General features: G+C 45.0%; 1 protein-coding gene across 2 annotated transcripts; it reads left to right on the top strand.

Annotated features, from left to right (window-relative positions):
* Positions 1 to 5,505: 5,505 nt before the first annotated feature.
* MAF (MAF bZIP transcription factor) lies at positions 5,506 to 23,814 on the top strand. 2 transcript variants are annotated; one of them, XM_047711004.1, is made up of 3 exons: positions 5,507 to 7,438; positions 20,037 to 20,097; positions 22,352 to 23,814. In XM_047711004.1, the coding sequence occupies exons 1-2, from the start codon at positions 6,318 to 6,320 to the stop codon at positions 20,068 to 20,070; spliced, it is 1,155 nt and encodes a 384-aa protein (XP_047566960.1). In that variant the 5' UTR covers positions 5,507 to 6,317; the 3' UTR covers positions 20,071 to 20,097; positions 22,352 to 23,814. The 2 variants fall into 2 exon arrangements, with proteins under 2 accessions (XP_047566959.1, XP_047566960.1); XM_047711003.1 differs by lacking the exons at positions 20,037 to 20,097; positions 22,352 to 23,814 and adding an exon at positions 11,781 to 11,911 and having other exon boundaries at positions 5,506 to 7,438.
* The last annotated feature ends 48,086 nt before the right edge of the window (positions 23,815 to 71,900 follow it).

Here is a 71,900-nt window from a genome sequence, read left to right on the forward strand (position 1 = left end):
GACACAGGCTTGACTAAACACTGTCCCGATATCAGGTGCCTTTTTTCATTCCTGTTTTTTTTTTTTAATCACTTCTGATTTCAGCACAATAAACATCTCTGAAGGGTTGGATGTTTTCAAGACATATTCCCGCATCGGTATAAGCTGGGAGTAGAATCAAAAGGGATAACAATAGAGGAGTGAACCATAAGCAGTTCCTAATTGGGGGGAGGAATCTAAGGAGATAGTTATGCCCTGAAAAAGTAAGAGGAAAAAAAAAAAGAAGAAGAAGAAGAAGAAGAAGAAACCATGTTAATCTTTTGATTTGGAATGGCAAGGATGGGGAAAGAGGCCTCTTCATTCTATATCTGTGTGTACTGCCTCAAACCAAAAGAAGCCGGTTCATGTAAATGTTCACATGTGCGTGAAACTGTATCAAATGCCTCCTGGGGTGTCTTTTTCAGGTAAAGAAAGGGACCCAGTTTTGGGAGATCTTCCCAGGAATTCTCACTTAGAAAAAAAAAAAAAAACTGCGTTTTTTTCCCATCTCTTGTGCAAAATGAACAAGTGTTTTAGTAAATGATGTGTATTATGTTCTAAGGTAGAGCCCTAGGGAGACCAAAACAAACAAAATAAACATCAACAAAACCTCCGGCTGTCAACGTGCCTTCACTGGCATCCATGGTTCTTCACAAGGTGTGGGTGGTGAGTTGCAGGTTCTTTTAGGATCCCCAGCCAGTGTCCAGATCATGCAGGAAGCAGTGCAATGGGAGAGGAGCCTAGCACCCTCTCCTGCACCTCCCCGACCCCGTGCCCTGCCGCAGGCACGCCCCCCCCCACAAGAACACCCCTGGAAAGAGACCTACAGATCTCACTTGTCTATATGTTGCTTCCTTCTCATGATGACTCCCCTCCCTCGCAGCCCAGCTTCCCTGAAAACCAAATGAGTTGTTCTCTAACTGCACCGGAAAATCAGAATTTATTGTACATATGTTTGTGTTCCACTTAATAAAAAAACCTATATTTTAAGATAAACTTTGTTAGTAATTCATGAGGTAAGTGACTATTTATGCTAATCAGGCAGAAATATATTCTCAAGCATAATGCATTACATAAATTTGAATGCAAAATGTTCAATTATGAAGTAAATACAGGTAATGCAAATAATAAATTACCTCTAATAAAAATTATAAAAGATGTGTCTTCAAAGAGAGAGCGGCTTTAACTTACAACTGTGAATTGCTTAAAGAGAAAAGAATTAATAAATGCTGAATTACTCTGATGATTATTTAGCACATAATTCACCTATTCATAACGACTCCTAGTAATCAGACTGTTGTTTCACATTCTCCAATATGAGACAAGACTGTTTCCTCAGCAATTTTACCCTTATCAGATTATCTCGTCTGATTCTATTAATTTTCTTCCATGAATCTGCTAACAGTGATTTGTGATTTACTTACCCTGCTAACTAAAGACTGTTAAAAGGATTTATCTAACACTAGACCTAAGAACACTCTATGTCTTATCATTCAGTTACTCTGAGCAACTCTTTCCTCAAATCAATCTAGTTGCCTTTGTAGTGAAATTCAGTGGACACTGGTTAGTTCCGCACCATAAAATCAGCTCCTGGATAAACAAAGAGTTCAGATACCATATTTGATGCATCTTATTCTTTTTAGATCATATATGTCTGATTCCAATGTGATATACCTAAGTTGCTGTAACTCACAATCAGGAAAAATATGGTATTTTTAGCTTCTCATCATTATCATTTGGACAGGAACAAGTTTTTTTTCTTTCTTTCTTTTTGCGTGAAGTTCTTCTGTAGGTACTGACATGAAACTACAATTGTGTTTTTGATGTTATGGTTTCGCAATCTTCTATGGGATTCGACCCATACCCTCCCCCTTCCACATTCTTCTATAAATATTCACTGCTTTCAGAAACTTTAATACTACTGGTTTGAATTCGTCAATAATGACAAACGCATGGTTTCTAAATTACTCTATATTGTTCTACAGAGATTACTAGAGTATATATAGCAAGGGGATATTAAGCAGTAAGAAAACACAGTTCACATTGTATTTGGATTAGACTGGCTTGGAAGAAGTGAAACAATGTTCGCAAAGAAGTCTAAAGAAATGTGGCCTTGCTATAATTGTAGAGAATCAAAAATCTGAATAGTACTAATTAAAATGAGAGAGCGCAATTGTTACAAAAGAAATGCCGCTAACAGAGAACTGTAAATGTTTAGACACCCCTGTGAATCACTAAATAATAAAGCAAAAAGGACAAACACGAGAATTAAGTTATAAGAGCACTACTGCTACACATCTAAAAAATAATTCTAATCCTCTTTTTTTTTTTTCCAAGAGAAAATGGGAGACTGTAAAAGACTGCAATAAGAGAAAGAAAAATACCATGGCTTGACAGCAGTGTACAAAAATAAACCATAAAAAATGTGCAGATAATAATACATTTAGCTGCCCAAACATGGGCATTTAATTTCTAGAAATGATATATAATTGCAACAATTAGGTAGATGGCCATGAATCTGTATCCCATGGTCTTCATCATTAGCAAACTTTGTTTATAAATGTTATTTATTTATAAATGTAGCAGTTTCAGTGTTCCTAGCCAAAAATACTCTCAAGAGAGGCAGGGATCCTATCTTACAGCTTTTAACAAAAAATGCGATGCAAAGGATAAAAAAAAAATTATTATAAACGAAAAATGAATTAATTCTTCCTAAATATACATATATTCATATTTTACATGAAAATTATAAACTTCAGATTTTTGTGGCTAATGATTAAAAAGCCCCAGAAAACTATCACTGTGGACAATGCTAAGTGACATAATATGTTTATGTAACTTAAGCAGTAGATTTTCCTCTGAATACATAAACTATAATCTCTTAACTTCATTACTAGGTAAAATACTGTTTGAGGGGAGGAAAGCAAAGGAGTTCTGTTAGATTGCATAAATATTGACACAATCTTCACTCTTTCTTCCCAACTAGTAATAGACATATTTCATTCCAGCCCTACAAAGTGCTCCCATAAAACCAAAACTATCCTTATAAACAGCTTCTCTGCAGCAATAATGAAAAGGAAAAAGTACCTTTCTGGAAAATACCAATGGCACTGGCTTTTTAGGGTTTTGATGTGCCTACAAACTTTTGGGGGAGCCTTTCATTAGGGACTCTGGGTTTGAAGGCTGCCAGCAGCAGAGAAATTAACACAAGTCTAATCTAAGAGAAATTAACACAAGTAAGAAGCCAATGAGTGACACCTAAGGTCTCATTATAAATAGTAAAGTATGCTGTGGGGTGGGTGAGAGCAGTTCTGAAGTGCAATGTTCAAGCAGCTGGCTTAATATATGACTAAGTGTCAGAAGTCAGGTTTTCTGAGAATTACTTTTCAGATAAACAACTTTATAGCACTGCACTTAATCATACTTACTAGAGACATCTCATTTATCATCGAATTACAAGTAACTTTAATTCTATTGATATTGCCATAAAGCCCGTTGAAAATCCATCCCGACACTTTTAAGGGGTTTAGGGCCCTGTTACAGGGGATTCAATTGCAAAAGTCTCTCATCAGAACCAGACTGCGAAGTCTTCTGTGTCTCCTCGCCTTTTTTGTTAACGATCAAGGGGGGCAGTAGGGAAAAAGGATTCCTGCACCTGCCAGCACTGTCCTTAGCACCTTTCCTACAAGGTTGTGTTCTCCCACTGCCTTCAAACTCTCTGTGCCTCGGTACCCCCTCCCACCTGGGGAAACCAGCTTCTTTTCACTTCATCAACAAAACTGGACACGGATCAATTTCAACTGACCTTTGCCGAAAGGTGGCGCTGTTGAGGTAAAAATCCAACAATAGTTCTCACTCGGATTCTTTTGCAGGCTTTTCAGATTTTTTTTTTTTTTTAAGTGCGCCCTCCTAGCGTCTCCCCCTCCCATAAAGTAAAATAAATATGATTAACACCAAATGCATTTCATTAATTGGAGGAATCAACAGTCTCAATATCCAAGTAGGCGGTCTGGTCTTCCAAACGCTGGGTCGGCTTGGCTCACGCTTGCTTTCCCCCAAATAAATCTCGGTTTCTCCGACTTCTGCCTATCGCTTTAAAATCTTAGAAACAGTTGTTGGTTCTTTCTTTTCTCTTTTCTGTTTCTTTCTTTCCTTTTTCCTTTTTGCATAAGCTTTAAAAGAATCCGTCTAGAAAACTGAATAGTTATTAGCATTTGCAACGGGGAGGGGGAGAAACAGCCCCCCACCCCACCCCCACTGTGGGTTTCCGGGCTGGTCCGAGAAACCGCGGTTTAAAACTTAACCCTTCGAGGGGAGCTGGCGAAGGCTGGGGTGTTGTTTCCCCGCAACACATACACCCCTTGCTCCTCTCCACGGCCAAGTCTGAAATACTTAATTGAAATGTGAAAGTGCAAAGCGCGCGCGGGACCGTCCCTGATAAACAGGGGTCAGATTTCATAAGGGGGTGGGTGTGCGTGAGAGAGAGAGGAGAGAGAGAGAAGAGAGAGAGAGAGAGAGAGAGAGAAGAGAGAGAGAGGAATATGAATATGAATCTCAAAGGCCAAACTCGGGCCAGTGTCGAAAGCCAGAGGGCTGAGCTGGGCTGACCCGGCTCCGAGCTTCCCTGGAGTTTACTCCGTAGGCGTTCGCTCTCCCCACGCCGCCCTCCCGAGGGCACGCGACGCCAGCCGGCAGCCAGTCCCCTCGCGTAATGGTCCCTGAACAACTTATTTTCCCTCCTTCAAGGAGGGCAGTAAAACGGGCTTTCTCCCCGCGCGGATCCGGAGCCACTCCGGCTGCCCCCGGCGAGGCGGCGTCCTGGGCACACTCGGCACCCTAAGCCCCCCCACCCCCCCCGCGCCCCTGCGCCCCTGCGCGCGGGCTCCAGGGAGAGGGACAAAGAGTTTGCGCTCTTTGGCTCAAAGGGCCAAGTTTGAGCTCCCCGCGGCTACGCACGGGGAAGGCAGGCCCCCCCCCCCCCCCCCCCCCGGGTAGACGCCTTGGTGCCAAAGCTGGAGCGAGGAGAAGCAGCTCCGGAGCGAATTCACAGTCCCGGGGATGGGGGCTGCCCGGGAAGGGGAGACACGCCAAACCCCGCAGAGCGAGTGGAGGGCAAGCCGGCGCTCTGGAAGGCAGGCCTCTCTCGTGCTCCTAAGTAAAGCAATCGCCCTCCCCGTCCTCCCGGGTTCCCGCAGTCCTTCTGGACTACTCCTTCCCCTCTCGCACCAAACTTTGCGCCGGGCTTTGCTCCCTTCCCGGGAGGCTGCGGCGCGGGAAGGGTTAAGCCCTCTTGTCCCAGCTGACAGTCAGCTGATTGGACCCTGATTGACAGCTCCGAAAAGTTTCCCTGTTTCTATCTATTATGCTAATCGCGGCCGCTCTCGTCGCCTCCCATTGGCTCGGAGTACCAGTCAATTTCCCATTTGGGCCTGACGTCACAAGTGCTATAAAACTCAGCAATTGCTTTAAACTCTTCTTGCTGGATCAGAGGCTTTAAAATCTTTTTTCATCTTCGAGCTGTAGCTCGGGCTGCTCTTCGGCTCGGCCTCCCCCCTTTTGCTCTCTGCCTCGCCTTTCCCCAGGACTTCGCTATTTCGCTTTAAAAAAAAAAAAAAAGGCAAGAAAGAACTAAACTCCCCCCTCCCTTTCCTCCAGCCGGGCTGCACCTCTGTCTTGCACTTTGCACGGAGAGAGCGCGCGAGGGAGAGAGAGAGGAAAGAAAAAAAAATAATAATAATAATAAGAGCAGGCAGAAGAGAAGGCGAGAAGCATGAAGTGTTAACTCCCCCGTGCCAAGGCCCGCGTCGCCGGACAGCCGCCCGCCGCGCCTCCAACCCCGAGCGGCCGCCGCGCGCGCCCCGCCTGCAGCCCGGGCCGGCGAGGCGAGCCCTCCTTATGCAAAGCGCGCTGCGGAGCGGCGAGCGGGGGACGCCGCGCACCCGGCCGGGCTCCTCCGGCTTCGCCGCCGCCGCCGCCACCGCAGCCCGCGGAGGACCTTCCCGAGCCTGAAGCCGCCAGCTCGGCACGCACGGAGGCGAGCAGGCGAGGAGGGGCCGGGGCGAGCGAGCGAGCACATTGGCGTGAGCAGTGGGGAGGGAGGGCGGGCGCGGGGGGCGCGGGCAGGGCGGGGGGTGTGTGCGCGCTCGGAGGTTTCGGGCCAGCCACCGCCGCGCGAGCTAGAAGCGCCCCAGCCCGGCAAGCTGGCTCACCCGCTGGCCACCCAGCACAGCCCGCTGGCCCCTCTCCTGCAGCCCATCTGGCGGAGCGGCGGCGGCGGCGGCGGCGGCGGCGGCAGGAGAATGGCATCAGAACTGGCAATGAGCAACTCCGACCTGCCCACCAGTCCCCTGGCCATGGAATATGTTAATGACTTCGATCTGATGAAGTTTGAAGTGAAAAAGGAGCCGGTGGAGACCGACCGCATCATCAGCCAGTGCGGCCGTCTCATCGCCGGGGGCTCGCTGTCCTCCACCCCCATGAGCACGCCGTGCAGCTCGGTGCCCCCTTCCCCCAGCTTCTCGGCGCCCAGCCCGGGCTCGGGCAGCGAGCAGAAGGCGCACCTGGAAGACTACTACTGGATGACCGGCTACCCGCAGCAGCTGAACCCGGAGGCGCTGGGCTTCAGCCCCGAGGACGCGGTCGAGGCGCTCATCAGCAACAGCCACCAGCTCCAGGGCGGCTTCGATGGCTACGCGCGCGGGGCGCAGCAGCTGGCCTCGGCGGCCGGGGCCGGCGCCGGCGCCTCCCTGGGCGGCAGCGGCGAGGAGATGGGCCCCGCCGCCGCCGTGGTGTCCGCCGTGATCGCCGCGGCCGCCGCGCAGAGCGGCGCGGGCCCGCACTACCACCACCACCACCACCACCACGCCGCCGGCCACCACCACCACCCGACGGCCGGCGCGCCCGGCGCCGCGGGCAGCGCGTCAGCCTCGGCCGGTGGCGCGGGCGGCGCGGGCGGCGGTGGCCCGGCCAGCGCCGGGGGCGGCGGCGGCGGCGGCGGAGGCGGAGGCGGCGGGGGCGCGGCGGGGGCGGGGGGCGCCCTGCACCCGCACCACGCCGCGGGCGGCCTGCACTTCGACGACCGCTTCTCCGACGAGCAGCTGGTGACCATGTCGGTGCGCGAGCTGAACCGGCAGCTGCGCGGGGTCAGCAAGGAGGAGGTGATCCGACTGAAGCAGAAGAGGCGGACCCTGAAAAACCGTGGCTATGCCCAGTCCTGCCGCTTCAAGAGGGTGCAGCAGAGACACGTCCTGGAGTCCGAGAAGAACCAGCTGCTGCAGCAGGTCGACCACCTCAAGCAGGAAATCTCCAGGCTGGTGCGCGAGAGGGACGCGTACAAGGAGAAATACGAGAAGTTGGTGAGCAGCGGCTTCCGAGAAAACGGCTCCAGCAGCGACAACCCGTCCTCTCCCGAGTTTTTCATGTGAGTCTGACACGCGATCCCAGCTAGCCACCTTGATAAGTGCTCCGTGGGGGTCCGACTCGGGTGTGGGCTTGCTAGTTCCAGAGCCTTGCTCGCCGCCACCTCGCCCCCTCCCCTGCTGAGATTGCCCGATGCCCCTGCACACACACACACACACACGCGCGCGCGCGCGCGCACAGACACACACACCACACACACACACACACACACACACCCTCCTCCAAGTTGGCGGTGGTGGTGGCTGTTTTTAAATGGGGAGGGAGTGAATGTCTGGCTCATGGATTGCCAATCTGAAATTCTCCATAACTTGCTAGCTTGTTTTTATTTACACCCCCCTACACACACACACACACACACACACACACACACACACAATGTTCAAAGATCTCAGCAGAGTTCTTCATGCTCGCCTTTGAAGCCTGCATCATTCACGGTGTTTTGTTGTTTTTTTTTTCCTCTTTCTTCTTCAGTTCATGAGCTGGCGTTCATTTTCTGTGTGTGTGTGTTTTATTCTGTTTGGATTTTATTTTTTTTTTTTTAATTTTACTTTTTGGAGCTTGCTGTGTTGCCCTTTTTCCCCAACCTTCACCCTCACGCCCTCTTCACCCATCTCCTCAGAGATAAAAGAAAAAAAAAAAAAGCTGTTTTTTTTTCTCCTCCTGAGTTCTTCATGTGAGATTGAGCTTGCAAAGGAAAAAAAAAAAATGTGAAATGTTATAGACTTGCAGCGCGCTGAGTTCCATCGGGTTTTTAGCATTGTTATGCTAAACTAGAGAAAAAAAAATCCTCATGAACCTGCCACAATCAAGCCTGCATCAACCTTCTGGGTGTGACTTGTGAGTTTTGGCCTTATCATGCCAAATCTGAGAGTTTAGTCTGCCATTAAAAAACTCATTCTCATCTCATGCATTATTATGCTTGCTACTTTGTCTTAGCAACAATGAACTATAACTGTTTCAAAGACTTTATGGAAAAGAGACATTATATTAATAAAAAAAAAGCCTGCATGCTGGACATGTATGGTATAATTATTTTTTTTTCTTTTTTTTTTTTTCTTTTGGCTTGGAAATGGACGTTCGAAGACTTATGGCATGGCATTCATACTTTTGTTTTAATTGCCTCATGACTTTTTTGAGTTCAGAACAAAAAAGTGCCACCCTAGAGCCTTCTTCCCATGAAAGTTTGCATCTGCTCCAAAACTGCTTTGAGTTACTGAGAACTTCAGCCTCCCACTGTAAATGCACTGAAGGCATTCCTTGTCAAAGATGCCAGAATGGGTTAAAAATTTAACATGGCAAACATTAAAAGAACTCTTAATGTTTTCTTTTTAATAAGAATGACACCCCACTTTGGGGACTAAAATTGTGCTGTTGTGGAAAGCAGTCTAAATTTATTTTTTAAGAAAAAAAGAAATCTGCCCCATTATTTTTGGTTTGTTTTATTTTTATTATTATTATTTTTTTTTTTGGCTTTTGGTCATTGTCAAATATGGAATGCTATGGGTTCCTAGTATATAATTTAATTCTAGTTTTTATAATCTGTTAGCCCAGTTAAAATGTATGCTACAGATAAAGGAATGTTATAGATAAATTTGAAAGAGTTAGGTCTGTTTAGCTGTAGATTTTTTAAAAGATTGATGCACTAAATTGTTTACTGTTGTGATGTTAAGGGGGGTAGAGTTTGCAAGGGGACTGTTTAAAAAAAAAGTAGCTTATACAGCATGTGCTTGCAACTTAAATATAAGTTGGGTATGTGTAGTCTTTGCTATACCACTGACTGTATTGAAAAACCAAAGTATTAAAGGGGAAACACCCCTGTTTATATCTGTAGGGGTATTTTACATTCAAAATGTATGTTTTTGTTTTTTTTTTCAAATTTAAAGTATTTGGGACTGAATTGCACTAAGATATAACCTGCAAGCATATAATACAAAAAAATTTGCAAAACTGTTTAGAACGCTAATAAAATTTATGCAGTTATAAAAATGGCATTACTGCACAGTTTTAAGATGATGCAGATTTTTTTACAGTTGTATTGTGGTGCAGAACTGGATTTTCTGTAACTTAAAAAAAAAAATCCACAGTTTTAAAGGCAATAATCAGTTAAATGTTATTTTCAGGGACTGACATCCTGTCTTTAAAAAAAAAAATGAAAAGTAAATCTTACCACAATAAATATAAAAAAATCTTGTCAGTTACTTTTCTTTTACATATTTTGCTGTGCAAAATTGTTTTATATCTTGAGTTACTAACTAACCACGCGTGATGTTCTTATGTGCTTTTCTTTCATTTTCAATTCTGGTTATATCAAGAGAAAGAATAATCTACAATAATAAACTGCATTTTTTTTTTGATTCTGTGCTCAGTTTCTTAGTGTACAATTTAACTGGGCCCAAAACTGCATTAGAAGTGTAAAATGCATCCTTTTCTCCAGAGGTAGGATTAATGGAGGTGTAGGGAGGCAGTAATTCAGGGCAAAACATAGGCTGTTTTGTGAGGTGGGAGGCCATCCCTTTGAATAATTAGAAATATTTAATATAAATGTAAATTATGACCTCTCAAAATGCAGCCCCCCCCCATAAGCCCCCCCTTCCATGCAAAGTTTTCAGTTTTCAAGTGAGTTGAGACATTATTGCCCTCTGGTGAAAACAAACAAACAAAATCCCAACCAGAGTAGGGCCTGCTCGGCATTGCTCTCGGCTCCTGGTCCAGCCCCGCAGCAAGCCCATCTAGAGGGAGATGGGCCCGGCAGAGAAGTCGTGGCAGGAGGTGGCTTGGGCACATCCGCATTTCATGGTAAAGATAAACAATTCTTGCGTTTTGGCTAGAATAGATTATTTTTCCTTCTTCCCTTACACACCATGATTTTCTGGTTAGCAGGGCCCGCCCCGACTTAACATCAACACTTTGGACAAATCTAATTGCTTGTTTTGTTTTTTAACTTTGAAGGTCATTTGTCTTAAATAGGAAAAAGAAAAACCCACCCCTTACTCACATAACCCCAAGTACATCTCTGAATTTAAAACTGTGTCATTAAATCATATTTCACGGTATTTAGCAGAGAGGGGCTTCTCCACTTAGAGAAGCTGGCTATGATCAGATCACCTTAACTCCAGAAACACAAGCAAAAAAGTAATACCTTGATAGAATCTGTGCTCTGATTGATCAGTATTTGCCCCCAAACAGGCAGTGTTTCGAGGCTAACTTCAAAGATGACTTGGAAAGCCTTGAGCTACCTTCTTCACTAACAGTGTTGACCTATTTTAAAATGACATAAATTCGTGCAACTAATGTTACAAATTCATGCAGTCTGCACTCCTAATCGACTTCCCCTAGAATGCTAAGAGAATGTTAGACAAAGCCAACACTGTTTTGAAAATATAGCCAAACACGATGACTTTTGTTTTATTTTGTTTTGGGCTTTTTTGTTTTGTTTTGTTTTGTTTTGTTTTTTGTTTTTTAAGATAATATTGCAACTCTGAACGAAGGCCTTATTTTGAAGAAAACAGGTTGTGCTTGGAGCAGATGAGCTCTGGCCAGTTGATATCCTGTCTTCCTTCCCCTTTTTCACAGAACGCAAAGACAGGGTAAACCCACTGCATTTTGACCTTCCTTCATGTGCCCGTTTGGACAGAACTCCTGACTCCCCACTTCATTTTGCTTAACAAAAGTCTTCATAGTAAACGTAAATCCCTGCACTGGAAGTTAGCTCTTCTCTGCTTCAGAGGTTTTGGGGTTTTTTTCCCTCTGATCCCATGGAGGAGATAGGCAGTTTCCCCCTGAAGGGGTAGAGACGCAGATATATCAGTTATGCTAAAAGCTCAGCCTCAGATGAAAGCTTTGAGGCAAAGGCTTCTGAAAATCAGAGTGTCATTCAGGATGGACTCACTGCAGTCCCATCCTGAGAAAAACACTTGTGTCACAATTAAGCATTTTGACTTAAACTTTAAAAAAGGTCTTAAAAAAAGGACTCGACAAGGCAGTTCACTGAAATAAGTGGGTTTGGGCCCCAAATGTTAGAAAGCAGAGAGGCACTGGCAAAAATGGGGTTTGGGTGGCTGGCTTTAAGAGAAGGTTAACTCCTTAGTGAAAGGTAGTTTTACATAGAAGCATGACTATAAAACTTTGAAATGTAGACTGAGAGGCACACACAAATACATGTGTTTGTTGTTTTATTTTGTTTTTTTTTTTAACAAAGAAATCCTAAATTCTGCCTAAGTGTCCCTAGTAGAAATAAATTTTTACTTAAAAAATAAGTTCTGTAAGGAAATCTGGCTTTCCCTTTCCGCTGCATCTGAGTCTTTGTCTAAATAGTGTTAAAATTCCTTTCATTCCAATTACAGAACTGAGCCCACTCGCAAGTTGGAGCCATCAGTGGGATACACCACATTTTGGAAGCCCCAGCAATGTATACTTACTGTGTATTCACAAAAAGAAATTTATGTAAGAACTGTACATTAAAAATTTATCTTTATTATCATTATTATTATTATTATTATTATCATCGTTTGCAGCCTTAAGAGAGCACCCTGCCCCTGACTTCTGTTTAGTCTCCTTTTTAAAGAAAAATGTGTTAGAGAGGAAGAGTGGAAGGTATGTAATCTCCATACTGTGAACTGTGCCTCTGGTCTGAGGGTCTTTCGATGCCAATCTAGAGGAAAGCACGAGGGGGCTTCTGTCCTCATGGTGTGCGAAACTAAATAGGTACCATTGTTTTCAACCCGCAAGATGAGTTTTAAAAAACCCCTGAAATTGAAAGGAGATCTATGTGCACTTTTATACGAAGAGAAGTTTCCCAGAAGGTAGCAGCTAGCGTTTTTGAAACATATGTAGACACACACACTCTAAATAGTACTTTTTCACACTTCATTGTTTCTCTGGCAGATAATTTTACTAAGAAGAAAAATATACATGCCTCCCCCTCCCCAAGCAGATGCCACAGGCAGAAGCTTTAGCCGAGCCCCAACACCCTGGATTTCCGGTAGGCCCGGATAGTAATATATTTATCAGTGATGTCAAACGTGTTCATTTATCAGACATGGCTGTAAATGAAAACGGTGTGTGGCAAAATACAAAGTTAGTTAAACCACACCCTCCATGTGCTTTTTCCTCCACTTCTAGCCTCCTGGGCCATTCACAAAATCACCTCCCTTGTGTTTCCCTACTCTTTGCACATTTCCTTTTGTTAAAAAAAAAAAAGTGTAACAGTTTTTCATACTGTATCTGACACATTAATAGATCGACATCAAAGTAGACAGAGGTTCTTCCTTCACCTCGGTGAGGAAAGGATGTCTAGAAACCATGTTTGTCCGCCTCCGTGCCATAACTATCTGGGCCCCTTTCAACACGGGCTGCTCCAAATAACTCCATGTATAATGTATTATGGAATGCGAGATTTTAACGCCCCTGATCTCTCCTCCCTTCTCCCTTTACCCCCGTAGTTTTTATTTCGTGATATCAATTCTAGATGGTTCTGTTCTCCTAGAGGACCTCCCCTCTGCCAAACCACCAGGTTTCCTGCTCAGCACGGTGAACGGAGGGCCGGGCGGCAGCCCCCCTGGCAAACATGGGCCACGGCCGCCTCCGTAGCCGTGTCCCCAGTACAGCCCCGACTCAATAACAAGTTGCTTCTGACACAAAGGTTGCCAGAGTGGAGTACGTCGGAGGCTTTTGTTGATGTTCCTCGTGCTTTGTTTGGGAAGACTTACTTCCGTATTCACACACTCTTGGCTTTAGAAAATGTACTCCTCCCGGGCTTCTCGGCCAATCAATATTTTTAAAAGTCTGCTTGCCACACAGGTGTCTCTATTTTTTGCCCGTCCGTAGTTAAAGCCTAACCGAGGTAGGCTGGAGGCTGAAATCCATGAGTGACAACCTTCAGCCTTCTGACTCCTATGCCAGGGAAACACACCACCCGGCTCCTGGCCTTACTTTCCATGTAAACATGCATGAGAGGAATGAGAGGCCAGATTCCTCTGCTCTAGATGGTTTGCAAGGCTTCCCACTGCGATTGACTTTCATTTGATTTTTTTTTTTTTTTTTTAATCACGCCGCCCCTTCCTAGGAAGACATGTCTTGGTTTTTTAGGGGAAGATTTATCTACAGTGATAGGCTCTCATTTTCACCACTTCTCATTATTCCTCAGGATGCTGAATGAATAATTGGGAGTCGGGGTCTTCCTTGTTGTTGGGAGGAAAATAAGAGAAACCTGAAGTTTGTTCTCACTCTTGGCTCGTCCTAAATGGGACAGGTGCCCCAAGTCCAAGGCAAGGCATATAGCGGCCGTCTGTACGGAAGGTGGTCTGGGGCCCAGGCCCCCCACCCTGAATCAGGATTTGTTTGTTTTTGCCCTTGTTTTAAAACAGTCAGGAGCCTCAACCCACCTTCTGATAACACTGCTTTTCTCACTTTTGATATAAATCTTCAAACCCTAGACATCAAACAGCCCCAGAAAAGGGGAATTCTCTCCAAGCCTTGCTCGGCCCTGGCTCCTGAACAAACCCAGCTCTGTCTGGCACTTTTTCTCCAGCGGGGGTAGGGGACAGGGTGAGAGAATTTCAGTCCCCCAGGCTGTCTCATGATTGTCCGGGCATAAAGAAGTACAGTCCTGCAACAATGCGGGAACATCTTTATCCTTTAGAGAGGGACAAAACAAAAAACAAAGCAAATCAAATTACTCTGCACGAAGGCGTAGCAAAACCCCAGGCTCCTGTTCTCGGCACCCTCTGTGGGCGGTGAGAAATGAAGGGAGGAAGAGGGAAGGGTGGGGAGGACTTTGAAGGCAAGAGTCCCAGGAATAATCCCAGTCGCCAGCCTGAATCTCACTTGCTCTCCGGCTAAAGGCAGGCCCAGTGTGTCCACGGACCAGGTGCGAACGAGGTTCGACCGTCCGCTCTGTTCCCATCCGCTCTCACATGTGTTTCTTTTTTGAAAACAATTTGAGAGCTGAAACCCAAACTGAGAAATCTGGGGAAATTGTTAATGCCTCAACTTTGGGGGCATTTATAAATATATCCATCTGCAATTTTACAGCGGTGCCATTTTTTATCAGTCAGACCTGTTATGCCAATATTTATATGGTCCCACATAGGGTTTAGGCATTGTGACAGTCTTCATTGTTTAAATTCGAAAGCCCTTTGCGTGTGTGCCTGTGTGTGCATGTGTGTGTGTGAGTGTGTGTGTGTGTCTGTGTGTCTTCCATAAGTTTGCCCGCTATCATAAGGCTGAGATAGAAAGGACACATCGATAGCACACAGAAATCAGATCTTCATATGAATTTGCATCAGAGTTGGGCAGTTTTAAGAAACTCACAAAGCACATTTTCCACGGAGAGGCCATGACTGGAATGCACAGTCCCTTACTCAAATCCTAATCATCCACTGAGCACCTCTACCTTTGTTCAACAAAATCCATTCTCTTTTCCTTTCTTTTTGTGAAATAACATTTTTCCCCCATAATTAGGACTTTGGATTGCAAAATCACATTCCTCTCTTCTCCACAGATTCTTGGATCTTTAGTTATGATTAGAAAGGGGCATTAATTCAAGAAGGGAGGATGAGGGAGGGGTGTTTGTGGACATTCGGGAAGAGGACGGGAGGAGAGGAAATAGCTCTGTGTTCACCCCCGACACCCCTCAGCCCCTGCCCCGCCCAGGCTTGGGTGTGAGCTACACACAGGGGATTTGGATTCTGAAAATTCTGATCACCAACCTTGAGCATTTCCCAGCTAAGATTCCAAAACATGCTTTTTCCTTGTGGCTGGTTCTTTCAGTTAGGAAATAGGAGAGGCCACTGAAACCTTACAGAACCAGGCAGAGAGGCTTGAAAACCGCTCTTCTGAGAAGACCCCCAAGGACGATTGTGAAGGGATCCTGCGCTGGAAAGTCCGGTCAGCAGGGAGGATCCAGAATTTGCCCCAGTTCTGTGTGACCTCATCCACTTCTGGAAGCCCATAGAAATTGGTTTCTGGCCTTCGTTGGGGGCGTCCTCCAGCAGGAAAGCAGGCTTGAGGATCCCGGAACAATAGGTGATTCCAAACTAGACCAGCAGAGTGGAGAACAGGAAGGGACCAGTGTGCGGGGCTGGGGGAGTACCGCTAACACAAGCCAACCTTGGCTTAGGATTTCCCAACCAGGGATCAGAGCTAGGTCTGTCCCACGGCCCTGCCTTCCACCAGAAAAGATCTGCTTGTGGGGTGACTGACAGGCGGCTGACAGACCCCAGGATCCCCAGGATTCCTGAATGCAATACCCATGTTCCGAGCTCCAGGGCTGGGGCCTCTCATCACCTGACACTTGCCCATTCCAGTGTCCTCTCTGTAATATTTGCCCCCTGTTTCTCCCATGCCTAGTCGCCCAGAGCCTTGTGAGAGTTAGAGGTCACTGCCCAGGGCCAGAAGGCAGTGCCTAAGCTGAGGCCTTGGATGCATTACATCACTCCTGCCCCAGTTTAGGTGCAGACAAGGGCAGGGCTGGAGTGAAGGGCTGGCCAGCAGCTCCCGGAGAGAAGCTAGGGGGTGGCTCATGGAATGTTTAGCACTGGCTGCAGAGGGTGGTGACAAGGGTCCTGACAGGAAGGCCGGGAAGAGGCTGAGGTTGCCCATTTCTTGGTTTCCTTGCCCCTCACTGGCCATACTCCTCCTTCTGGCCCTGTCCCTGTATACACTTGGTCTGCGTGGAGGGTGTGTGGGGGGATTTGCAGGGCAACCAGGGGCTGCTGGGGGTGAGTGGAGCCAGGTGTGCTCTCCACCCCCGGGGGGGGGGGGGGCGGTCCCTGGCTGCACTGGTGGCAGGCACGGAAGGACACAAGGCAGGAACCACAGGGTAGGTCCCAGAGGCTGCCTGAGGTCACCAGGCAGTCCCTGCTCTGCTCTCCCCAAGCCCTGCGCTGCGTCCCCCGGAGGCCGGCACACTCCTGGCCACCACCGGGCTCCTCTTGGAGGCGCCCAAGATACCTGGGGGCTGGGAGGAGGGGCGGCGGCACAACAGCAGCCTTCTGTCCCCAGTCTCCAGCTTGCCCCAGTGCCCCGTGCCCATCGGGTGCCCATGCCCCAGCAGGGGCCTCGGGTTTGTGTTGGAATTTGGTTTAATTTTCCAAGAGGACTGACCTGGCCAGAGTGGAGTGCCTGCAGACGTCCAAACTCCCCGTTCTGTTGTGCTCCTGGGTGGGTGAGAGGGAGGGAAGGGGCTTCAGCCCTAAAAGGCTCCACCCCTCACCTTGGGACTCCCACCCCACCCTCGTGAGCCTCCCCAGGAGCCTTAAGATCCTCTTCGGCTGTTCCAGGCCATTTGATTTTTACTCTGTTAATTTTCGGGCCTATTTTTCACATCTGTTTTCCTGCTCTGGTTAGAGGAAGGAGGAAAAAGAGAAAGGAAAGGAGGAAATCCAGATAGCATTTCAGGATCTTCATAGAAATCTCCACATGGTTGGGGTTTTTGATGGTATAGTTTGATGCTCATGGTAAAGGAAAGCCAGGCAAACAAACTTTATTAGGATTTGGACAACAGCTCCGTCATGAGGGTCTTGCTTGCATTCTCAGATTTTCAACACAGTTCTGGTCCAGTTTCGTGCCCTCAGGACCTGTTTTTACGGGACAGATTTCAAAACTACTAGTTACAGAAAGGAGCCGTTCCCTGTAGGGAGGGCCTTTTTCTTATTGGACCCACAGTTTTTTAGAGACTCAAGAAGAGAGCCTAAGTAACATCACACTTTCTGAACTAGGTCTCCTTTTTCTTTCTCCTTCTCTTCAGGATGGAATCATTAATGTGCAGATAAATATGTTGAAACTAAAACAATGATCTCAGCCTCTGAGACACTTTTGCACTGTCAAATTACACTAAAATCCTTTCTGATAGAATGAGGGGAAAGGTGTGGTAATCATGCTAGGATTAAATCTGTTAAAAGATGGTATTTGAGTCTTTGCATTTGCAAGCCATGAATACAACATATTCTTTCATCTGGCATCTATCTGTCCAGCTATCTATGATCTGCATTCTACCTACCTATTTATGGAGCTCTTTAACCCGCCATAGAGGGAGAAGCTGTTAAAAATCAGTCTGCAGTGTCCACATTATGAAATAAAAACAATCACGTGGCAGAGTTAACCTGCGTACTCCGTATTTTGGTAGACATGAGCAAACCTGGTCTGAAATGTCCGTCTTAAAACAATCTCCCCATAAAACCTTCCCCCACTTGGTGTGATGCTGGACAGTGTGGAAACAGAGACTGACCATCTCTCTGTAGCACAGTCGCGGGGTCCACGGTCCATGTTAATTTCCTGCACTGTGTGGGTACCCAGACCTTTGTAAAAAATCTTCCTTGGAATATCAACGCACGTTCCTATGCCATTTAAAAAATACTATTTAATCGTTAGGTAAATATCTCCAGTCCTTCGAGGCTCTACGCTGGCAGACGTCTGGCTCGGACTATGCTGTAGCGGTCTGCCTCAAAAACCTCTCTTCCCCTTCCCATGTGAGACCCCTTTGCCCCCACCACTCTTCTCCAGTGACTAGCCTGGGTGAAGCTGATGAGAGCGGAGAAACTGCAGTTGCTTTTGGACCCTGTTCAGGTGTGCAAACAGAATCTCTCTCCCCCGCCCTTTTGAAAGTAAATGCCTTGATAACAGGATGGGTTGCCCGGATGGCCAAAGAGTAGAGGTCATCTTGAGGAAAATGACACCAATGATCTAAAAAGGACATCTACTTTATGAGATTACAGGCAAGATGCCAAATATCACATTTAATGAGGCCTGATTCTTTTTCTCCAAAAATAACGGAGACTATCAATGAGACGGTCAGGAAGGCAAAGGGGCATTTTGCAAAGCCTACGTTCAATTATTGCTTTGTAATATTTTTCTAAAATTGAAAAATGCTTCACAAGTGTATGATCTCATGTAAATACCCCTTGCAGAAGCTTAACATATGTTTGCCCTGCCTCAAAGGAATTACAGAAATATTCTCTCCACAATCTCTTAAGCTTTTAAACTGTTCACTTGCATTTCTAAAAAGAATCTGTTATTCCTAAAGGTTAAAAAAAAAAAAAAAGGACAACCTTCTATGGAAAGGGTTTTTGTTTATTTGTTTGTTTTTTAGACATTAGCCCTCTGAACTTCAAATGGAGAAAATTGATATTACTGATAACACTTTCAGGTTTAAAATTTAAGTGTGTTTCTTGTTCTCTTTCTTTCTTTTTTCTTTCTTAGTTTGTTGTGCTTTTTTTGTTTTGGTTTGGTTTTTGTTTTTGGCATAGAAATAATATATTTAGCGAAGATTAATGGATATGATTACATGAAGGAAAGTAGTCTGTACTATAAGATTTTCAAGGCATTTCTAACAAGAGGTGTGAGTGAAGGCACGTAATGTATTGGGGGCAGCTCTGACAGATACAAGAGTACAAATTTGTTTATCCAAGTGTTTTAATGCAGAGTTACACCATCCAGAGGGGACATTTGAAATAAGTGGCAGAGTTATGCTTGATGAAAATTTAAGTCGAGAAAGATTTTATGTGCTGTTAGAGCTGCCTACAGATTTCAGCATGTGTGTGTGTTTAGTGGATTTGTTCATACCAATTATAAGGTAATCCAAATAAAAGTGTGGGGGATTAAAGAAAAATAAGTGAATATCCATCTCGGAAAAAAAAATTAGATTGACTTGCTAGTTTATCGCAGTTATTGTACACAGATTTGCTGTAACCATGTTGAATTTTTAAAATTAGATTTTAAATATATTTTGACAGTCTGAACTTGTATAGTGTGACTAACCATAGGGAGAAATGACAGGTCTGCTTTGTTATTAAACTGCTGTCTGGAAAATATTGGACTCCGTACAGTAAATGATAATTATTTTGCCACTTACATTAGTACAGCTAATAGCAATAGGGTTTTTTGAACCACAGAAAGCTAACTACTTTGAATTACTGTGCTTTGTTATTCACTGTGAAGCAAAAAGACCTTTTTTTTTTTTTTTAAAGCAACCTCATTTTCATATCACGGTTCTTAAGCGTTCCCTGCTACTAATTTAAACAGAGAGGAAGTTAATAAATATAAGGGTGGTATCTAAATGTTACTATTTGTTAAGAGAACATTTGCAATTAAGGTCAGCGGTACCAGCAGAATAGACCAGAGCAACGAAGCAGGAGGGGGCAGATGGAAGAGAATGGGCCCCAGTAAAGACCCAAGGGCGGCTGGATGAGTTGGGTTCTCTGAGGGATGAGCAGTCTGTGACCACTCGGGAGATGCCCATCCGAGACCATTCAGACCCTCCCCACTGTGACTCCGGAATGACTGGGTTGTCCGAACTGAGGACAGCTTCAAAGCTGATCCAGGCTGCCAGGCCCGTCAGTATCTCTATCTCCACCTCCCAGGGGTGGGAGCGATCGTCAGAGGGGGTGACCTTGTGTTCCATGCCATTCTCTTCCATGTGAACCCCTCCTCTGGCAGGTCTGAGGCCAGGATGCCAAAGCAAGGGGAGCTAAGTCCCTCTTCTTTGGGTCTCATTCTGCCTTTTTCGTAGAGAACTAGGCTGCCTTGAACATACTGTCCTTGAAACCTTCTTCGTGCTTATTAATTACCCTTTGTTTATTTTAATATATTTACTAAATCAGGTACCCAAGGGAATCCTCTGCCTCAGTGATGTGAAAAACCCTGTTGCCTGAAGTCAAAGAGGTACTTCTTGATTTCTGATTTGCATGTGCTTGTTTCGATGAGTTTTCCATGAGGGGGATAGCAAGTAAGCAAGGAATGCTGATAATCACTTAGGTGTGCAAAGCTCCTGCTTCAGTAAATTTAGTCCCTGGGTTTCACATGGAACGTACACGGCGATCGTGGGCGCTGACGGCTGAGGCAGCGTACACGGGCCCAGCATGCATGCGTTTCTGTATTCATCTCATTAGTTAGGTGTGCTGTAGAGCACTTAATCTCACCCGAGGAACCCCCACATCTTTAGCCTTAACCAGCATGACGCTCTTGACGCTCACAGAGCCAGTCCTTCTGCTTGAACGTCAGACAATTTGGGTGAGCCCGTGAAACTAGCATCCACGGTCCTTGCCCGGCTTTACCCGGGCCTCGTAAACATTCCAGATTTTTCAGCCTCTTCCAATTTACTCCATATTCACATTTGGAAAATTCGGTGTCCTTTTAAAGCACAGTGTGTCCCCGACTTCTGCATCCAAATGTGACTTTGGAGCCACTTCCCACTTCAACTGTAGGCAGAAGGAGAGCACAGGCGACGGTCGGGGGGCAGGTATCTGATTTTCATCTACTAGAAAAAAATGAAATTAAGACATTTAAATGAGTTTTCAATTGTAAGTATCCCAGGGTGAATTTAATAATGAAACCTCTTCGTTTAGAAAGCTAGTCCAACACTTGTACACCAATAATTATTTAGTGTCATTGTTTTATGTATTCTTGTTACCTCTTATTGGCTAATGGAATGAAGTTTGATTTTTTTTTTTCATTAAAAAAATTGCTTGCTGAGAAATCTGCATGAAATACGGTTTTTGATTTCTAGAGAAACTGAGGAGGGGGGCAAAAGTCACACCGTCAAACTGCTTGCTCCTCTTTGCAAAGAAGACCCTTTAAGGATCCAATGAATCTGAGTGTTGGGAACCAGAACCCCATTTTCCCCCATTATTCAAAAATAGTATCTGATGACTTACACACTGCTTGAATAACTAGACTGTGCATATTTAACTATGGTTTCTTTCCTAGCCTTATACAAAATTAACATTTTCTTGAATAGTCTTGTACCTAGATTTTTAACTCGATGCTATACCTTGGGGATTAATTTGAGTGTCTGCGTGTGTGCATGCTGTACCACTGCTTTATTCCTCTTGTTTTTATTCCTTTCTTTTGTCTCTATCTTTATAATTGGAATTTGAGAACCATCTATTATATATGATGATCTAGGCCCACTGGCAGGTTTTGTTACACTGAAACCATCCATTTTGAGCAAAGAGTTAATGAACTTTTAAGGTGAGGTTCACACTGGTCCTGACCCTCCTGGTATTTTTTCATATAAGGTTACTGGTGGGAGAGAAATCAAATTTCTCCTGTGAACTTGATTGACAGGTGAGAGAAAGCAAGAGAAAGGCATTTGGTCAGATGGGGAATCTGCGGGGAGGAGGACAATTCCTCTGAGTTACTCCATGATATTAGATATTATAAGCGGATATATGAAAAGTTCAATACTTGATACTCTTGGGAGAGTTACTTAGTGTATATTCAGAAAGTCACTTTGGCTAAGGGATTTTAGTAGTGAAAGCCCAAAATGGAGACCTGCTAGCCTTCTTCTCTCTTGCTGATTTCCACTATGTACAGCTTCGTGGCTTATTACTGGCAATTTTCTAGAGTATGAAAATTAAACCGCAAACCATTTGGGGAGCTGTATAATTACCTTTCATTTATTCTCAGAAACACAGTCTAGATTATATTATGGTTTTTCGGCATGTTGCAAAATATCCCTCCTAAGTGGTATCATAAAAAAGATTAAGTTCTCCTTTTCTGTAGCATCCCTTGATCCTGACTAACATTTTCCATCAGCGCATGTTACAGCCTCACATACACAAATCTACCCAGATGCATGACTTATCAAGGTTGTGCCTTCTAAGGAAGGTCTTCTCACATGAACCTCTGCGGAGGCAACCGCAAAATTTTCCACGGTAGCATCCCTGGTTGGTGTGATGTTAACATCTTCGCCATAGAAACAAGTGATGATGTTGCTTGACCCTAATACCAAGGGTGCCTTCGGAATCTACCTTAGGGGCTGTTCCTCAGCTTAAATTAACGCAACTGGCCCTGCGTTACACCAACATTGAAAGTGGCCTTCAAGAGACATTCTTTCATCTTGTGTGCTGAAACCCTAGTTTGGAAGGTGGTGACGGATCTTGGCCTGCTCATGTCTATGCTCTGCCCATTTCAGATGTTCCTGACATTGGCTAAGACCCATCCGGATGCAACCAAGCCTTACAGAGCTGCCTCGGGGCAGGGCAGGTGGGACACAGACGTAGGGGAGAGGCCCGTTTGTAGCTTTCCTGTCGCCTGTGGGAGAAGCTGATGGAACTTGTATAAATAGCACTTCCTGGGTTCTAAGTACCCATCAGTTTGTTTGTTTGTTTGTTTTCTCTCCCTCTCTCTCTAGTCTTACAATTAGCTGAGTGAACATGTTTTATCCTGACTGTACCCATGCCAATATGAATCCCAACAAATGTAAGGAAGGCTTCATTGTTTTATGAACTGGGATAAAAACAAAACAAAACAAAAACGGAACAAAAAAACCAGGAGAAGTATTCAGAAATCTTGTTTTTATTTTGTATAACTTGACCTCCCATGTTGCCCGTAATCATCCAGAGAAATAAAACGCAAGCATGGTTTCCTGACGCCCTGTGTCAATGTGGGTGCCTTAGCACGGCTATTTAACTCAAACAGAAAATTAAATCTGTCATAACCGTTTCCCTTGCAGAGCCCATCAAATATTTTAACAGAAATGGTGAATCAGGTGTTGTCATGCAAAGGACATGTGAAAACACACAGACTGTAAGTTCCAAATTCTTGGTGCCTCAGTTTAGAGAGCCCAAGTGAGAACAGTGGCTGGTCTTGACTCTGTCTTCATTACAGGCCCCTCGGGGCTTCTCAATACTCAGTTTCTCCCGTACATCCTCCATCCCCCACGGCAGCAAGGAGCAGAATGCTGTCCTGTATGCTGATTTGGAGCGGACCCATCCATCACAAGTTCCATGAGTATGTCTTAAGCGAATTACGTCAACATATTTGTTGGCACTGAGAAAAAAAGGTGGGGAGGGGGGGAGAATAATTTCATTTCAAGTGTTTATTACACGGACTTACCTAATTGTTTGTTGTTGTTTGTTTATTTAGGTCATGCTCCCACACAATCACCATCCATACCCCCTTCCCCTAGTCTGCCTACTGTTTTTCTTTCAGTGGGTGCTGGCTGGCTACTGAGCTGATTTAATCAATTAATTATAGCAGAGCAGGTGCAGGGTAACTACCCTGATGATGCCATATGAAGTCATATTTTCAGTGAGCCCTAGCATACAACTGAAGGGGCAACTTAAAGAAATTATGCATTAAGAGGGGAAAAAAAGGAAGAAAGAGTTTTGGTAAAATTACAGTGCTCATTACTTAACACCAAGTGATGCTCCTGAAAGAGCATCCGTGCTAAAAAGCACTCGTTCAGTCTACCAGAAGGCCAGATTTACTGCTGCCGTTCACAGACGCCAATGAGGAGACCCTCATCACCTGCCTGTTGCTGAGTCTTCCGTTTCCTCCATCCAAAAATTGCTGTAAAGTTGTTGTTCAGTGTCTGCATTTTGGGGTTTTCCTGGCACCTAATGAAATTATCGGCAATAAATGAGCTAAGCAGAAGGGTTGGTTTTGATTTTGTTTTTGTTTTTGTTTTGGGTCTTTTGGCAACATTTGGAACATGCTGGGGCAGGGGTCAGCCAGAGGGGAAAATTCAGTGCGCCTCTGCTTCCAGCATCCATGGAAAATATTGCAAAGCCTTTTGCATTGATATAATTTCAGGCGGGAATTAACACTAAGTTGGGGAGGGGAGGAGCAGTTCCAGGTGTGGGGTGGGAAACTCAAACCAGCTGTGGGAATCACAGGTATTGTCATGCAGAGACGACTCAGACACGGGAGCAGTGACCTCAGATGTAAGGCCCTGGAAGATATTAACGCCTAATTAACAAGACAGGGGTGCCCATCCTACAACCTGAACCCTACCAGCAGGAGGTGAGAATGACAGGAAAGACAGAGAGAACACTAGTTGGGTTTTGTTTTCACCTTTTCCCTCAGCAAGCTTTGTCTAATGACCAGTTATTCACATGCAGTCAGGGAGGACTTCTTTTGGTATTGGGGTCTGCTGAAAAGCCCTGTAACTTCATTAGGTAGAGGTAGGCAGTGGAGGTGAGCACGAAATTGACTTACCCTGAAGTTACACTTCCTTTAAATTGGGTTCTACAAAGTTTCTTTTCCTCTTCCCTGGCTCCTTCTGCAGCAGAGTTGTGTCCTGGTTTTACTGTTATTTTAAAGGGAGTCTGAACCAGGGGTGACTCCCCCTCTCCCCAACAACAAAGTTAATCAAAATGGAGACCTTTGGTTGCTGATGGTAGTTAATTACAGGGCTTGAATCTGTACAGCGATGGCGTGCCTCCGGCGGGTTCGTGTTTGAAAATGGAAGTTCATTCCTCATGTACATGAAATGGGGGGAAAGCTGGGGGTGGGGGAGGTGTCTCTTCCTGGTCCGCAAATTTTGAGTAAGAGAATAGAATTCCTTGTGTACCTTTTAAACATTTCTTTATTTTCCTGCCTTCTCTCTTACTTATAATGGAGCAATTAGAATCCTTTCAAGAAATCTTAAGGGGCACACGATAGGTTTCACAGTGTTTGGAATCACGCATGGCATTTCGTAAGGGCACGTGAATCTGCTGAAAAGGATGAGCAGTGCCTCCCTCCTCTCAGCAGCGGCCAAGAGAAGCCAGAAATCCCTTCACCCACACTGACCTTTCGGACACGAGCTGAGAACTGCTTTCTCATACTTTGCTCCATTGAGTATCTCTCTCTCTCTCACTCTCTCACACACACACACACTTCTGTCCTGATGCCCAAAGGCTGTTTTGTTTATTAGTTCTGGCCTTTCCCAGACGTCCACTTTTTTTTTTTTTTTTTTTCTTCTGTTCTTTCCCCTTGGAAAACCCAGAAGCGGTTTTCTCCCCGTTGCATAGTAGAAGGCAAGTGCAGAGCGCACGGGGCTGGCACAGGCTTGCCCGGCACACACGGAGGGCTGAGCCTGGGCTCTCTCGGGACGCCAGGCAGGGGGAGTTTGTGATAAGGACCGCGTTTCTGGTCAGCCTCGGAGCCGCTTGGCTGCCCAGCGGCTGATGGCCCCCAGCGGCCCTGCTCCCTAGCAGTTTCCCGGAGACCCAGTTTACATTCCAGGCCCACTGGCCTCGCCTTCTTGCGCCTTCCACGTGCTCCTGGTTCCCCGGATGTGCTGGACCAGCCAATCAGATCGGGCGTCTTTGGCACGTGTCTGCCGCAGTGTAGGGTGGGTGCGAACGTGGCTCGCGGACCTGCGCTGTGCTCTAGACGCAGGCTGGGCGGGGGGAGAGTGTGGCGGACCTAATTACTCAGAAGTCACCTCCGTTGTTTACGAACTTTGGTTTAAAGTCACATCGGTTGTTTACAAACTTTGGTGACGCGGTAGCATCCTGGCCAGACCGCAGTCTAAGGGCAAACAGGTCTTTGGTCCCGAAACCGCGCTCCACAGGCGCTGCCGACCCGCCCTACAGACTGGCGGGCGGGTGGGACGCGTGGTCCTCCCAACCTGAGCTGGCGGGATTGGAGTCGGGGAGTCTGGGCCTCGACTCCCGAAGAGAAGCCCAGGGTCCACCTTGGTTCCTGACCGAGAGCGGGAGGTTTCCCATGTGCAGCCAGAGCTCCGCGTTTTCACAGCGGCACGCTGAGACTCGTCCTGTTCCGCGGAGGAAGAACAAAGTAAGGAATGGTTTATTTTTAATACTTTCCTCCTGTTTTGTTTGAGGCGGCCGATACTAGTGATGAGAAACTTCCCGTCCTTGTTGCTGGAAAACTTTTATTTATCTATTTATTTTATGGCATTGGTGGGAATGGGGGCCCGTGGCTGGGGGGTGGGGGGCGTGCAGTTCCCGCAAGGTGTTTCGGTCTGTCTGGACTCAACTTTTTACAGCGTCATTCAGATTCCCCATTCTCTGCACCATCATTTCCTTCCATAATAATAATAATAATAAAAGGCCACCTTCCAGTGTTTGCCACAGTTAACAAGGATCAGGTTTTCGCTTTAGGGAAGATGAGATCCGGGTGTGTGATTTCGTTGTAAATTCGTCAGGAGTTATTTGCAGAGCTACTGAGGAGGCTGTTGTTCTGAGAATGCAATTTTTACTATTTCTTTAAAATTTAATTGGGATCAGGTCACTATGTGGTTTCAACTCAAGGCTTGCTTTCTTTTCTTTCTTTCTTTTCTTTTTTTTTTTTTTTGTTTGTTATTGCAAGCTGCAATAAAACGATTTGTAATTTATAATCAAACTTTGGTATCGTTAAACTAAACTGCAAAAACTGGCTTTGGGGTTTGCTCATAAAATAAATATTTGAAAAAAATGTAGCAACGAGGCTTATACAGTAGAGGCAATGTCAGTACGTATGTATCTGTGTATATGAGTATATACGTATGCATTTTTTTTTTTCCTGGAGACTCTTAATAGCTAGCCCTGAAAAGGCATCTTATAAAACTGTGACTTTCTGTAAATGTCCAAGCATGAGCAGACTCCGGTAAGAATGTATGCGCATTTTCTTTAATGAACTTCTAATTTGTTTTTGAAACGCCGTTATAATTCACATTAACTTGTTCTTTCAGTTATTTTATTTTTGCACTGAAGAGTCCGCGTATCCATGCTAGAATTCTCTGTAAGCTATCGTGCTCCTTAGCTAGGAAGACTTTTTTTTTTTTCTTTCCTCCTAACAAGGAAGCTCATTTAGAAAGAAATGTTTATGTGAAGTGCTTGTCAGTTGGCATTTTTACTGGTTTGCTAACCCAAAGGTAAAATATAAAGCCATGTCTTTTCCTCTCTGGCTTGTTGTTACTAGAAGGGTCCCTCCCTTGTTAGCTTGATAAATAATTTTACTAGGGGGACTCTGCTGTATTTTTATGCTTGCTGTCTATTTTCTGCTTGCTACAAATAAATTTCTGTACTCAGAGGGCACTAAAACTCCAAACACATGGTATTTTCCCATTTTGCTGCTGGTCGCCTGAAATATTTATTCCATCTCGTGTTTTTAATTAAATTTTTAAAGGAAAAAATAATTTGTGGTTAAAATCAGACAAAAATTTGTCATATATTTCTCAGCACCGTTGGGTTTGAGCAGGGAATGATGGCTTTTTGAAAGGCTTCGTGTCTCACATTTGTCCAGTTGACAATAAGAGTTATTTATTGGGGGAGTCCTCAAGTTTTCTCATTATAGATTTCCTTGTCTGTCTTTCCAACTTTAAATATTAAGCTGTTACTATGGGAGATGAATAGAGCTATAGAATTCTATCTAGAAACAAGGCACTCCACAATAAAATCTTTATCTTTGAAAAATGATTCATCATGTGAAAGTAGAGATGAAATCGATCATAGGTATCAATATGGATATCGGCATCCACCTGGGTCCCGTGCATGTAGACGGGATTCATGTCTACTGAGGTGAGCTTGGTGTGGATCACTGGGGGGAAAATGGGTGGTACGGTACCTTAAGGATACACATATACCCTAAAGCATTCCAATAAAGTAAAATAAAATATATCCTATGATTGCAAACATCCAACATTGCACATATCAGGTGTACAATGAAATGTTTCCTAAAGGTATGACATGCACATTGGTAAAACAAGTGATCATTTTAAGTGAATGCCAGATTATTACACGCGTTGAAATATGATTTCTTCCAAAGCAGATAAGGGGCTTGTTATATGTGACTTGTTATTTGCTTATTAGCAGGGTTTTATTTCGTGACATTGGAAAATATTTTTAGAAAGGTACTAGAGACATAAATTTGAAGCCAGATTGCCAGCACATGTCACCAACATCCGCAGTATTGGGGAGACTGGGTCAGAGGTGATCTGGAGTTCAGTTTCTGCAGAGATCACCTCAGTGAAGAGGAAAATGTAGAAAAAAGGCCTACACACAAGTTTTCAACTATGCACAAAGGTCCAAAGTTCAAGATTTTGAACATTCATTTTCGCGGGTTTTGAACCATAAGACTTAGTCAAAATGTTTTCCCTAAAGGCACATATATCGATTACTAAAACTTATATCTTATCGAACATGTATGTTGATTTTATTTTCATATCCCACTTAACAGGGATTTCAGAAATCAGCTAGACTTTAAGACAATGGCTTGCTTTTCCCCTCCATTTCTGCAGTTTATAGAGACTTTGAGGAAACAGGCTTTTTTATATTTAAGGGAGAGTTGAGACCCAGCATTTCTTTTGGTCACTGTAGGGCTCTACCAGTTTATCAGGAGTTAGAGAAAACTTCCACTGGGCTGAAGACCATGATGTTCCATCCAGTCCTGCTCTTTGGAGGTCATCCAAAGCCTCACAGGCTTTGATGAATACAGCTGCCACTGATTGTCTCCTGGGAGCTAGGACCTACGCCATCTTTGATCGTTACTACAACTAGAGGGGCAGATATTTTAATCCCCTTTATACAGATGAGGAAACTCGGGCACAAAGCTATTAAAATATAATTTGAGATGACACTGTAGTCATGCAGGTATTTATTTCTAGGATGCCATCCTACCCCTGCCCAGGTCATTTTATTCCCTCCTTCCCAGTTAAAAAGCCCAGCGTTTAACCTTAGCACATATAGGAGATTAGTAGCCCTCTCCTCTTTGGTCTTCTTTTTCTGAGTTGGGATGAGTGAAGCCGGGGTAGGGTGGGGGATTTATAATCTGATTAGTGTCTACAAGACTGGGACTGGTCCTTCTCATGATCTTGACTCCAAGGACCCCCTCCAGCTCTAAAGTCAAATGATTCTATGGTTTGATTTCAGTAGGTAACAGAGCAGCCTTTTCCTACTCAAAGGTAAAGATTGTCATTTCAAGAGCATTTAAAAAATAATAGATGATACGTTTCCTTAATACCCTGTAATGTATAAAGTGTCAGGTGTGCAATTGACACTCAGGAAATTGCAAGGTAGTGAAGATAAATCAGCATTAAATCACTCCATTGAAAGCCCCATTCAGTAAAAGTTGTCAGCAAAATCTGTAGTAATATGAGAAAGAATACACAGTTTCTGCATCTGTAAAATAGGATTGCAAGATAGGACTGTGCGAAGGATTAAATACAATGATGTATCAAAAGCACCTGGGGTGGAGGAAACACCGTGCCCTGCTTGGCCTTGGTCAATATTAAATGGAATAAAACTTTGACCTTGACACTTTGCAAACTTTGGTTTGTTTCAACATGGCTTTGCTATTAGGATATCACACTTACTCCTCTCTGCTGAGTGTGGTCAGCTTGGAAAAGAAAAACCTAGATCAGTAGTTTATGACTGTTACCTGCTCTCCCCTGAAAAAATGCCATGACCCCTTAATTTTTTTTTTTTTTTTTTTTTTTTTTTTTTTTAAGAAAATGTGTGCTTGGGAAGTCCTGTGGTCAAATTATGTAGGGAAATTATGGATTAGACAAAATCAAACATTTAATTTTGCTGTCATTCCTCTTAGAGCCTTTATATGCTAATATTATTGTGACACTCCAGGGGAAACAAATGGCACAACTTTCACACTGTATCCTCCAATCTTACTTGAACATGGAACCTGTTCCCTAATCAACCATCTTGAGGAACTCACATCACATAGGACAGTTTTGAAAAAAGGTGGTTGAAATACTAAATTTTATTTAGGACTCAAGGATCCCTTTGCTCATTTTCCCCCATGAAAGACATGTTCTGAAAGACACATTTGTAATTCTGTGTATTTGTTTTATTAATCGGAACCCTCTGTAACAGCTACAGGGCATTTGATCGGCAAGAGAAGAAGCATAATTCCATTGATGTATATGCAAAGAAAGCAAAGAAAACCTTATCATGGGGGTTTTTACCCCGTAAGTCTTTACAATTACAAAAGTGACTCATGGGTGCTGTTACTGCCTTCTAGGGCTCTTAGTGGCTTTCCAGGACCCAGGTTTGGGATCCTCTGTTCTGGTAAAAAACCCAAAATCACTGTCAAATCCTGCCATTTGTGACTGGATGAGCTTCCAAGGAAATCAGAGATCCTGTAAGGAATATGTTAATGTCCTAGAATCTTGGCCAGGGACTCTTTGGACATTAAAAACTCTGCCTTCAAGTTTCTATTCTTCTCTTATAAGGATAACGGTGTACATTAAAGCCATGTACATATAAGCTAGGGGCTGGAGGGCAGTTGGGCATGGAGGTTCATTCTTCCTGTGCCTTCTCCCTCCCTTGTCTCTTTTTATACACCTGCTTCATTCTTACAGAAAGCAGCCAGGCCTTCTCTCCGGAGAACATGTGATCCCCACGGTCACCTCTGAGTTCCACTTAAACTTGGCTTTCAGCTCTTAGGAGAGGTGGGTTGGAGACTCTCACCCCTCAGTTCCAGGAAAAGAGAGATGATTGGCTCACCTTGGTTAAGTGTCTGTCTCTCATCCAATCAGCAGTGACTAGGGGAAGGTCCTCCTCTTCTGCGCCTTCCCAGTAAGATTTCCTGAGAGTGGGTGCAGCAGTGCTTGGGAGATTGGTACTTCGCAACTTGCAGGAAAACTTGGACCACAGACTTTTGTACATCTCTTTTGGAGATAGACGTGAGTAGAATTAAGCCATGAACAGACCTTGGAACCTAGAGGCTAGATTGTCAACCTTGGATGTGCCTGTGGAGCTTTTAAAAACCATGGAGATCCTGTCCCAGACCAGTTACTCCAGATATCAGGGCTTCAGGTATCAGTATTTGTTTAAGTCACAATTCCCAGGGATTCTCACGCACAACTAGGACTTAGAACTCCTAATAGAAGACTTCAGGGAGGGGCGCCTGGGTGGCTCAGTGGGTTAAAGCCTCTGCCTTCGGCTCAGGTCATGATTCCAGGGTCCTGGGATCGAGCCCTACATCGGGCTCTCTGCTCAGCGGGAAGCCTGCTTCTCCCCCTCTCTCTCTGCCTGCCTCTCTGCCTACTTGTGATTTCTGTCTGTCAAATAAATAAATAAATAAAATCTTTTAAAAAAAGAAGACTTCAGGGACCCAGAAAGTGAAGAAGTAATGGGTGAATTTCCCATATTTTATTGTTCTGTCTCAAAAACTCAGCGTTTTTTCAGGACCGGATTAAATTAAAAGGGATGAACAACTGCTTGGTACTTTTCCTGCTTCATCTGTCCTCCCCAGTCCTTAATTAACACCAAGTCTACATAAGGAAGACTTAAGGAAGGCACACAGGGAAAGCACATTGGAGGTGGGATCCAGAGGTCTCCTTCTTATACCTGAGTTAACCACTAAGCAGCCACACGATATTGCCCTGATTACCCTGTAGAGTCTCATTCTTCTCTTTTGGGAAACAGGTCAAGTAAGCCAGAATCAGAGACCTTCTGTGAGTCTACATAGTCAGCTCAGTGACCAGTTCATCACAGATCCAGCCCAGAAACCAAGGGGTTGATACTGAGGATTTTGAATTAGCAGAATGGGTGATTTTAAATTTGTGATGGTATTTGAAAAAACAGAACAAAACAAAACAACACATATAAAAGAGATTGATGTATTTAGTTATTGAGCTACAAGGATAGATGTGTTCCAAGTTACTTGCACAAACTTTTACAAGTACCAAGGAGTTGTTGTGTTATTTGTTGTCATTACCACCAGGCCCTTATTTAGCTAGCGTGATTGGGCTTATAGCAGGAACAGGACTGGAGAAGATGGTGCTGGCTGGGTTTAACCAAGAAGTTTGATCACATGCTGTCAGACCCATTGATCCTCCACTAAGGCATAGCATTAAACCACACAAAAATGGCCCGCTCTGAAGGCACACTTCACTCTACTTTGTGAGACAATTACCTTTTAAATTTCTCATCTCCTCTTGTTTTCTAAACTCCGTGAGCATGGAGTCAGCACCTCATTTATTTTTGTGTCCAGCCCAGCCCTGCGTCGGTGAGCAGCACACAGCATCTGTGCCTTAGATCCTTTCTGGAAAGCGGCAGAACACACTCAGATAAACGGGAGCCCAAACAAACAAATGAGTGCTAAGAGCCTCGTAGAAGCTTCTTAAGGGACAACGATGCCATCTTTGCAGTCTGTCAAAAATTAGAGGTTGTTCTCTTAATCCTCTTCCCGCTTTTCAAAAGACCCATATCCTGACATTTCCTTGACACTTCTGTGGGATAAGTTTCTTTTCCTGGACAGCTTGTTAAATATAGTCTGCACCAGCCAGACCTATTTCTTAATGTCCTTTTCTGGAGAGCTGTTGGAAAATAAACCCCTTTTCTCTGGCTGGATCGGCATCCGAGTTATTATGCTTTATTTTAGGATTTAACTCAGTGAACACTTCACTGTGCGCGATCTGCATACTAGAATATGGAGTTGGTGCTGGAGGAGTCCGAAACCAACAGGACGCAGTTCTCGCTCTCAAGATTCATTACTGGTACAGACAGACAATTCAATAAATACTTGTCCTACTTGATAAACAGTTTCTGGAAGATGTGGGGTTTGTGTGGTGAGCAGCAGGGGGATTGTCATTTTGGAACAGCCCTGCAGAAGCAAAAGGAAACTAGATTATGATTTTAACTTCATATAGCCTGACCTAAAACCCTCATGCTATACAGCGGAGGGCTGATAAACCTAACTACACAAGCATTTAAAACCTAATAGCAAAAACCCCACCAACAAAATCAAAAGATAAGCAGCAAAGTGGGAAAAACCACCACCCACCATTATAGTCCAAGACCTAATTTCTTTAGCATGAAGAGCTCTTATAAATTCACGAGAAAGAAGACCAACAAGCTGATAGGAAAATGGGTGGAAAAGAATGGACAGCTTTTAGAAAAATTAACACAAATGACCAGTAATCTTGGGGAACAATGTCCACCCCTGCTCCTAATCAAATCATAACAACGAGAATGTAGCATTTGGGCTGAAATGAGGGGTGATGGGCCGCCTCACCCGTTCTTGTGAGCCTGTGAATTAGACAGCCTTTTAGCTGGCTTTTATAATATCTTATAGCACAGAGTATTCACAGGCAAAATGCCAATTTCTACACATTTCCTGTTTGGGGATCTTAATTCACCACAGCAGTGTGGGTATAGCTAGAATGAACAGCATGTTTACGGGTGTGAGCTGGGGAGGAAGGATCGCCCTGGACAGGGACTGTTGGGGAACCTGGAAGTCCAGGCCAAAGAGGGCATGCAAACAGAAGTAGAAAACCAAGGGGAACGAATTGGGGTGGTGGGTGCTCTGACCGTTTGCACTGCCCCTTCCCCGAAGCCCCTGGGTCCAGCCTTCGTTTTCGCCAGCCTGAGCCCATCCAGGTACAGCCCCTCCCCTTGATCAGTCTGCGTGTGCTCCGCTCCCCACCGGATAAAAGACTCATTTGTGTTAATTGAATTAAGGCCCGTATTGTTCACTGAGCTGTGGCAGCAGTTCCTCTGTACTAGCCCTTTTCTGTATCATCTGCATTGTCACAGCCAAAAGTGTTGGGGTGGGGGGGAGGTGAAGGAGGGAGGGAGGGGCATTTTTCAAAGAACTACAGGGGGATTTGGTCACGTGTCTGCCATTAACATCAATCGCGGTGCAGGGCAGAAATGCCTGGCACGTTCCTACACATGCCTCTTTGAAAAACGTCCCCTCTGGTGTTGCTACCAGGCTCCCCTCCACTGATACAGGATTTGGGGGCTTTGAAGTCGGTTGTGGAAATTTCACTGCCTTCTTTGACTCCAGCAAATTGCTCCAAAATGCTACAAATGTAAAAAAGACTAAGGGAGCTTTAGCAGCAGCTTAGAGGTGGAATCCCCTTAAGCCATTGACAGAAAAGTGCGTTTCTTCTTTCAGTTTTTAATTTGTGAGTTATATGTTAAAATACAGCAGTGCAGTTCCAGTCTCCTCTTAGGAAGTCGGGTTTGGGGCGGTGAGGAAAGGGGTGGGTTGCAGCTCTAGTTCTTTGAACCAGTTGCGTTTAGGGGCTTGCCTTGACTCGGGGTCAAAGCTGCCTGCAGAGAAGTGGTGTAAGACAGATTTTGCCCACTGGGCTTGAAAAGCATTTGCAACATGGGGTCGGGTGTTTCCAAGGTGAATCTGAATTTGACTGGGTATTGAGGCAAGTTGGATGCCAAGCCCAGAAATTGTGCGGACTCATGCCGCGTGAGTGCTGGAAGGGACAGAACAGGGAGATCCGAACCCACTGCTTCAGTCCGGGGCCGGTGTTACTGATGTGCTCCTACTCACAGTCTTGCCTTAGGAGTTCATCGTTTGAGGGGAGGTCATTGGGCTTGGGTGCATTTTCTGAAAATTTCCCCCAAGTTATTTTATTCCCATGGTACGTTTGCACTGTAACAGGTGTGTTGGGTAACAACTGCTCGAGGTTCTGGGCTTTTGGGACCACCTCCATAAATAAAAGGATTTGGCAGGAATCACAAGTTTTCAACCTCATTTTGTTTCAACAGAGGAACCGTTTGTAACACGAAAGTTTATGTGGGATTGCTGTCTAAAAAGGCAACCACACAGGGGGGAGCTGACCCTCCAAATTGTGGCCTTTTGTCCCCCAACCCTGGACTCCAGGATCTCTGCAGCCTTTGAATATCTTTCAGAAATCATTCTCTAAGGGAATGTGAGCTCAGACGGTCTTTGATGTAGCAGAGGCCCACTTTCCCTCCCTCACAGAGCAGCAGGCTGCACCGAATCACTGCCAGGCCTTTCCAGCTGTGTGACTTTGGGGAAGTCACTTCCCTTCTGTAGACGGGATGACAGAACCAGCCTCATGGAATTCTCAGTACAGGTTAAATGGAATAAGCAGAGGCAGCAGACACGATCAGTCATAGTCGTGTCTTTTTTGGCTCAAAAACATTGAGGATCTTTTTTTCTCAGGATTCGAGGGAATCCCATAGATTAGTTGGCAAGACGGATGGTTCCCTTCTGTATATCTGCCTCTTCCCTGTTTCTCTGCCTGCCCCGTGTCACTGAGAAAGGCAGGCTTTCCCCGCTAAACTGAGATCCAGGATCTGTACCTTACACATTCTTGTGCTCAGCACTCAGCGCAGAGCCCGCCCCTGAACAGATTCCCATGAGATGCTTGCTGGGTGGCCAGAGCCCACTCCCGAGGGCGTGCAAGACCCAGGTGTGTGCATCTCTTCCAAGCCCGTATTAGGCCCTGGGAGCATGGGGTTGGCCATGAATACTTGCAGCATGGAATGCAAATGCTGCAAAACCAGAGCCCCTTTCCCTGCTCCCACGCACTGGAGAGCCGGCCCTTACACACCCAGCACCACGCCGCTCTCTGAGCTGCCCACATTTTAAAAAATGGAAATTGAGCAGAGCAGAGGCATATGTATCAGAACATCATCATCCATACGGCTGCTGTGATGGCGAGCACAAAGAAATCTGCGAAGGGAAGAGTTGTAGGCTGGAGGCGTCGGAGAAGGATCTTGGGGGACAGAGAGGTTATGGGCATCTAGGAAGAAGTGATTAGGTGTCCAGGCTCTGGCAACAGAAGGGGAAAGGACTCGAGCAGGTAAATAAGGGAACGTTCACCTTGCCCGGGGCAGTTAGGGGAGGCAACGGCAGGACAGAGGGATTCAATTAGGTGGACCTGGAGGGATATTTAGGTGTTGCTAAAGAGAAACTTGAATTTCACTGCCACCTGCAACAGTGATTTCTGTACCTTGCAGATACGTCAGCTTTTTTTTTTTTTTTAAAGATTTTATTTATTTATTTGACAGAGAGAGATCACAAGTAGGCAGAGAGGCAGTCAGAGAGAGAGGAGGAAGCAGACTCCCTGCTGAGCAGAGAACCCTATGCAGGGCTCGATCCCAGGACCCTGAGATCATGACCTGAGCCGAAGGCAGAGGCTTAACCCACTGAGCCACTCAGGCGCCCCGATACGTCAGCTTTAATGCACAGCGTTCACCTGCCAAATGTACTGGCCTCCTTACCCTCTTGAGGTGGTGCACGGTCCAACTAAATAGCTTCCAGAAAGCTTAGAAATTTAGGTAAACCGATGGGAGAGGGATCCAAAAAGGGAACAATGTGAGGAACTGGGCTGTGTGAGGCTGTGGTTTGAGGCTGAGAGCAGAGGGCACCGCTACACAGTCCTCGCTGTTTCTGTCCAAGATTCAGGCTGACGGTCATGGGACCAACCTCATTGGTTTTTTAATTTTAGCACATTGGATGTTGACCAGTGCCTCCCTGAGAACCTGGGTCACCTCCTTTGAGGTCGGTGGTTCTCAGCGTCAGCTACCTCTGAGAATCGTCTGGCAAGCTTTCAAAATCCCAGTACCTCAGCCCCAGCCCCGCTCAACAAAATCAGAGTCCCAAGGTGGGATCATCATCATCATTATTATTATTATTTATTTATTTTGGTAGGGCCCCAGGTGACTGTAGTGTGTAGCCAAGGCTAAGGCGTGGTACTCTAGGGCCCTGGCTTTCAGCTTTGGTGAGCATCAGCCTCCCCCCGCTGCCTTCCCCTGAAGGACACCTTGCAACTATGATTGCTTGCCCCCATCCCTGGAATTTCCGATTTAAGCAGTCTTGGAGTGGCCCAGAATTTCTATTTCTAATCTATTCTCACGTTCTAGAATGGGGCCACATTTACAAACCACTGTTGCCAGGTAACAGAAGCAGCATTTGGAAGAGTTTCTATCTGGTGGAGGAGTTGGGTAGGCCAGGGTCCCTGGCCCAGCTCTGTGGTTCTCATCTGCATGACCCCACTCATGTATTGGAAGCATGGGTCTGAGCCAGGATGATATTATTCTCCACGCGACAGGTAGCAACACCAGGAGATCTTTTGGGGTGTCATGACTCAGGGACTGAGTGTTCCTGGCCTCTAGTGGGAGAGAGCAGGGGTGCTCTCAGTATGCAGGACAGCCGGTGCTGGGATCGAGAAACCCTGTTTTAAAGCCTCAGAGCTTCTTTTGCCTTTCTACATGAAGTGGGAATAGTCGTACTAGTTTTTCTAGATTGCTGGTAAGAATAAACAGCATCCTATAGATAAAGCACTATAGGCAGGAAGCGCTCAGTGAAGGGGAGTACCGTCCTCCCTTGAACTACAGGGATCTGGACTGCGCAGGTCCACCACCAGCAGGCCTTTCTCAATAAATAGATGGACGGCATTGCCATTGTATTTTCTCTTCCTTATGATTTTAATAATATTTGCCTTTCTCTAGCTTGCTTTACTGTAAAATACAGAATATAATACAAATATTCTACAAAATACATATCAGCTGACTGTGTGATCAGTAAAACTGGTCAGCAATAGGTTCATAGTAGCTAAGCTTTGGGTGGGGGGTGGGTCAAAAGCTACGTGTGGATTTTTTTTTTAAATTTTATTTATTTGACAAAGAGACACAGCGAAAGAGGGAACACAAGTAGGGGGAATGGGAGAGAGAGAAACAGGCCTCCCACTGGGCAGAGAGCCCAGTGCAGGGCTTGATCCCAGGATCCTGGGATCATAACCTGAGCCAAAGACAGATGCTTAATGACTGAACCACCCAGGCACCCTCTACACATGGATTTTTGAGGGCACAGGGGTTGGCATCCCTAACTCCTGTGTTGTTCACAAGTCAGATTTCGTAGTTCTTACTCAGCTAGGCCACTCAGTGATATAAACTTGGTTGAGGAACTTGACCTCTGTGGATCTGTCTTCTTATCTGTAAAATGGGCACAGGACTAGCGCCAAACCCTGAAGGATAGTTGCAAAGATTAAAGGAAATAAGCTATGTCACGTCCTTAGACACGCTGGACAAACACTTGTGATGATGATTTCCCCATCATATCTTTGCGCAGACTTTGATTGTCTCCGTTGAAGAGTCTAAGATGCAGACTTTTGGCTTCTCACTTAGCAAGCCTGTGATACAGGTGGAAAGTTGGCTGATTTCTGGTTTTCAGGTTGCAAGGGCCCAGGAACAGGAACAGGGATAGAGCATCCTCTCAGCATTGCAGGCCAGACCCGAGCCTCCAGAGCTGGACAGTGCTTCCAGAGAGTGCCCAGCTGCACACGGTTACTCAGAAAACCCCAAGTTTAATTTTTGCTTATCTGTTCCCAGCTTTAGTACAGGTCTGCTTTAGTGAGAATTGGGTGATGTGAAATTTTTAGAAGACAAAACCTCCCTGGACCCATATCCCATAGGTAGACAGGCCTCAGCGCACCGAGTGACCAAGTGTGTATCCCCGCTCAACCCTCCCCACTTACCAGATAGGATAGGAATTTGAACCCAATTCTCTTGGGTTGGTGTCTTCACCAGTCTGTGGCTCATGATGTGAGTTAGAATAGGAAGAAACCCTCAAGGACACCCAGGGGCCATCTGGAGACACCCCAGTCCAGCCAAACCCCCTGTGTAGAGAGTTTGTGCTCCCCTCTGAACAGCAGCCTCAGAGGTAAATGTTCTTTCTCTAATCTGCACACAGAATGGATTTTTAGCAACTGGATTTTATTGAGGAACAGACTCCCATTCCCCCCCACCCCCAGCATTCGAAAACATATTGTCTTCTTTACTGTAGTTCATTTTGCTTTCCGAGGTGATTAATGAATTAAAGATGCAGTGTATTTATTCTTTTGCCTGATTACCATTCCGTAATAAATCTAAGCTCTGGAGTCTGTCGATACAGGAAGGCCAAACTGCCTCTTTGGAAAATAAAGGTTTGTACGTTAATCTCAACTTGCAGCTCTCTGAAACAGGAGAAAATTCACCCTTAGACCCTTATAAAAATAAGAGGGAAGCTCATGGACATTCCGACCGGCCCCTAGAAGATTCCATTTCTGTGAATGACAAGGCACTTTGTACATATCTCCCTAGACATGGGAAGTACCTGTTGACCTGTAGATGGAATTTTTTATTGGGAATACCAAATGTCAGGCTATTCATGGAGGTGACGCTGGGGAGGGAGGGGACAGCCATGAAGACCTTGTCCCAGCACAGTGAGCTCTTATTGTCAGTTTAAACAAGTACTCTCTGCAAACTTTGGTAATCTCTGGCCGAATGGCCATGAGAACATGTGAGGGTGACATTGTTGATTCCCAGGGAGAGCCCCCAGAAGGCAAGGGACTGGTGCGATCAGAAGACCAGGGTAACATGGCAGCCAAGACCACTGCTCCTGGACTAAATGAGTCCAGCTCTGATACACTGTGTGACCCCAGAGCTCTGGGAAGTGGGATTTCCCCCCAGAACAGGTGTAGGGGTGGAGCAGGATCTCACTTCATATAACCCTCATCCAATTTGACATGTGACCAAGACAGCAAGCACATAACAAGAAACAAATACGGGCACGTGGGTGGCTCAGTGGGTTAGGCTATAGGCTCAGGTCATGATCCCAGGCTCCTGGGATTGAACCCTGTGTCGGGCACCCTGCTCAGCAGGGAGTCTGCTTCTCCCTCTCCCGCTCCCTCTGCCTGCTGCTCCCCCTGCTTGTGTGTGCACACTCTCTCAAATAAATAAATAAAAAAAATCTTAAAAAAAAAAAAAAGCAAAACTAGGTTGGTAGTATCACTGGCAATTTCCTTTCCTTCTTTTTTATTTTTTAAAAAAAATTTACTTAGCTTGTGGCTTAGATAGGTCCATTTCTCACTGGCACTGATTAGACAAAATATATAAAATATAAAATATGTGTTTTACATATATATAATTCATACAACTTAATAATAAAATGTCAGATTGAATGAGTCCATTTCAGAGACTCTATAAAATCTCCTAAAAATATATTCAAGAGTCTGTGCAAGTGCATTTTCCTGGAAAGAGGGTCCCTATATTCATCAGAGCCTCAGAGAATCCAATAGCTAAAGCCCATCTGGAGATCAGACCCCAGGTTCCAAAGACCTTATCTCTCCACATGAGGATGCCAGCCCGGTGCTGGTGAGGGTGGGGCAGGCACAGGTTGTTTCTTGGGGCCCTTCAGACCTCCCCAGGCCTAAACAGATGCAGGCAAACTCAACTAGCTCAGGTTTGCCACTCTCTAACCTCAGTTCCTTCCTCTGGAAAATGGGGACTTCCAGAGGGTCAGGTGGCGGGGGCGCAGTGCCAGGCTGAGATCAGCCCTCCACATGCTGTTGGTTGGCAACAGGCTTCCAGAGTGACCCCCGCCTGGGAAGAGCGACTTGCACCCCTTTCCTGATTGGTCCATGTCCCTCCAAGGCTCCCCAGTTCCTTTACGATGCTGACAAATTGCAGTTCCTTTCTGCAGGGGAGTTAAGAGACTCACAGATAGATGAGCTGGGGGGACTGCTTCATAGCTGCTCCCCCACCCCTGGCTCAGGGTCTCATGGTGACTCCGCTGAGCTTGTGCACCTGTGGACTGATTCCTCACTTTTCCTCCTCCCCCAGATTCCTCCTTCCTCCCCTCTGCAGCCAGAAAACGGACTGTGTAGGTAACAGATAGAAGGAAGAAGTGTCTCAGCAAGGCAGACGTGCTTCTTAGGGTCAAGAAATGCTCTTTCCACCTTCTTTCCAACAAATCAAAAAATTGCCGGGGTGGGGAGAGAGGCTGCCCAGGAGGACTTGGCACATAGTTATGCAGGGAGAGCCTCTGGGTGGCAAGTCCCCAAGGCCTGAGCAGGTGGCAGGGACAGTGGGGGAGGGAATCTGTTGAAAGCAGGGTTTGTGCCCGTTGTGAGGCTTCCCACCTGGAAGGTTCTCCTTTCCTGCCTTTGCTCCATGTGGAATTGTGAACTAGGTTAGGAAACTTCAAACCTAAACTATTAGTTTGGCGCTGCCTTTCCCAGCATCTCAAAATGACACAGGTGATTCTACTCAGAGGACTCTGGGTGAGATTTATGAAAGTGAAAACCTTATAAGGAGCAAGAGGCTTCTTCCTTCCTGACCAGAACTACAGATGGAACACCCGCTGTGTGAGAAGCAGATAGAGAATCGGGTGTGACACTGCCCTGAGATCACCCAAGCAGTCAGACTCATTTTATGTGTATGTTTGTTCATTTCTGCTAGCTATGCATTTATTAAAACATTTAGAATATTGCTGTCCAATAGCAATATAAACACGAGCCACATTAAAAATTTTCAATTTTCTAGCAGCCACATTTAAAAAAGTAAAAAGAAAGAGGTGAAATCCATCTTAATATTTTTTAAAACCAATACATCAAAACATTATTATGACCACATGTGACCAGTATGAAAGTATACTCACGAGATATTTTCCAAGCATTTCCTTTTTGTGGCAGGTCCCTGAAACTGGCTGTGCATCTCACATCGGATGCTAAATGGTCAGTGGTTAATGTGCTTCCCAGAAAAAAATTTTTTGCACTGTTCCCATTTTCACATTTAAAGGTAAAGTAGTTAGAATCAAATATAATTAAAACTTATCTTCCTTGGCCACTCTTAAAGTGATCAGTAGCTGCATGAAGCCAGAGGCTATGTCCTTGGATGATACAGCAAGCTCTGGAGTTGAGGAGTTACCCAAAGTATCAAAAAACCACGAAGTACCAGGCTGAGTTTTAGCATTGTCTGGTATTAGGCACCTGCATGCCTAATAGATGCTCCCTGAAGCCAGAGGGTAGGGGAACACCTGTGTAGTAGAAAGACCTTGCATGCTGTCTACATGTAATATGGAATTAATATTTGCTGAATGCAAATATGAACAGAAGGGACAAATTAAGGACTGTCTGCCAGGTAGGTACACATGAATTTAGAACAGGAGCCTGAAGGAGTTTTTGTTTTTTGTTGGGGGAAAGGTAAGAGGGCGTTGAAGAAGGCAGAAGGGGCTGTATTTCCTGGACCAGGAGAGAGGCTGGATCTGGGTGGGATTATGTTTCCTCTTCTTCTGCTTGTTCTGCTAAAGAGTTAAGTCCTGGGTTAAAGTTCTAGATACTCACTTCCCAGCAAGTGTGGGGCCTTCTCTGAAACAGGAAAGCTTAAGAACGGGGGTTAGAGAGAGCATGAAACTCTCCCAGGCCTAAATATATCATGTATTCCCAGGCTTAGAAATACTCTATAGTGTTAGTTGGCATCCAGGACAAAGATAGCAGAAGAATGTTCCATGTTTTGGTTAGACCATCGACCTTTAAGCTTATAAGATGGGTTTTTTTCCTCAAGGGCTAAGGACTGTGCCTCTGACTTCTAGGTCCTGGAACATGGTGAAAAGCCCACTCACTTAATCCTTCCTTTTTCCATTAATTTATTTATCCACCTAACGTCACCTATTAAGAACTATTCGTTGAGGCAGTAGGATGCTGGAAATATAGATGGGAGCAAAATGAGCTAGTCCCTGCCCATTGACAGCTTTACTATCAGCTGGCAAAGCTGGACTTGAAACAAAGATCCGTTACAATTGTGCTAAGTGCCATAAAGGCTGAGACCAGAGTCCTGTGGCCAGACCTGGTCTGGACATTAGAAGATGGGATATTTACCTTGAGTATTTAAGGATGAGAAGGATCATATCTTGAGAAGTTAGGGGAAGGTAGTTGGAAAGGGAGAATGTGTTGCAAGTAGAACAAGGAATATGTTAGAAGGCTGGGCAGGAAGGAGCTGAAAGCTGACTGCCGGGATGCACAGGGCTCGTGTCAAGGCCAGAGACGCTGCAGTGTCCATTCTGGGCTGTTTTGTACCTAGCTTGGTGTCCCACATACCACAGGTGCTCAACAAATACTTTCTGAATTAGTGAAGGCAAAGAATTATCCTGAGGACTCCCAACTTTTGGGAGAAACTCCTGTCAAGCACCCATACACACCACCTCTTTTCTCAACCCATTGAATTCCATTCTGAATTGTGAAGATAATTATTCTACCTTTCCCTGGCTTTGGAGAACATGTTCTGTTCCACCTTTTTTTTTTTTTTCCTAAGATTTTCTTTATTTATTTGACAGAGACAGAGACAGTAAGAGAGGAACACAAGCAGGGGGAGTGGGGAGGGAGAAGCAGGCTCCTTGCTGAGCAGGGAGCCTGATTTGGGGCTCGATCCCAGGACCCCGGGATCATGACCTGAGCCGAAGGCAAACCCTTGATGACTAAACCACTCAGGTGCCCTTCTGTTCCACTTCTTAAGACCTCTTCCACAGTGCCACATTTTTGGAGGAAAACATATAATGCAGGTTATTTTTCTTATTCTTAGCTACATAGCTTATGTTTTGTTTTTTGTTTCGGGTTTTTTTATTTTTTATTTTATTTTATTTTTTTATTTCCAGCACTACATTGGTTCTACTTAATTTGAAATGCATACATCAGTGATCACATAGGTTTCTCTCTTCTGCCCTCTGAAATTTTACTGATTTCTGTGATTTAACCAGCTAGGTCTCCAAAGCAATATGTGACTTAGGGAATTTCTTGAAAGAATAGTGTTAATGGCAAAGACATAAGGAGAGGGCGCTTGGGTGGCTCAGTGGGTTAAAGCCTCTGCCTTTGACTCAGCTCATGATCCCAGGGTCCTGGGATCGAGCCCCACATCGGGTTCTCTGCTCAGTAGGGAGCCTGCTTCCTCCTCTCTCTCTGCCTGCTTCTCTGCCTACTTGCGATCTCTGCCTGTCAAATTAAAAAAAAAAAATTAAATCTTAAAAAAAAAGATAAGGAGAAACATAAAACAAAAGCAAACAAAACGAACAGAACCCAAACAATAATATGACGGGAGAAATTTTAAGAACCCATGTTCTGCTTTCCCACATCTGCCCATCAATATCCAAACCATTAACTGATGTACAGAGAGGAAGGAAGGGAAAAAAAAAGAGTGAAATATAGCACCATCAGCATCTTTCATTTCTGTTGGCTCCTCCAATTTAAAAATGGAATCATGTTTAACATCTTAATTAGGGACAGTAATGTACAACAGTTTTTTTTTTTATGAACATCTAGTAATTTACTCTTGAAGTAAATTATAGTCAATTTATCTACAGTGACAAGTCAATAAAACAGTGCAAGACTCAAGCTTTTCAATCACCTAATATTTGTTTCCTGTTTTTACTACTGAATGGCGGTCAAGGCAACAGGTAAGGAGTGTGAACAGCTCAGGGTGGGTGCTTTGGCTTTTGAAATCTGCTACTTGAGCACACCCCCCCCCTTTTTTTTAAAGATTTTATTCATTGGAGAGAGAGCATGAGTGGGGAGGGGCAGAGGGCGAGAGAAAGAATCTGCTCTCAGTATGGAGCCTGAAACAGGGCTCGACCCCACAACTGTGAGCTTAAGACCTGAGCTAAAACCAAGAGTCAGAGCTCAACTGTCTAAGCCACCCTGGGCATCCCCGCAGGCTTCTGCTTTGAAAGGCTTGGTCCGATGTTCATCGGCTGTTGTTACAATTTGTGGAAAGAGGCACATTGTTGAAGAGAAAGATGACAGAGGTCTTCTGGTTCTCACTGTGTGCATGGTCAGGGTGATTCAAGAGGTAAACCCAACTACCGTCTGCTTTTAACCATGGTTCATTCTAAAGAGAGTGTTAGGGGCGCCTGGGTGGCTCAGTGGGTTAAGCCGCTGCCTTCGGCTCAGATCATGATCCCAGGTCCTGGGTTTGAGCCCCACATCGGGCTTTCTGCTCAGCAGGGAGCCTGCTTCCTCTTCTCTCTCTCTGCCTGCCTCTCTGCCTACTTGTGATTTCTCTCTGTCAAATAAATAAATAAAATCTTAAAAAAAAAAAAAAAAAGAGAGTGTTAAACACGTGCACAAACCATCAGTAGCTGAAATCAAGGGGCCTCCCTGGGCTTTCTTCTTGGTCAGTAGCCCAGCCCACTCAGACCATGGCTGATGTCCTCAGGCGCGACAGTTGTGTTTGATGAGCTGTACTGTGGTTTCAGGAGCAGTGATCAGATCAAACAGTCCCCCAAACACACAGCCGCCAGGTGAGATTGTACAGACACACCCTGCATAGTGGTTTCCGTGGTGGTTTCTGCTGGTTCAGAAGAGACGTGGATGTGTCCAGCTAAGAATAAATAAATTCTTTGAATAATGTCCCTGACTTCAGAGAAAGGAAGCATGGAGGTTAGTCTGTGATCATGTCATAAAGTTTAACCGTTTCCTAAGGATAGGGAACCCCCATAGGGAACATGAGAACCAGGTTAAAAATCCTAGAACAAGGGGTAAGATTTTTGATTTGTTTTGTTTTCCCCAGGAAAACCGATGGGCTGATGAATGGAACCCCAGCTAGATGGCAAAATTAGGAGGACAGGCAGTATCCATTCGGCTCAACACTCTGTCCTCAGGAAAGTATTCCAAATTACTGAATTTCCCCCACTCTGTGCTTCCTCAGAGGCCTCAGTTACCGCTGTGCTTTGCTGTGTTTGAACAACGGAGCTGATCCTGAGAAGTTTGATCCAGCATTCCCTTTTTTCCTAAGTAAGCAGACAAATGATGATATAAAGTCAGTTCCAATAATACCTTTTATTTTAGCCTAAAGGAGAAAAGAGCTAAATTATGGTCATTTGAAATGACAGATCCAATCAGTGTGATTCGATAGAGGGAAGGATATTTGACTTCATACCCTGGCATTTCCTTGAGATGCGGGTGCTGCCTTCCTTCCTTTCCCTTCTTTCACTTTGTAGTGTATTGTTTCCACTGTACTCACTCTTTCAGGATGGTCTAGCTCAAGCGTAATGGGCACATTTCCCTTTCACACTTTGATTTCCACTTTTTCTGACAACCATTGTGCTCATAAAATGTGCCCCACAGACCAAAGCAGGCCAAAACCTGGTTGATCCCCTGGAAGTCATGTTGGCTTTGATGGTCTTCACTGGCTTGGCCCAGGGCCGAGCTTCATGGAGAGGGTGAGAGAGAAGGCAACATGATTCCCCTGAATAGCCCCCATCATAGCATGGACCATTCACTGCCCTTCTTTGATGTACCCATCAGCCTTGGCTCAAAGGTCACTTCCCAGAGAAAGCTTTCTCTTACGGCCTAAAGTACGCTCAGTCTCAGTTGGAGGATCCCATACCATCTGCGTGTTTACTTTACATCCCGGCAGCACGGCTCCCTGGGACGAATGTGTGTGTCTCCTCCTGTATCCTTGCCCCTCACAGAGTACTCAGCATATACCAGGCACTTAATACATATTAGTTGAATACATGGGAAACTACACGTGGCCCTATCTTTACTATATTAAGTGGCATTACTGGAAGATGGCCACGTTCAGGTGTAAGAGATCACGCATGTAATCCTTGCAGCACATTTGGAGCTGCCCTCTGTTGTGATCCCTCATATTGCACATGAGGAAACTGAGTCAAAGAGAATCTTACGTGCCCAAGGCCGTATAACTAGTAAGCAGCAGGGCCAGGTACAAATTGAGGGCTGCAACCAGTACCTGGGACCAAAACGGTCTCGATCCAGTTGTGCTCTGCATGGGGCCTGACTACCAGTGGATGCTGCTTCTTGCTCACAGGCAGGGATGTTTTCACTGCCCCTCTGTGCCTGGAGGCCTGGAAAATGCTGTGGCAAGATAACTGGCAGAGAAATTCCATTTTTCTCCTCCAACCTTAAACTGCTGATGTTGGCCATTGTCTAATTTTCTCCTCCAAAAATGGAAACTTTGGGAAATTACCCTGGCAGAAAAGTCTTTCCTAGCTCTTCCTCAGCAGCCCATGCATTGATATAGCTGGCACTCATAATGGAATTGAATTAAAAGAAAAAACAAAACACACTCTCACTAGCTGAAGTCTGTCAAATGGGGTGCTGGCTGAAAAGACTTTGTATGTGTAGAAAGATGGCAGAGAACCCACAATGGAAAATCACCACCAGAGCCGACACTTAACGGAGCATTTTCCTTGTGTTAAGGATGGTTCTAATAGCTCTTCATTTCATATACATAAAGTCCTTACAACAACCCTATAAAGTAGTTGTGATTAATTATCTCCATATTTCAAATGTGTAAACTGAGGCATAGAGAGATTATCTGACTTGGCCTCACTCATACAGATGATCTGTGAAGGTGCCCATTGTGCTTGGGATGAAGAAGAGCAGAAAGAGATTTCCAAAGTCTGCTCAAGTAACTACTGACTGAGCTCAATCCTCACACTGGTAGCTTAAGATCATGGTGAGAGTGTTTATACCACTGAAATCAGCAAATACTAGACTTCTGGGCTTCCCCAGCCTCTGAGAGCTGGTTGTTTAACATTGACCAGCACATTGACCTGCTCGGAGGTAAGAAGAGGCCAGGTATTGAAGGACAGTGAATTTATTTCAGAGATCTCAGACTATCATTTATAGAGTATTGGTTTTTGTCTTAGCTCAGGTTTCTGAAAAAGCAGAGCTTGAGGCAAGCATTAAGTACTGATCTTTCATTGAGAATTACAGTCCCAGGGCAGCATGGGTAAGGCTCCAGGGAAGTAAAAGAGTAGGGAGTGGGGTGGAAACAAACACAAGATGTTGGACTGGTGGAGAAGAGAGGCCCCAAGGAACAAAGGGTGCGTGAGATATATGTCCAGTACAGTTTACAAGCTGTAGGGTGCAAGAGTTTAAGTTGTGGGAGTTTGTCCCAAGGACAGTTTCCTGGGACCCATCCTGAGAATTCTGAGTATTCAGAACTGGAGTTATTCTCAGAAGTTGCCCTTTCTAGGGAGCATCCTAGGAGAATTTGAGGCAAGGGTTCAGTGGGCACATGCACAGGAACACTGGGCAACACGAAGGGGACCCCACTCTTTTGTAAGCATCCTCATGTTTTCCTTCTTAAGCATCCTTCTTGTTTTCCTGTCTTCCCTTCTGATATCCTTTCTGAAATGCCATTCAGAACTCTAAAACTCCGATCCAATTTTGACTCTGATCGGCTTTTCCCACCAGTCCTCAGATTCCCTTGAAGTGGTCTTTCCCCCTGTCAGGGTACCGGTGGTGCAGCACACATTCTGCCATCTTCCCCCTGGGAGTGTCTGAGAAGACAGGTTCCCAAAGACCAGCAGGTGCAGGTGTGGAATTCTTTACTTGGTCAGTTTACCACTTTCAGGTCCTTCATCTCTTCATCTGCAGATTAGAGACCCAGGTCCCCACCTGTGGGGTTGCTAAGAGGGTCACATTGGGGAACGCTTCTGCAACTCACGTGGTCCCTCCAGGTGGGGACTGAGCAGCACATTAGCTGTCACATGGGTTTCAAGCCATGGGGAGAGTGTGCAGCTGATCTTTCCCCCAGTGAGCTGGCCATAGGACCACAGTGTCTTCCAGGGCACCATGCTAGACGCTCTTCCCAGAAGGCAGAGAGAAGAGATCAGGGACTTGCAGCCATCCCCAGGGCTTCCTTTGAAGCACCGGAGTCCAGGGAGCTGGGCCCACTCAGTCACGCCAGCCCAGGGCTCATGGTAGAAGGCAGGCTATATAGCAGAGACACCATGCTGAGGAGTCTGCCTGACAAAGGTGCTTCCTGAGCACAGGTGGACCCCCAAACTGTCTACTGGATCCTCCCCCTGGGAGAGGCTTCTAGAATAGGACTTATGTGAGGCTCCAGCAGCGTCATGATGGGCTCACACTGGCACTCACCAGTGTCCTCTCTAGGACACAACAGGCTTCTCTTGCATTGCGGAGTGTTGCAGGGGGCCAAGGCAGCCCTAGACATGGACAGGGTGCTGAAGGAATGGGTACTTCCTTCCAAAGAGACCCAGATCTGTTGCCGAAGCAGTGGTTGAGTATGACAGCTGACAGTTTCTGAGCACCTAGTCTGTGCCGGGCACTGTGTTTTCTCGCTTCACTTAATCCTCCCTGATTAAGCCAGTTTGGGGAAGTTCATAACCCACTTCACAGGGAAATTGAGGTTCACAGGTCCTATAAACTGGAAGTTCAGACCTCAAGTTGCCCACACCCCAAACCTCTGTTCTCCTTCAATTTTGCCTCATGGACATGTGGGGCCCTTGTCACATCTCCCTGCCATTGCCCCCAAACCTAACTGGTATTGCAGCATGGAAGCTGGTAGATCGGGGTTGTTGGGGGATTGGGCAGGGGAGCCATAGTCCTCCCCTCTCATTTCACCAGCACCACCCATGCAGGGCCATGAATAACCACCAGGAAGAAGTGATCTCCTGGAAATCATAGTCCAGGGAAACAGCTCCAGGACCAGCTGCCTGGCAAGGCAGTTTGTGGTTAATGAAACCAAATGATAAGGATTTGAGATCCTGTCCCAAACAGGAAATAGGGAAGAGGGGATAGGAGGGGGTCAAAATACTAGAGCTCTGAGAAAATGTTACAAAAAAAGTAAGACTTGAAATCATCTCCAGGGAGGATGGGGAATTCTCCAGCCAGTCAGAGGAGAAGGGGTTTCAGATGAGGAGACTGCAGGTGCAGAGGCTCGGAAGTATGAGGGACTTGGACAGTGTTCAGACCAGCTGTGCCTCTCGTCCTGCTAGCAGGTGCGCATAATGGCCGTCTGGACGGGTAGGTCTTAGGACTGGTAGGCCTCAGAGCAAGTAGGTCTCAGATCTTTATGCCAAGCTAAGGAGTATGCATTTTATCCTACAAATATTTTGAGGTTCTGTATTCCTTCGAATTCCAAAGAATAAAAGAGACAGCAGCAAAGCAGGGTTGAAGCACATGGTGGAATTAGGTAGGGCCAAGCCCAACCCTCAAGGTGAATCTTGGGCAGGATATGTGTGCAAAAGGGCCAGAGGCAAAGAGTTTGAGCAGGTTCCATCTCGGTTACTCAACTCTGCCCCTGGATTGAGCGAGCTCCCCTGGATACGGAAATGACTAGGGGTGGCATAAATAAATTTTATTTACAGACACTTAAATTTGACCCTCATATAATATTCATGTGTCACAGAATATCACTCTTTTGATTTTTAAGACAACATCCAAAACGTGAAAACCAATCTTAGTTCCTGGGCTCTACGAAAACAGGCAGTGGGGATTTGGATGGTGGACCGTAGTTCGTGGCCCCCTGCTCTGGGCCACAGTACAGAGTACACTAGGGGGCGCCAGTCTTGGTTGGAGACCCAGCCTTTGGAAGGTCATCTCTTCCTCAGGCGACCTCTCTGAACAGTCAGGGTGCAGTCACATACAGCAGGCCTCCAGGGGAGCAGCCAGGGCTGAGCTCCTTGGCAGCCCTCTGCGACTCCCCAGTGCATGGGTTTTGCTAAGGGCCTGTGCACATGGGGCCTTTGAGTGCTCAGCCTGCTCTCTGGGGGACATGGTGTTCTTCCAGACGGGCCATGGCACTGTCATGGAGGAGACAGCCTAGGGAGGTCCTGGAGGCTGTGGTTCTGGAGATGACCTTCAGCCCGGAGAGGCTGTTTCTTGAGCTGTCTCTAGCACCATGGTGGGGGAAGGAGCTTCTCTGGCCTCGGTGGTTCGTGCTGCCCCAGTGTTGACAGATGGCCCGAGTGCACAAACTCAGCTCATTGCAGGGTGTGCTCTGGAGGCAGAGCCATGTCAGAGGTTGCTTGCCCTCCAGTTGTTTTTACGGTCCTCCTTGATTTGTGGATTCATCCCTCTGTAAGCTGCGGGCATGGAAGTGGCGTTTCATCCACAGATTCGTTGCGTGGAGGGCGATGGTCTTTCACCTCCCAGGTCAGTGAGAATCAGGGCTGCCAGGAGGGGATGAATGTGTCTTGCCTTTGCCACTGTGGTTCTTGCCATGGCACTTTTTCAGATGCTGCAAGCTGACCCACAGGGGTGTCAGGCTTCAGACAGACAAAATGGAACCAAAGGGGATCATTTTCAGAGAAGTGCCAACCTGAAGGGAGGTTTTCACACTGGGGAGGTGGCCAGTGTAATCGAAGCTGGGCCTCACCAGCCATGCCAGGGGCCAGGCGGGGAATCGGTTCAGTTCAGTCCTTGCTAAAAACACACAAGTTCCTCACCTTGAACTTGAGACAGGTGGCCCGAAATTGTTTAATAAGCTTTCGCAGATAGCATCTCGTGGCTTTCTCAGAGCAGAGAGCACCGTACTAAGGAGTAGTTCAGCCCCAGCCTGCGGTGCAGTCGGACTCTGCTGATGTGAGCCACCCTTGTCTCCGTTGACCCAGCCGTGAGTGGGGGTGTGTCTGCAGCCGCGGCCTCACAGAGGTGCTCTGGTCCACGGCCTCCACAGCTGGTGTGTCGCCGCATGCATGCCCTCCCCCGGGCACATCATGGCTGCTTCCTCCGTGGTCCTCGTTGTTAGCCCTCATTGGTCCTCGTTGTTAGCCCTCATTGGCCTTCGAAATAGATCTCTGAGTAGGGGGTTCAGTGCTTAGCATACAGCAACTCATTTAAACCTTAGAACGGCCCTCTAAAGTAGGAAATACAGCTTTTATTTTACAGATGAAGAAACTAGGCTGCAGTGGTTTGTGGGTGGAGGGGTGGAGAGGATGTTTGTCTTTTGAGCAATAATATCTGCTGATGTAGAAGATGAATCAAATCCGTCCTCATCCCACCATCCCGCGGGCACACTGGTTGGTGCCTGGTTAGTGAATGTTTTCCTTTTCCGGAGAAGTTGAAGCAGCATGGGAGGAGGCTCCGGCTGTCGGGCTGTCAGCTGTAGACTTCTCTACTCTGCCAGCCTTCTGTACTCAGTAGCTTCACTTTTGGGGTGTGGGCCACCTCCCCCCCACTCAGGGCACCCAGCATCCCAGGGGCCCACTGTACTGTCTTGTCATAAGTCCGTGAGTCTGGCAGGCAGGGTACCAAGATACTGGCTCCTCTGGAAGTCTGTATAGAAGCACCAAAGAGGAAAGAAGGAACAGGACACTGTGAGTCCATTAAAATAAAATGTTTCCCAGAATGATACGAGACTCTCCATCTTCAAGGCCATCCATGTAGCCACAAACTAATTAATGGTCACTGGAGATGTTGTGCTAGAAGGCTTTCTTGTGAAAATGTTTTATAATGTATCTATAAATCCAGAGACTGAAGACCAGCCAACCCATGTGGGCTCCCCCTGACACAAACTGTTTTTACTTTGTTGTATCTTAAGCTTTTTTTCTCTCTGAATAGGAGATACGAGTAATTCATTACACAATTGGGCTTTATGATTTGTTTATGCTGATTCCGATCACAGAATAAATGACTACCTGGAGTTTAAAAAAAAAAAAAAACTAATGAAAAAACAGGCATCAATCAAGAACATTTATGAATAAAGACTTTAAACATCCATACTTAGAAATATATGTGATATTTAGAAATAGATCTGAAAAGACTTATGTAATGTGTTTTAATCAAATCTTGAAGAGAAATTGGCCAATAAATCAAATCTTGAAAAGAAATTGGCCAATAAATCAAATTTAGAAAGAAAGTGACAGATAAATCAAGTCTAAAAAAGAAAACAACCACTATATCAAATCCATGATATGTTTATTAAAAGCAGCGGATCTCAGTTTTTTGTGAATATGTGTCTTTCCTGAGCCCATGTATTAGTACTGTATTTATGAAACAAGATGCTTATACTTTTTATGCTATTATATATTTGTGCATATATCACACACACACATAATTTTGTAAACCAAAATAAACAGGATCTGGACTGGGATAGAGGAGAGAGGAGAGAAAGAATCAATTGTAGACAAATGCTTAGTACCAGCCTTGCTTCCAAGTGGTTTTTAGGATTTATTCTATAGGGTACCTTATGTGATTACAAAGCATCCACATAACACAGCCTTTAGGACATCGGCAGCCAGACTCCTTTGGATCTAAAGCAGCTCTGATGAATCTTAAATACTCTTTCATAGTGAACTGAGTTATATCAATTCAGAAAGAGCTATATTTTGCATGTGTGCATCAATATATAAGACATGGTGTTTCATTTGCTTGAAAATTAATTGTAGGAATTTTCCACAAAGGTATTAAGGTATTTCTATGTAGATTTTCAGTATCAAGTCATGGGCATGCGTGTGCATGTGTGACTGTGTGAAGGATGCTTCCAAGTCTCCAGGTGTCTGTCTTCCCTATCTTGTTCCCTTCCCCCATAGCACTGTGTGCCTCATTTCAGAAAGGAACTTGCCAGACAAAAAAGGAGAAGAAACTTTAGACTGGTGCTCACTTCCTTGCCAGCCACAAGTCCTGCATTTTTCAACAGAGGCATGAGTTGAAACGTGCTGTATCCTTGCCCCGATAGTGAGCTGATGGGTGTCATATCCTATGTCCCCAAATCCGAGCCTAGAAAATTTATGTTTCCTGTATTTAGATTTCTCCTTAGTTCAGTTCATAAATATGTAATGGAAGTCCATCTGCCCCACAGTGATTTCCAGTGATAATATTAGTGGTTGGTCAGTTGTCTGGTTAAGGTTTTGTTTCTTTTTTTTTATTGGATACATTTGACACGTAACATTATATAAATTTAAGGTATACCATGTGTTACTTTGATACATTTATATATTGTAATATGGTTGCCATCGTAATAATATTTATTGTATTACATACTTAGAGTACAATTGTTATCTATGTTCAATATACTGTTGGGCCTTTTGTCTTTAGTCCACACATGTGCACAGGAGATAGATAGTCTTTTTTTTTTTAATTTTTTTCTTAAAATTTATTTAGTTGAGAGAGAGAGTATGAGCATGAGCAGGAGGAGGGACAGAGGGGGAGGGAGAGAATCCCAAGCCAACTTCACACTGAATGTGGAGCCCAACATGGGGCTCGATCTCATGACCCTAAAATTACAACCTGAGCCGAAATCAAGAGTCAGATGCCCACTGACTGAGCCACCCAGGTTCCCCATGGGGCAGGTATTCTTATTTTTGCCATTTTACAGACTAGAGGACTGAGGCAGAAAGACAGAATAATATGCCCAGGGTCACATAGCTGGTGGGCAATAGAGGCAGGGTTTGAAAGAGTGTGTGCTCCTAACCAGCATCTTGACTTGTTCCCACCCTCAGCAGTATGTACTCTGTTCCTAAACATATGGCCATGTCAGTAGTAAATTAGAGCCAGCCCGCAATTCCTGGTCTTACTTTTTTTTTTTTTTAAGATTTTATTTATTTATTTGACAGAGATCACAAGTAGACAGAGAGGCAGGCAGGGAGAGAGGTGGAAGCAGGCTCCTTGCCAAGCAGAGAGCCTGATGCGGGGCTAGATTCCCATGACCCTGAGATCATGACCTGAGCCGAAGGCAAAGACTTACCCCACTGAGCCACCCAGGCACCCCCTTTTTTTTTTTTTTTTAAAGACTTTATTTTTCCTGGTCTTACTCTTGGCCACATGGTGCTGCTACCTGAGGCCAACAATAAAATATAAAAGACAGGGTTGATAGCCAACTTCTTCCACTGCTTCTAAGAATCATGTGTCTTCATGGAAGCAAGCTGCTTCTCTTAACACTCATGGTCTTACATGAAATAGAATAAATTTTTTTTAAGATTTTGTTTATTTATTTGACAGAGATCACAAGCAGGTGGAGAGATGCGGGGAACTGGGCAGGCTGCCCGCTGAGTAGAAAGCCCCACGTGGGACTCAGGCACCCTGAAATGGAATAGTTTTAATTCCTAGACATTTCCATAAAGATAGACTCCCTTGCTGGGCACCTTAAAAATGATCTCATTACTCCTTGTGTCATTCCCACCCACTTCTCTCACCCAAGTCACAGGACTCCATACAGAGCCTGGTATAAATTAAAGTTTGTGATTAGGAAATTTATCTTATTCTCTAAGTGTCATTTCTAGATTAAGCCTATAACATCCCACTCTGAAAAGAAAAAAAAAGTTCTCTGGTTGATTGGGATTTTCACCAGCATTACCCAGCAACGCCGTTTAAATAAGCTGCCTCAGGTGAGCGAATAGCAAAGGGGGTCATAGCCCTGTGCTCACAGAGTTGGTGCTTCTGGGCTCTTTTCCCCAATGAGATGAAGTTTTAGGTTCTTTTTGGTCTCCTTAATTCTTTGATAATATTGGTGCATTTATCTGCGCACGCGCGCACACACATACACACACGCACCCACACACACACCAGTCTATATACGTGGATTATTGGTAGATTTTAGAACATTTCACTCTTTTCTCCTGGAGTCATTTTTCCCTGCAGTGGCTTGTGAAAAATTAAAATTCTCCACTAGGGCTGGCTTCATTGGTGTGTGACAATGCAGTCATCCGGGGCTCCTGCTCAGAAGGGCCATATTTGGTTTAACGCTCTGCTTGTCCTCCTCCTGAAATTCATCATAGTTTTTAAGTAAGAGGTCCCAAACTGTCGTGTTGCAGTAGGCCTTCTAAATGACACAGCTGGTTCAGCTCTGCCTTCCCCACCTTTAACCACATAATATATCTTCTCCAATTTGATGTGCTAGCACTGAAGAATCAAAATTACTCTGAATTTTCTGGTATACTTTGTAACATCTGTTCTATAGTACTTTGTTCTGCCAGGCTCATCCCCCCCCCCCCCAATATTTAAGAATGGAATTTAAAATCATGGAGGGGAAGGTCTCAAAGACCATCATTTAATATTCTAGTAGTTAGTAGGGAAACAACAGAAATGCATGCCAAATGTCTCTTGGAAGGTGATGAAGGATGTTGTCCTCCTCTGGGGGAGACTGAGGTCCCTGGCCCAAGACTGAGCTCATACAGAACAACCCTGGGCTGCTTATGGGGCTCATCTCAGTGGTGGTCAAATATAAATAATACTAAAGGGTATAAATCTCACAAGTTTGATATTACCAGGATATTAACAGGGTAAATCTGTCATTTGCTCTTCTTAGGTAGTGATAATATAATGGTATTAATAAATTTATAAACATGGATACCATCAATGTACAATATTGATTAATACATTAAATAAATCAGTGCTTTCATTTAGAAAAATAACATTTTGAAATCACCCAGAATTCTTATTCTCTGAATTAGCACTGTCCAATAGAACTTTCTCTGATGATGAAAATATGGTGTATCTGGGCTTTGTTCATTATGGTAACCACCAGCCATGTGTAATGAAATGAGGCTAGTATAACAGGGGAATGGAATTTTTAATTTTAGCTAATTTTTGTTAATTTAAATTGAAATAGCCATGTATAATTACTTCCTACTGTACCAAACAGCACTGAGGAGTTATTGCTCTTATTTTGTATATGCTGTCCCGTCCCCTAGCTAAGCTTACTTCTTCCCATAGGTGGCCCACATCCTACCGTCTGCTCTGTAGCTTTAAGAAACTTACCTTTATAAACTTATAAACAAAAGTTGACAAATGCTTCTCCATTTTTTAGTCCAAAATGGAGTGATGGAGGGTCTTGGTGTCTGGCTTCATACACTGGCCCAAGAAATTGCTCAGCTACACACTTAGCATTGAAACTTGGCCACACCTGAGAGGTACTGCACAGTGACATCCCTGAACGCAGAGCATTGCTTAGGGGTCATGCTTTCCTTTTCTGCTCATAGAAGTTATGAAAAGGTGGGGGAAAAAAAGTAATTAAAAGGGACACCTGGCTGGCTTAGTTGGTTAAGCATCTGCTTTGGGCTCAGGTCATGATGCCAGGGTCCTGGGATCTTGTTCTGCCTCTGGCTCCCTGCTCAGCGGGGAGCCTGCTTCTCCCTCTGCCCCTCCCCATGCTTGTGCTCTCCTCTCTCTCTGATTCTCTGACAAATAAATAAATAAAATCTTTTTTAAAATAGGGAAAAGCAGGAGGCACTGCTTTCTTGAGAACTCCCAGGCATTTGCTGCACATTGACCGAGTGTCAGATAAAAACAGTGTGCACACATCTCCCCGAGCTTCAGCATGAGCATCGTTGCCATCTGCTACATGGGGACATCCAGGATGGTGGAGGCCCCTTGACCAGGCAGGTGCGGCCCACACATTGCATGTTGTCAGAGATGGACCCAGTTCCCTCTGGCTTGGAAACCCACTCTCTTCCCACTCCTGCATATACAAGACGCTGGGGAGTAACGTTGATGGACACAGGTGATACTGGCGGGGATGGTCTGTGCCACTGTTCATGATGCCATCACCTGGATAACTTTGTCCAGTGAAATGCAAAATTCACAATGATGTGATTCTGCTTTTTAAAAATATCCTAAAATTTTACAGATTCTTAGATGTTTGTGGGGGAGTGATGGAAAGACACAGTGTGTGTCTGTGCGCACGTACACACTGCTTATATGCCATGTGCAGGCTCTGTCATTTTCTGAAATAAAGACCACATAAAGTATAAATTGTGCAGAAACCAACTACCTCGAGACTCCTCCCTTGAAATCTATGACAGTCTGTTTGCCCTGACAATCGGTCAGGGCAGTGAACTGCCACGGGATTGAGGTATGAGTCCCAAAGGGGAAGGAAGCCAGTCCCTCCCAGCCCAGGAAACCCAGCTGACCCTTCAGAGCATGGGCCCCAGAAAGTCCAAGCTCCCAAGACCATCTAGGCCCTGGTGGCTCAGACGGCCCTTCAACCCAGCCCTGTGTGCCCTGCATGGGGAGTTCAGGTGCAGGAGAGGGGTGCAGCTCCTTCTTTCTCTTGCTGCTCTCCACTGGGATCCACAGGCCTTGGAGAGCTCTGAGGTGGTGGGGGCGGCATGATCTGGAAGCCTGCCATGTGCCTCATCCCTGCAGCGGCTGACCCAGGTTGCTCAGGCGACACCGGTCTGGAAGCCGGCCTTGACTCTATCTAATCCAACAGGCTTACACATCACGTGACCAGGTCCAAAAATAACATGCACCAGGGGGACCTTAGGGACACAGGGCCCAGCTAGCGAGAGGCCCTGCAGGACTAGGAGCCTGCTTTCCTGTTTGCCTTCCTGGCTATCACCTTTTGGCACTTGCCTGGCCTCTGCTTCCTCAGGGTACCAAGGTCCCAACTGCTGTCCCTGCTCAGCTGTGTCCTGTGTGGGCTCTCTTCCAGGGGCCCCGTGTCCTGTGGTCCCAGCATCCATATCACAGAATTCATGGCCAGCATTCTCATGAGTAGGCAGAGGGAATTGTCACCCAGTGACTGCAGTGCTTGGAGTCAGGAGCACTGGGCTGAACGGCTCAGCTGCTTATTCCAGAAGCTATCTCATGTCATCGGGTTGGTGTCCAATGCCAGCACCTGCAGCTCCTTTTTAATCATATAAAACCCTAGTACCTAGTCCCTTAAGGACTGTAGGAGCCCAGGGAGCACTTGGTCTGAACCCGGGCCCTGCTCTTCACCTGCTGTGTGAACTTGGGCCTATCCCTTCACCTTTGGAAACTTCATCCTCATTCTTAGAAGAAGAACAACTCCCGAGGGGCAGCGTTTGGGGTGGGTGGGGAGAGGAGTGAGGTAAGAACGTACATAGAGTTCCCACCACAATCCCACAAGACCTTTGGCCATCCGTGTTGCTGCTTCACTCAACAAGGACTGGGACCACGGGCTCAGATGTTTTCTGCACCAACAGGGGCATAGCCTGACACTTGTCAAAGAACTTTTTGGGAGGGGACAGAGTAATTTGAATCAGTATGCTGTCCCCCGGTTCAGGTACACGTGGTTGCTGTGACTGCATAGGAGTGTCCTGGAGTAACAACAGGTGGTAATAGCCGTACTAAGAGAAGTAATGGCAGCAGTAGTAGTAATAGTTGTAGCAGTAACGTGGTACTAAGAGTCACATTAACAGTTACCAGGAGCAATGCTAAGAGTATTAGTACCAGCAATAATATTAATAGCAATGGTGGTGATAGTAGTAATAGTTGATTATGATTACGCTCTGTGGCAGGCACTGCTAGTCTTTCATGGACCAACTCCTTCCCTAAGATAGCCACTGTTCCCTCCAGGCAGCAGGGGAGAAAACTTCCCGAAGCCCTGTTTAAATTCAGAGTTGTTTCTTTCTAGCTGTGAAAGAGTGGGCATGTGAAAGAGTGCACATGTATCATCTACTTTGTTTCCCCTTCCCCAGGGGGTGTGTCCTCCTCCATGGCACACACTGGGGAGCAGACACCCCACAGGGTGAGCTCACAGTGGACCGCAGGCCTCTGTTAAAGATGAATAGGGTTGGGTGGGTGTGGGGGCAGGGAAATATGGCAAGAGGCCGTTCCCACCCTCTGGCCAATTTTCTCTTTAGGACCAAGCAGGTCCGTTGTGTGAGGACTCCTGGTAGTCAGAGCCTCTGATTTCATGGTGAGGCTGAGTGGTAGGAGGACTGGCATCAGGACTTGGTTTGGTTCTTGCGACTTTGCTGGAGGCTGACGAGGCCAGAGCTCAGGGTCTTCAAGGGGCATTGAAATCTGAGCTGTAATGCACATCCGTCTGCAGACAGTCCGTGTCCCGTCCAGGTGGCAAGCCTTTCCCCAGTATCTCCATCATTTAACCCCTCATTCCTAAACAGCCTCTAGTCCTTCTGTGTGGTGGCAGCTGTGACCTCTCGGAGATCATTTTGGAAGGACGTTAGGACTTCGGTCTCCAATCTTACCTGGATCAGGAATAGCCTTACAGTCAGAGCCCCTCTGAACAGCAGGCTCTAGGACAGACCCATGTGGTCATGTTTGCTTAAACGTTTTCCCCCTGTAGAAATAAAATAGTCTAACACGTAGAAAAAGGATAAAGGAGAAGTCAAGCATCACTCATAATCCCATCTGAGAAAAATCACTGTTATTACCCTGAAGAGTATCATTGCTGTTGATGTTCTATGCGTCTGAAGAGTATCATTGCTGTTGATGTTCTATGTGTGCGCACTTTGGAGTATTTGTATGATCATGACCATGTGGTATTTATACAGGTATCCATCCTTTATTGTCTCACCTAGTGCTAGGCTTTGTGTGATTATCTTTACCCAAAAATTATTTTTAAAACTCTGTTGAACAATCTTTTTTTTTTTTAAATATTTTATTTATTTATTTGACAGACAGAAATCACAAGTAGGTGGAGAGGCAGGCAGAGAGAGAGAGGAGGAAGGAGGCTCCCCGCTGAGCAGAGAGCCTGATGCGGGGCTCGATCCCAAGACCCTGGGACCATGACCTGAGCCGAAGGCAGAGGCTTTAACCACTGAGCCACCCAGGCGCCCCAACAATCTTTTTGAATAAAATAATTTCATCGTCAAACTATTATTGGATATTTAAAACACCTCCATTTTTTATATTATAGATAACGCTGTACTAGATATTTTTATACATGAATCTTTGTTGGAATCTCTGATTATTTCTTTAGTATAAATGCTAATAAGTGAAAGTATTTGTTAACCTATGATCTTAAAATTCAGTATATAGAATAAAATTGCTTTCCAGAAAACTGAGCCAGTTTATGCTTCCACAAACACGATAGGAGACAACCAGTTTCATTGTAACTACCTCATCAGATCCTTTTATAGAAATTTCTTTGATAGTAAACACAATGTTATGTTACTCCTTTTATATCTTTATATTACATATAGATATACTATATATACTTACATAGGGTATATAGTGTCTTGTGTCTATATCTTTGTTATAGCCATTTTTATTCTTCCTTCCAGGAATTGTCTATTCTTTTCCTTCCCTCCCCACCTTTACTCCCATTTGACAGGATTGTTGGTGTTTTCCTTGTTGATTTCTCATAGCTATTTATATATTGCAGCTTAACCCTCTGTCATATTTGTGGCAGAATGTTTTCACGTTTATCTCTTGACTTTTAATTATATTTGTATTTTTACATGTACAGTGTTTGTGTTGTGTTCAAGCTAAATATATTCTTTCTTTGCTTTTATGTTGAGAGAAAACATTCTTTTCCCATTTGTATCGGTTAACTCTTCACTCATGCTTTCATTTTTATGATTTTGATATCTGACCTTTAAATCTTTAATCAATCTAGGATTGATTTTGGTATTTGATAGGGGATGCTAACTTGCTTTTTCTTCATAAATAGCAAATTTTAAAACAGTATTTGTTAAAAGGGGCTTCCTTTCTCCTTTGGTTTTGATGCATCTCTTATTGGCTTTAACTTCACATGCCACACACAGAGAACTTCATTTCAGGCATGTTTCACTTCATTGATCTGTTGTTGATTCTTATAAAAAGAACACTTTTATGATATTTATGTTAAATATTAATATCTTGGAGAGTGATTATCCTTTGCATTCTTCTTTTTCGAAAATTGTTTTTGAAATTAAAAAGGAAAAATAATTCCTTCTATTTCTTTTCTCTCAGGGCAAGATCTAGACCAGAATTCGCACTGAGCAGCCAGATAGATAAAAATTCAATGTCTGACTTTTCAGATTCTTAACTGTCGGCCCATACTATTTTGTCTTCCTGAGATTCAATTTACTCATCTGTGAAATGGGGTGAGATAGTGTCCATGTCAGATGGACACCTTGTGCACATACATCATGCATGGGAACCAGAGCCTGGAATATGGAAGGTGCTCAGACAATGGTGCCTGCCATTCTCAGATTCTGATTACCATCCCTGACCTCATCTGCTGGGGTGAAAAAGATGCCAGCTGTCTCCCTGGCACCCAGAGCACCTGGGTTTGAATTTTGCTGCTTTGACATTTCAAGGTGGCAGATCTCATGGCATCTAAAGAATTTCTAGGAGCCATCTGTTCTCAGGTCCTGTGCCACAAACAACCTGTTCCTAGTCGAAAAAGACTGATGGGGTTCACAAAGCTACAGAGGCAGCTCCAAGTCAGAGTGACATCCTTCTATGGTAGGTTTGGTCAGGACCATATGGATGATGAGTCCGGCTTTGGAGCTAGCCTGTCCAAGCTTATAGATCAGCTCCAACACTCGCTGCTCCATGACCTTGGGCCTGCTGCTTAACCTTTCCAAGTGCCAGTGTCCTCAGATGTACAATGGGCATTATGGGAGCACCTTTCTTCTAGCATTCTTATGAGAAGTCAACAGGATTTTGAAGATAAAACACGCATCAGAATGCCTGGCACAGTAAATGCTTTTGACTACTGGAGGCTAAGGCTGTTGATGTTATTATCAGGTATCACTGTGTGTTTGCATGTACCTGTTAGCCAACCTCACAAGGAAAAACCATGCAACACCAAAGGCGAAACAGCATGTCTTGAGTGTGATTTGGAAGCAGGTCTGAGCAGAGAAAAGATTCAACAAATGACCCACTTTATCATTCAGTACATTGTGCTGATTGGGCAAGTTGAGGGCATGGTCTCACAAGGATCTTAGGGATGTGTAGATGCGTACCCCCAACACACACATGCACACACACACGCACACTTGCTCTTGCACTTACCTGCCATGGAAGTTCTCCCTACCAACATCATCATGAGATATGTGACTTTTGTTGCTATTGTTGTTGACTAGTAGTGAAATCCATGCTCTGAAATTTCATGGACTCTGCCTGAGCCAGAGTTTCATAAAAAGTATACTGCCTACTCAAGGCAGTGATGGTAAGAGCTGCCTCACTTAGGGTTGAGCACAGCACTAGCATTGTGGTGTCTCATAGCTTAAAAGGGGCTTCTCTTTATTTCTCTGTTCTATCTGTCTATCTGGTCAGTGTTTATTGAGCATCTCTTCTGCACCTAGCATGTAGAACCAGGCGTGAATTGGATATGATCCTGGTTCTGTAAACACCATCAGCCGTGAGAGCAGATAATGAACACAGAGCTCTGTGTTTGCATCCATGGATGTTCTTCATGGTCTCCATCAAGATCTTGCACAGGACTGTCGCTGAATGGAAGAAACAGTGTTTGAAGCATTTAAGAGTTGAGCGGGATCATCTAGGTACCCGTCTAATGCTGTGGCAAACCAGGAAGCCACGTGAGGAGAAGGTAGTGTCAGAAATGGGGGCCCCGCCAATAGCCAGAGTCCCAGAGTACCTGGGCAATGTGTGGAGCCCCTATGACACCTGCCCTTGCGGATTTCCAACAGCTATTCAGTGTGTGAGAGAACTAAACCTGAGGGTAAAGCCAGGGAGGTTTGGGATGGCTCTTAGAGTCACAGAGCCTCTCCTTTCCTGGCTAATGTAAAATGAGGTAAACTTGTCATAAGTGGGTGGAGGAAAACTTCACCCAAGAGGGTTAAAATCCTTGAGCAGGAGTTTGAAGAGAGAAGGGAAGTTCATTGGAAGTGATTCATCTGGTCCTGACAGCAAGCTCACGAGGTGGTATTTTCTGTGCTGTGGTTGTCATCATCCCCAGTACGGGAGAAGATGAAAATTGAGGCCTGTGGAGCTTATGAGCCAACCGCCCGTCCATGGAAGAATCTGGGCCCAAAATGTTGGGGGTTTCTTTTCACATCTCCTTCACTTCCCTCCCCCTTTACAGATAGTACCCTGAAAGGGTAACAACTGGTCACCACTCTTTAAGGTGGATGCTCTTGGCAGGATTCTGTAAATCCTGGGTCTTGGGGATAAAGGATACTGCATGTAGCATATCAAACCCTACAGGTATATGGCAGGGGTTAGTGGGGGGCACTGCATTTGGGGTGGCTTTCTGCCACTTCTTAGAGTGAGATACACAGTCTGGTACATTCAGGTGCCCAGCTGGGCGGACTCCTATATTCCCAAGAACAAACATCCCGTGGTCACGCAGTGAGATGAAGGGAGACACAGGAAGGAGGAAAACCAGAGTGTGGCTGGCACCAAACTTTTCAAATTTTTTACTAAAAGTAGTACATGAAATTTTTACTTTTTTACTAAGTGTAACCACACTTGGCTTCTGTTTTCATCGGAAGAGTAAAACAAACTGGCACACAACTTCATAGGTTAGGAAGGGAATCTTACCATCTGTCCCCCAGCTGTAAGTCTGCTTAGCCACCTTCTGGCCAGTCACCTGCCCGAGTGGATCATGGGCTCTTTCCTGGGTGGGCTGTAATTTCACAGAGAACTGCAGGCAAAGAGATGGTACAAGATAGCTTTCAGGGTGGGGGTGGGGGGACGGCAGCACTGGGGACCCAGGTGTGTGGGAGGGAATGCAGGAAGCTGTGGGAGTCTCTGTCCCGTCGCGTCACTCTTCCTGGCGTGGTACTTCTAATTTGTGGGGGTGGTTCTCGCGAGGCCTGGTTAGGGCACTGGGCTTAGCAGTTATTGTTTTGATGGCGAAGGAGCGGGCAGAATGCTGTTCCCTAAGGGAGGACCCCCCCTGGATAAGAAAATTCATTTCTCCATGTCCTTGTGAGTGGAGTTAATCACCCAGGAGGTCACGCAGAGGTCGCTGGAGCTGCAGGTCCATGTTGAAATAAAGGTGACAGTGAGTGAGGAATGGATCACTTTTACTCCTTCCTTCCTCTTGTCATTCCGTTTCTAGAATTCTCAACTCCACACAGCAGATCAAGTTATGAGCCTCTGAACTGATGTCCAACTGTTTCCCCAATTTCTACTCCACTGCCCCCCCCCCACGCATGTGTGCGTGTGCGCACGTGTGCGTGCACACACACACACACACAACAGTTCAGAGAGAACAAGTAAAATGCAAAGACTTCAGTGCTCGTGAAGGACCATATTACCCTTATTACTGGGGTTCAGAGCAGCAAACTTTAATAGGGGCATTTTAGAGTCCATACACTTCACCATTCATTTTGGATTCAATTTTATATAAAGGAGAAAAGCAGTAGGATAACTGCAGATCCCTTCTGATTGGTCCTTTACATGGAAAATGATGTTTAGAGACACAGAAACCAAATGCGTCTTAGGCTATGGCTCTACCCGCTTTTGAAAATACAAGCTTTTGTTTTCTTGATGAAAATGATAGCCCTCGTGCAGCAGATAATTTCCTGGCTAATGCTCTTGGTCCGTGGCTGCAGTCTAACTTTTATACAAAGAAGCCAGTGAAGGGAAGATAAATATAGAGAGAAAAGAAAGAAAGTAAGACACTAAGTTATCCCAAAGGGCATTCCTGTATTAGTCATCTTATAAAAATTATATGTACCACAGAATACCTATTTTTAGAGGCCAGGAGGTTATGTGAAGCAGTTCAGATGTCGGCAAAGACCCAGAGGCCAGCTCCCAGCGATGATATCGGATGTTTGGATATTTGTTTTCTTTATTTTAACTGTCCAGAGCCAGTACTGACCACAGGGATCCGTTGGCCACTTGGGGATGGCGAGACCAGATCCATGTGCTTCTTCAAAGATATCTGAGGCCCTGAATGATTCCTTTGTGTTAGTTTTGTCCATCTTCGAGGCTGGGGCACTGCGCGCGCACACACACACACACACTCATAGACACGTGCATGTGCGCGCGCACACACACACACACACACTCAGGAGCGGTTCACCCTGCATGTTACCTACTACCATGCCCAACAGAGGCCCAAGAAGGAGAGGGTGCCCCCAGCCCTCGTCCCATTAATATTCACCTTTTTATCAAAAGCTGGTAAGACCATGAAGAGAAGACCTCCCCATTTCTCCTGATGATCTGATTAGGGCACCTTATTTTACCTGTTTCTCACTTCTCAAGTCTTGCCCAAGTTTATCGGCCAGCTCATTTGTGGCTTCTCTACAGAGTAGAGTACACTCGATTTGGCTCCTGAGCAGTTGAAAATCTATCGGATTTAGTGATTTGCACTGAGATAAACTGCACTCAAAATGCATGGCCTTCCTACCCACAGCACATTGGTTTTACTTTTCTTCTTTTTTTTAATTCGGTGAAACTCTGATCCAAGTAGCTTCTCATGGCTCATCTCTCTTACTTGCCCCAAAGATGGGTCTCACGGAGGCTCAGGGTGATGCTGCCGTGGGTGACACTGTGGAGCACAGCAGGTAGGCTTCCTCGTGTCCATGACTCTCCTGCCTTCTCACCACCCAGAATCGGGGTCTATTTCTACCCCACACTCCATCCAAGTAATGGGAGAACTGTGGGTCCGGGGAAGGAGACTAGGGGCCCCAAGGTGCTTCTCTGGGCTGCTGGGGTCAGCTTGCCAGATGTAGCAAAATAAAATCACAAGACACCCAGTCCAGAATATCTATTTTAGGACAAGTAGGTCCCATCCATGCAATACGGGGACTTATGTATACTAATAATTTTTCATTGTTTATCTGGAATTCAGTGGGGCTGGACACATATCTTTTACCTGGCCATTCCCTGCAGGGACACTTGCCTTCAAGGCAATTGCATGGACTCTAGAACACTGAAGCCTCTTTTCAGGGCACAGGACACTTAGGAAACAGGAGAGCACACCACACCTCCTAGATCCCACATATGCCAATTTTCTTATCCTTAAGAGGACTGAAGGATTCCCTGGCTTAGGAAATACTTCCAGGATCCTTTTCTGAAGAATGGGAAGCAGCAGATGGGTCCTGTTTCAACCTGAATCCACTGGCTTCCTTTTTCCAATTTTATTTATTTACATATTTAATTATTTATTTATTTATTTTTGCAGCTGGGGAAACTTGGCTCTTCCGCCAAATGCTCAGGTCAAGGCATAAATTTAATAGCTCCACAGCAAGAGAATGAAGGTGTATCACGCTGGTACCATGTTTCATCTAAAGTGGCCAAAGTACATGCTTTGTCCTTAGAGCTGACCCTCCAAACACTGAGTGAGGAGTTGTAGGAAAATAGGCCTTAAGGACCTGTGACCTTACCCAAAGGCTCCCGGCTAAATCTCTGTGGGGCAAGTCCTGGCAAACCTCTTGGCTTCTGTTTCACTGGGCCTGTCCACACTAAGCACTGGCTCGTCGGTACACAGCATTTGGCTGGTTCTTATGTTCTTCTGGTCACAGGGAAATGGCTCAAGGTCACTGATTGCCCTTTCTTCCTTTCCTGTCACTTCCTGGGCACTTGACTGTCTTCAAGACACTAATTATGCAAAGAGGAGGCCATAACTAACTTTGAAAGGAAACACTAAACCACCCTTGATCATTAATTTCTTGTTTTCATTATTTCATTAATTTTACTGTAACAGCATATTAGAGAACATTTACAAAATTCAGAAAAGCAAAGATGGAAGTAATAACCAGTCCTACTCTTAACTGGAAAAATCCTTATTAACCTTTTGCTCTTTCTCTTTGTTTTTTGAGGCCTGTGTAAATATAGGCCTATATAAATATCTCCACCCATGTTTGTGTAAGTGCCTGGAAACACAATTTGTCCTTAAATACATTATCCTGATTTTTTACTTTGCATACTCCATATGTATTTTCCAAGGGCATTTCAGTGTTCTCTGAGAAAGTGGGGTTTAAGTGTTTCCCAATATTCACGTGTGTTTCCTTTAATGCCCCACAGGGACCTCTGAATTCTGAGTAGGCCCTTTAGGGCCCTGGTGTGATGGTCCAGCTAAATGGAAAAGGCTCTGAATGGCTAGAGATGAGTGTCTACCTCCTGCCCCATTTAAAACGCTTCCAGAGATCTCAGAAAACCAGCCAGACATTTGTGTCACTTCCCCGTATGAGAAGTGGAGATTTGTCTGTGTCCTTCTTAAGCTAGATGAAATGTAGACATAAATGGGGTCCAGCTTGAGGGCTTAAATATTGTTCTAGTTTTTCGAGAGACGTGGTCTCTCCTGACACTTGGTGAACCCCATATGCCTCAACCCTTGTTTGAAATTAAGTCAAAGGAACACTTGCTGAGTCCTTAGTATCCATGTATCTATCTATGCATTCAGCCAAGGTTTATTAAATGTTAACCTCTGCCAGGCATTATACTAGGTACTTACACATATGTGATTCCACTTAACACTTGCAAAAACACCCTGTGAGATTATATTATGCTATTGTTAATGCTCTTTTTCTGAAAAACAAAACAAAACAAAACCCAAAACTGTTTTCTCAATAATTACAGGTTCACGCAAAATTGCTAAAATAGTACACAGTTTTGAATACACTTCATCCAACTTTTCTTAATGGTGAATTTCTGCTTTCCTCCCTCCTTCCCTTTTCCTTCCTTCCTTCTCTCCTTCCTTCTTTCCATACACAAGGAAACAGGCTCAGGTTAGCTAAGTAGCCTTCCCAAATTAAAAATTAGGGTCAAATACTTAAGGACATTATTTGTTCTATAAAGAGTGTTTTTAGGCATTAACACAAATATGAACAAATGATTGTATTTATGTAAGCCTCAAAAAAACAGATACAAACCAAAGGCCCAAAATATTAATAAGGGTCTTTTTAGTTAACAGGAGTATGAAGATCATTTTCATCTGTATGTTCCTTTTATGTTTTTGTTTTCCTCTTTGTGTTCCACCCAGCCAGGGAAGGGTGGAGGGTAGACTCTAACTCAGGTCCATCTGAATCCACAGAAAAATCTCCTTCCCACTTGTTGGCCCAGGGGAAGGTATCCCTGATTCACAAGAGCCCAGATGGAGTTCAGAGTCTCTCACTCTGGAACCAGGAGTTCTAGTCAGTTCTTACTTCCCAGACTGCCCCTGGATGCCACGGATGTAGAGTTGAGTCCTAAGGTGTTTTTTTTTCCCTCAGTTGAAAAAAGAGCTTGGGTTGACTTACTAAGACAATAGGTAGGAATGAAAATAGAAACTCCTGACAGCTTCATTTCTTCCTGTTGGCACCAACCTCTGTTCGGTGGATCTGGAGGAGATCTTATAAATCCACACATGCGGGGAAATCCTGCACCGGGTCACATCAGCTGTCTAGATGGGACTGAAGGGAAGACACATTTGTGTATGCAACCAGATCTGAGAAATCTGGGCATTTCTGAGAATCCCTGAGTAGGTAGTGATTATAGACAAGGAGGCCAGACACAGCCCAATTCATTTTCAGAATTTTGGATTATTCAGTCAGAAATGCAAACAAGCATATGTATTCAATAAGAGTACTCATAGTAGGAAGCTCTCCCCCTGCTTCTACGTTGCCTCTTTTCTCCCTTCGAATTGATATCGCAAAGCCTTGAGTCAAACTGTATTTTATTAAGAGAATGGGCTATTTGAGATACAGTTGTGACATTAACCAGGGCTGAGCCCAGCTGAAGCTCTGCCAAGATCCTTCATGCTGAATCTGGATTTCAGTACAGAGAGAGCCCTGCTTTGCTCAGTTTTGCTTGGCTTGGATGATTTTGCTCAGTTTCTACCCAAGTGGCAGGGCCTTTGCCAAGAGCAGGATGATTTCCCGGCCACTGGGACACTGTCTGTTGATAGTGTGGGTGGTTCACAGAAGCTAGATGCAACCAACCACATGAGCTTGGCTTTCTTCGCCATGAACAGGATTCCAGAAAATCATCCCTTTGCTCCTAGGAGTGTTATGAGAGGGAGCAGAGGGCCTCTGGGTCCTTGGAAGTGGACCCGGCCAAGGAACTCAAGGGGGCAGAGAAAAACTCTTGGAATATGAGACCCCTGACATCTTGAACTGAATCCTCAAATTCGCTTTTTGAAACTGTTGCCTTTTTTTCCTGTTGGTCTTGAACCAACATGTTGCTGGCACCATCTTACTAAGAGCACTTTCTCAGGGCTCCCTCTGATCGCCTGATGATAGGCTCTTCTTCAGATTGCTCCGAGAGTTCTTACAGATGCTCCCCCAACAGTGTGCTGTGAGAAGTGGTCTTGAGGATTTTGAGGTGAAATGCTGGGACCACCTCAGGGCGGAAGCACCCCAGACCCCTGTCCCCTGAGGACACCAAATATTGGCATCAGAAAGGGGATTTGGTGGACCTTCAGTCTCCTGTCTCTTCCCTAGTGGAACTTTATCCTCTGGGCCTGTAGGAAAGGAAATATTTTCAAGATCTTCCAGCATGAGATGCCACAAAGCTGAATGACTTCTTTTGTTGGAGGTGTTGATTCCTCTCTTCTTGAGATTATTTAGATTCCCCTGAAGCAAGGTAAGAAGGCCAGCTGAGAGCTATATTTGGAGACAATGAAGCAGATGAAACCCTATATCACAGAAACCACACAGGGCTCTGACATTTTGTGGGAAATTGTATTTTGGGGGGTAGCTTTGAGGGACCAAGACCAAACTGAATCTCTCTAGCACAGGCCCAGAAATACGGTCTGTCCCTGGAAACAGGCAAGTTCACTAAACCACAAATGACACACAGCCATTTCCAACCGAACGGCGCCAGGTTCCCCTGCAGCACTGTGTGTTGGAGTTGGCTCGGACTGGCTCACAGGGCCTGTTGTTAAATTTTTAAGTTGTTAAATTTTCAGAAATTTACCAAGCCCATTGTTATACCCAGCACTTCAATAAATTCTATTCCTAAAATTGTACTAAGTAGTCAGAAATCCTCAGTTCCTAATTATCTTACTGTATTGTACTATTATCTCTGCCCTTGTCATGATGGGTATAACATACTATATAGTGGGGAAGGGCTACACATCCTTTCCCTACTCCACGTCATGGTAGCTCAAAAGTTGACCATACTGGGAGTAGTTACATCATACAAATGAGCCAATGCCACAAATCAAACCCTTCCTCCTAGGTTTTTGTTTGTTTTTTGGCTGGGGAGAGCCAGTTGTAAAACATTTCCCAGCACAGCAGTACTCAACAGGACCTATCTTCCAGTATTTAAAACCAGGAGCAAGACCACCAGTGTAAGGAAGGCCAGAACCTTCCTTACTCACAGTTCCTGTGAGTTTATTTCCATCTGAGATAAAGGAGGCAGGATGAGTCTTGGTGATGGGATCAAATGGTGTCTCACTCTCACTGACTCTTCATTTCATTTTTTTTAACCAATTAAGAGCCTTTCACCCTGTTTAGCTACTGTCATGCAGAACTTTGGCATTTTAAGGCAAGGAAGCTGATCTCACATGCCTCCAAAAGTCTTCTTTCCAAGTTTCTAGGGACTTCAACTTTATGGGGCATGAATGTTTGTAGAGGTATCCTTTGTCTAATCTCATCTTCTTGGAGGGTCCTTATGCTCTCTGTGAAACCTGAAGGTGTTGCTCGAAAAGATACCTACTTTGGAATATAATGGTTTGGGGCCAAATGTGTTATACTTCTCTACACCATCCATTTGTAGATATAATCATTGTATGAAAAGAAAAAAAAAAGACAAATCTTAGCAGTTTCAAAAACGAAGCGTCCTTTTGGTTTCTGCGAAGGGAACACAAATACACATCTTGTCAAAGGAAGGAAAAGCAGCAGCCCACATTGAATGCCTCAGTTTTTCAACTCAGAAGGGATTTGAAAAGTTTACCTTGATTTATTCCTTTTCTTCTCTGTCTTAGAATAATTTCATCAAGCTTTCTCTTGCTTGCCTTTCTAAATTGATCAAGTTGCTGTCAATATTTGGAAGAAAGAAAGAAAGGAAAAAAAAAAAGATCCAACATAGTACATCTTTGTGCCATCCTCTGAGACCACTCTGTCCCCTCCGAGCGCATGGCCTGGATGGAGCCACACTGCGATTTCTGTTGTCTTGCCAAGTCAGAATGGGATTCACTGTTCTCAAGGTCTCTGGGCTATCACTTTACCCAAAACATCCATCCCGGGTATTGCGGGAGGCAGAGAAGCTCTGCATAGCTATTTATTTTAAGTGCCTGATTAAAATTTCATGAAAACAGGAAGTCAGGGGAAAAGAATAGATTGCAAGAGCGATGAAATCCGGGGCTTTGTAATTTTTAGCTCACAGGGAAAAAAAAAAGCGTTAAATCGTAAGGAAGGTATATTTTCAGAATCGTGCTGTGGCCACTAATGGCATATTTTGTCACTGGCTGGGGAGCTGGTGAACTAAGAATGGGTCCAATTTTTTAAATCTTATTACACAGTTTTGCTCTCATTTAGAAATTGTCACCTTAAAGTAACCTAATGGTGCTCTACTTAACGCGAATCTCATGCAGCTAGCTCTGTGTGCATGTCGGCCGCATTGTCTTCCATCTAAGCAGATAGAAATGTTGTCCTGACACAGTTAAACAGCACAGAATCTGTCCATCCCATAAGATGATGTTGCCTAAGAACTTAATCTTATCTAATTCCCATATCCAATGGGATAAAGAATTTTGGGGAAAGAAAGTAATTATATATATATATAAATTTTTTTCTTTGGACAATAACGGAATAATTTCTATATTTGGTCTATATTCCTTCCATGGAGTATCTGTTGGCATTTAACTGTCGAGGAAATCAGCATTCAAAGGGAAAAAAAAATCATCAGACCAAAATTTGTGATGCAATAGAGTGAAATGATAGGGAAACAAACAACAAATACAGTGTTCCTATTCTACTGCCATTCCTGGAAATCCCAGAATCCTCTG

This window comes from Lutra lutra, chromosome 17 (assembly GCF_902655055.1).
Source record: "Lutra lutra chromosome 17, mLutLut1.2, whole genome shotgun sequence".
In the NCBI taxonomy this organism is placed as follows: Eukaryota; Metazoa; Chordata; class Mammalia; order Carnivora; family Mustelidae; genus Lutra; species Lutra lutra.

Coding starts and splice junctions, on each gene's coding strand:
- MAF (XM_047711003.1), top strand. CDS start 6,318: ATGGCATCAGAACTGGCAATGAGCAACTCCGACCTGCCCACCAGTCCC. Junction 7,439..11,780: donor TCCTCTCCCGAGTTTTTCAT/GTGAGTCTGACA, acceptor TTCCAATTACAG/AACTGAGCCCACTCGCAAGT.